A 70,435-nucleotide genomic window follows, 5' to 3' on the forward strand; every position below is an offset into this window, starting at 1 on the left:
AAGTTGAAATAAAGCAAAAATAGTATTTTCTGTCAGTTTTCTGAATTATCCGTGCAATAAAAAATACCCCGAAAATAAAAGTTCTCCAAATGCCCTGAAATTGAAATATGATTTTTTCTGGAATATTTGAGAATATCTGGCACTGAGAACACAGCAGGGGGAGCTGGCACCTGGCCACGAGGGTCCAGGGCGCGCCCACCCCCTTGGGCGCGCCCCCCTTCCTCATGGGCCCATGGTGGCTCCCCTCCACTTATTCCTGCACCCACACACTCCTTCTTCCTCCCAAATAAAATCACCAACCAGCTCAAGCACGAGTTCTAGCTCATTTTGCTACGATTTTCGATCTCCTTGCTCCAAGCACCTCTCGCAAAACTGCTTTGGGGGATTGTTCCTTGGTATGTGACTCCTCCAATGGTCCAATTAGTTTTTGTTCTAGTGCTTTATTCATTGTAAATTTGTGCTTCCTAGGTGACCATGTTCTTGAGCTTGCATGTCAAATTTATATGGTTCCAAGTAGTTCTAATGCATGATATAGTTCCTAGGCACTTGTGGGAGTAGTTGCTATCAATTTTGTTGAGTTTGGTTCACTTTTATTTGAAGTTACTAAAATTTTCAGAAATTTTTCAGAGGAAGAAATATGTTTAGGAAAATGTACCAAGGTGGCTCTTCAAGGAAGCAAGGACCCAGGATTGCAATGCGTGATGCTGATGATGAACCACCAAGGGACGCTCCAGTGCGGCCTTGTGAATGGCCTTCAGAGGACTTCATGGATCAAGCAGGAATCAAGGAAGAATTTAACGCATATTTGCGTAACGCTGATCTTGTGAGCTTCGAGGCAAATAAGTGCCGTCAGTACCACTATCTCACGAGTTCCTTTGTGAGGAGGTTTGAATTTTCATCTTCACGCAATTCTCAAACTGTCTTGTTTGATCTTTATGAAAATTCTTATACTATGGACTTAGAGGATTTTACTACTGCTTGCAAACTTCTACAATGGGGTAGTCCTAGTGAACCTCACAAATCTGAATTTAGAGATTTTCTTGCTATTATAACTGTGGGGGAATCTAGAGACATAGCACAAGCTACCATAGGGAGCATTCATTTTCCTGCTATACATTATTTTGCTCTCTTCATAGTTAGGTGCATAAATGGTAAGGATGAAGCATGTCACATGTGTGTCCCTGACCTCAGTGTTCTCAGGAGTGCTGTGTTAGGAGATAAACATTATAATTTGGGAGCCATTGTTGCACGTAGGTTGCATAATAATAGATTTAATGGAGATTTCTTTGGTGGAATTTATACAACCCGTTTAGCTCATTTTTGGGTGTAACCATATGTGAGGATGATATTGAGTTGCCTCCTGTTTATTTTGATTATGAGGCTATGGTTCGTCATCAGTTTGTTGAGAGGAATGATCAGTTCCTCCAGTACCGACTAATCTTTGACTGACGACGCACCTATCACGTCGCTCTCCCCGCTTCTACTTTCTTTGACTTTCAGGCAAACGGGAGATATTTTATAACCAGAGAGGAGGCGGAAGAGTATAAGAGGAGGGCTGAGATAGCTCGCCTCCAAGCTGCAGCCCACGATGCAATAATTGTTGCATCTCAGTACGACCCCAGCTACAGCTTTGGATATCCGCCAGGCCAGCCGTGGCAATAGACCAACTTAGGCCAAAAGCCTAAGCTTGGGGGAGAACGTATTTCCCACCGACATTACATTTATGTTTACACACTCATGCTAGTTGTCGGTCCTCATACTTTTTCACTGTAAAATCCATGCTAGTTATCTTGCTTTCTTCTTTTGCGTTTGAAAAACCTTAAGAAAAACCAAAAAATAGTTGTAGCATTTAGCTAGTTTACCTTTCTTGTTGTAGTAGTAATAATTAAAAGAAAACCCAAAAATATTTCATGTTCTTCTTTTGCTTGTTGGGAGCTTTCCCGTGTAAATAGTTTTATTTCTTTTCTTTTCTTTGGGGGTCGATAGGAGAAGACCATAATGAAAATGTTGAAGTGGCTCTATTATGCATTATTGTTGATTTAACCAAGAGCCCATATTAACTTGTCTTCTCCTGTTTATTGAATGCTCGCAGATTCCAGCTTAGTCCAATGCACGTGCACTATTATTATTATTCACATTCTTCGGTCGTGCAAGTGAAAGGCAATTATAACGATATATCATGGACTGATTGAGATGAGAGAAGCTGGTATGAACTCGACCTCTCTTGTTTTTGTAAATATGATTAGTTCATCGTTCCTGATTCAGCCTATTATGAATAAACAAGTTTGCAATGACAATAGAGATTATAGTTACTTATGCCATGCTTAATTAGCTAGGAGCGTATAATGGTTTACCTTGCGTGCCAAGATGCTATTAAAATGGTTGTGATGTCGTATGATAGGGAGGTATCCTCCTTTGAATGATTCAAGTGACTTGACTTGGCACATGTTCACACATGTAGTTGAAACAAATCAACATAGCCTTCACGATATTTATGTTCATGGTGGATTATATCCTACTCATGCTCACACTCAATGTTCATTAATTTTAATGCATATTCATGACTATTGTCGCTCTCTAGTTGGTCGCTTCCCAGTCTTTTGCTAGCCTTCACTTGTACTAAGCGGGAATACTGCTTGTGCACCCAATCCCTTAAACCCCAAAGTTATGCCATATGAGTCCACTATACCTTCCTATATGCGGTATCTACCTGTCATTCCAAGTAAATTTGTATGTGCCAAACTCTAAACCTTCAAATGAAATTCTGTTTTGTATGCTCGAATAGCTCATGTATCAACTAGGGTTGTCCGTATCTTCCATGCTAGGCGGGTTATTCTCAAGAGGAGTGGACTCCGCTCCTCACTCACGAGAAAATGGCTGGTCACCGGGATGCCCAGTCCCATGCTTTATGCAAATCAAATCAAAATAATTGCAAACAAAACTCGCCCTGGGACTGTTGTTAGTTGGAGGCACTCATTGTTTCGAGCAAGCCATGGATTGATGCTTGTTGGTGGAGGGGGAGTATAAACTTTACCATTCTGTTTGGGAACCGCCTATAATGTGTGTAGCATGGAAGATATCTCCATCTCTTGGTTGTTATATTGACAATGAAAGTATGCCGCTCAAAATATTATTCATCTCTATTTCAAAATCGAGCTCTGGCACCTCTACAAATCCCTGCTTCCCTCTGCGAAGGGCCTATCTATTTACTTTTATGTTGAGTCATCACCCTCTTATTAAAAAGCACCAGCTGGAGAGCACCGCTGTCATTTGCATCCATTACTATTAATTTATATTGGGTATGACTATGACTGGATCTCTTTTACCATGAATTACAATGTTTAGTCAGTCCTTGGTCTTTAAAGGTGCTCTGCATTTATGTTTTGCGGTCTCAGAAAGGGCTAGCGAGATACCATCTTGTTATATCATATCATGATTGTTTTGAGAAAGTGTTGTCACCCGAGATTTATTATTATTTCTCGCTAGTTAATTATGCCATTGATATGAGTAAACATGAGACCTAAATGTTATTGTGAATATGGTTAGTTCATAATCTTTGCTGAAAACTTGAATGCTGGCTTTACATATTTACAACAACAAGAGCAAACAGAGTTTGTAAAAGATTTTCTTTATCACTTTCAGTTTATCAACTGAATTGCTCGAGGACAAGCAAAGGTTTAAGCTTGGGGGAGTTGATACGTCTCCGTCGTATCTACTTTTCCAAACACTTTTGCCCTTGTTTTGGACTCTAACTTGCATGATTTGAATGGAACTAACCCGGACTGACGCTGTTTTTAGCAGAATTGCCATGGTGTTATTTATGTGCAGAAACAAAAGTTCTCGGAATGACCTGAAACTTCACGAAGATTATTTTTGGAAATAATAAAAAATACTGGCGAAAGAATCAAGGCCAGGGGGGCCACACCCTTTCCACGAGGGTGGGGGCGCGCCTGCCCCCCTGGGCGCGCCCCCTGCCTCGTGGGCCCCCTGGAGCTCCACCGACCTCAACTCCAACTCCATATATTTGTGTTCGGGGAGAAAAAAATCAAGGAGAAAGATTCATCGTGTTTTACGATACGGAGCGGCCGCCAAGCCCTAAACTCTCTCGGGAGGGCTGATCTGGAGTCCGTTCGGGGCTCCGGAGAGGGGAATCCATCGTCGTCGTCATCATCAACCATCCTCCATCACCAATTTCATGATGCTCACCGCCGTGCGTGAGTAATTCCATCGTAGGCTTGCTGGACGGTGATGGGTTGGATGAGATTTATCATGTAATCGAGTTAGTTTTGTTAGGGTTTGATCCCTAGTATCCACTATGTTCTGAGATTGATGTTGCTATGACTTTGCTATGCTTAATGCTTGTCACTAGGGCCCGAGTGCCATGATTTCAGATCTGAATCTATTATGTTTTCATGAATATATGTGAGTTCTTGATCCTATCTTGCAAGTCTATAGTCACCTACTATGTGTTATGATCCGGCAACCCCGAAGTGACAATAATCGGGACCACTCCCGGTGATGACCGTAGTTTGAGGAGTTCATGTATTCACTATGTGTTAATGCTTTGGCCCGGTACTCTATTAAAAGGAGGCCTTAATATCCCTTAGTTTCCATTAGGACCTCGCTGCCACGGGAGGGTAGGACAAAATATGTCATGCAAGTTCTTTTCCATAAGCACGTATGACTATATTCGGAATACATGCCTACATTGCATTGATGAATTGGAGCTAGTTCTGTGTCACCCTATGTTATGATTGTTACATGATGAACCGCATCCGGCATAATTATCCATCACCGATCCAATGCCTACGAGCTTTTCACATATTGTTCTTCGCTTATTTACTTTTCCGCTGCTACTGTTACAATCACTACAAAACCCAAAAATATTACTTTTGCTACTGTTACCATTACTATCATACTACTTTGCTACTAAATACTTTGCTACAGATACTAAGTTATCCAGGTGTGGTTGAATTGACAACTCAACTGCTAATACTTGAGAATATTCTTTGGCTCCCCTTGTGTCGAATCAATAAATTTGGGTTGAATACTCTACCCTCAAAAACTGTTGCGATCCCCTATACTTGTGGGTTATCATAGACCAACTTAGGCCAAAAGCCTAAGCTTGGGGGAGTACGTATTTCTCACCAACATTACATTTATGTTCACACACTCATTGCTAGTTGTCGGTGCTCATACTTTTTTTTATTGTACTATCCATGCTAGTTTATTTTCCTTTTTATGCTTTCTTCTTGTGTGTTTGAAAAACCTTAAGAAAACCTTAAAAAAAATTAGTAGTAGCTTTTAGCTAGTTTACTTTCTTGCTGTAGTAGTAATAATTAAAAGAAAACCCAAAAAGATTTCTCGTTCTTCTTTTGCTTGTTGGGAGTTTTCCCGTGTAAATAGTTTTATTTCTTTTCTTTGGGGGTCGATAGGAGAAGACCATAATGAAAATGTTGAAGTGGCTCTTACATGCATTATTGTTGATTTAACCAAGAGCCCATATTGCCTTGTCTTCTCCTATTTATTGAATGCTTGCAGATTCCAGCTTAGTCCAATGCACGTGCACTATTATTATTCACATCATTCGGTCGTGCAAGTGAAAGGCAATAATGACGATATATGATGGACTGATTGAGATGAGAAAAGCTGGTATGAACTCGACCTCTCTTGTTTTTGTAAATATGATTAGTTCATCGTTCCTGATTCAGCCTATTATGAATAAACAAGTTTGCAATGACAATTAGAGATTATAGTTGCTTATGCCATGCTTAATTAGCTAGGAGTTTATAATGGATTACCTTGCGTGCCAACATGCTATTAAAATGGTTGTGATGTGGTATGATAGGGTGGTATCCTCCTTTGAATGATTCAAGTGACTTGACTTGGCACATGTTCACGCATGTAGTTGAAACAAAATCAACATAGCCTTCACAATATTTATGTTCATGGTGGATTATATCCTACTCATGCTTGCACTCATTGTTTATTAATTTTAATGCATGTTCATGACTGTTGTCGCTCTCTAGTTGGTCGCTTCCCAGTCTTTTGCTAGCCTCCACTTGTACTAAGCGGGAATACTGCTTGTGCATCCAGTTCCATAAACCCCAAAGTTATTCCATATGAGTCCACCATACCTTCTTATATGCGGTATCTACCTGCCGTTCCAAGTAAATTTGTATGTGCCAAACTCTAAACCTTCAAATGAAATTCTGTTTTGTATGCTCGAATGGCTCATGTATCAACTAGGGTTGTCTGTATCTTCCATGCTAGGCGGGTTATTCTCAAGAGGAGTGGACTTCGCTCCTCACTCACGAGAAAATGGCTGGTCACCGGGATGCCCAGTCCCATGCTTTATGCAAACCAAATCGAAATAATTGCAAACAAAACTCCCCCGAAACTCCTGTTAGTTGGAGGCACTCGTTATTTCGAACAAGCCATGGATTGATGCTTGTTGGTGGAGGGGGAGTATAAACTTTACCATTCTGTTTGGGAACCGCCTATAATGTGTGTAGCATGGAAGATATCACCATCTCTCGGTTGTTATGTTGACAATGAAAGTATGCCGCTCAAAATATTATTTATCTCTATTTCAAAATCGAGCTCTGGCACCTCTACAAATCCATGCTTCCCTCTACGAAGGGCCTATCTATTTACTTTTATGTTGAGTCATCACCCTCTTATTACAAAGCACCAGCTGGAGAGCACTGCTGTCATTTGCATCCATTACTATTAATTTATATTGGGTATGACTATGACTGGATCTCTTTTACCATGAATTACAATGTCTAGTCAGTCCTTGATCTTTAAAGGTGCTCTGCATTTATGTTTTGCGGTCTCAGAAAGGGCTAGCGAGATACCATCTTGTTATATCATATCATGATTGTTTTGAGAAAGTGTTGTCATCCGAGATTTATTATTATTGCTCGCTAGTTGATTATGCCATTGACATGAGTAAACATGAGACCTAAGTGTTATTGTGAATGTGGTTAGTTCATAATCTTTGCTGAAAACTTGAATGCTGGCTTTACATATTTACAACAACAAGAGCAAACCGAGTTTGTAAAAGTTTTTCTTTATCACTTTCAGTTTATCAACTGAATTGCTTGAGGACAAGCAAAGGTTTAAGCTTGGGGAGTTGATACGTCTCCAACGTATCTACTTTTCCAAACACTTTTGCCCTTGTTTTGGACTCTAACTTGCATGATTTGAATGGAACTAACCCGGACTGACGCTATTTTCAGCAGAATTGCCATGGTGTTATCTTTGTGCAGAAACAAAAGTTCTCAGAATGACCTGAAACTTCACGGAGATTATTTTTGGAAATAATAAAAAATATTGGCGAAAGAATCAAGGCCAGGCGGCCCACACCCTTTCCACGAGGGTGGGAGGCACACCTGCCCCCCCCCCAGGGCGCGCCCCCTGCCTCGTGGGCCCCCTGGAGCTCCACCGACCTCAACTCCAACTCTATATATTCGTGTTCGGGGAGAAAAAACCAGAGAGAAGGATTCATCACGTTTTACGATACGGAGCCACCGCCAAGCCCTAATCTCTCTCGGGAGGGCTGATCTGGAGTCCGTTCGGGGCTCCGGAGAGGGGAATCTGTTGCCATCGTCATCATCAACCATCCTCCATCACCATTTTCATGATGCTCACCGCCGTGCATGAGTAATTCCATCGTAGGCTTGCTGGACGGTGATGGGTTGGATGAGATTTATCATGTAATCGAGTTAGTTTTGTTAGGGTTTGATCCCTAGTATCCACTATGTTCTGAGATTGATGTTGCTATGACTTTGCTATGCTTAATGCTTGTCACTAGGGCCCGAGTGCCATGATTTCAGATATGAACCTATTATGTTTTCATGAATATATGTGAGTTCTTGATCCTATCTTGCAAGTCTATAGTCACCTACTATGTGTTATGATCCGGCAACCCCGAAGTGACAATAATCGGGACCACTCCCGGTGATGACCGTAGTTTGAGGAGTTCATGTATTCACTATGTGTTAATGCTTTGGTCCGGTACTCTATTAAAAGGAGGCCTTAATATCCCTTAGTTTCCGCTAGGACCCCGCTGCCACGGGAGGGTAGGACAAAAGATGTCATGCAAGTTCTTTTCCATAAGCACGTATGACTATATTCGGAATACATGCCTACATTACATTGATGAATTGGAGCTAGTTCTGTGTCACCCTATGTTATGACTGTTACATGATGAACCACATCCGACATAATTCTCCATCACCGATCCAATGCCTACGAGCTTTTCACATATTGTTCTTCGCTTATTTACTTTTCCGTTGCTACTGTTACAATCACTACAAAACCCAAAAATATTACTTTTGCTACCGTTACCGTTACTTCCATACTACTTTTCTACTAAATACTTTGATGTAGATACTAAGTTATCCAGGTGTGGTTGAATTGACAACTCAACTGCTAATACTTGAGAATATTCTTTGGCTCCCCTTGTGTCGAATCAATAAATTTGGGTTGAATACTCTACCCTCAAAAACTGTTGCGATGCCCTATACTTGGGTTATCAAGCATCCACGCGTCAGTAGCTGAGGAGCTAGGGTTTTTTTTTGAAAGGGGGGGGGGGGTTGGGGGGTTTTGGAGGGTTAATTTAGGGGTTTCATATATTGTGTTAGCTAGCTAATAGAGAGAAGTGACCTCTCTTATCTCCGTGCTTGGTCGACGCTACATACTATACATATAGAGAGGACTCGACACGCTAGCTAGTAAGCAAATGAAGGAAATCATTAAGTACACAAGATCGTCATGAACATATATAGAGAGAAGTGACCGAGCTCCTCCTTCTCCGAGAGATTGGTCGAACAACAAGTTTTCGTATATCTATCCGACGCTACTAGCTACATATATACAATATAAGATCTCTTACAATCCCTAACATCTGAAGTCAAGTGCCACATGGTATTCTCCGGCTTTATTGATGGCGTGGTCAATAAAGAATCCCGCCAATTCTTCTTGAATTGCTTTTATGCGATCATGTGGTAGGAGTTCATCCCGCATCTGCCAATGTTTTCTCCTTGAGAGAAAAGAACAATGTATATACAACATTACTAGCTACATATATACAATGTTTTCTCCTTGAGAGAAAAGAACATCCTTTGTAAACAATAGCTTGAGATATCAGCATTAGACACATACACACATAACAATGTTATGAGACTGAAAGAAGCATGCAATTTAATTTTGGAACATATTTGTAGAAGTCATATTGATGAAATGACAAAAGAGTGACAAACTAAAGCTATATGTTCAATGGTTCACTATGCTTATGTACAAATTTTTGGAGCACATGAGGCTCCAGCATAACAAACTCGAGGCACGTCAATCTGATACATGGCTCATAGAGTAACATCTGCAGGAGAATCTCTACCAGGTAGCAAAATCAGGCCAATTAGATCAAGACTTTGTTCTACATATTCCTCTACCAGATTCAAACCTTATTATGGAAGAATTAATCCATTTTAAGGAGAAGAATGATGAGTATCATATTGTTGAAATGTCTGTTTCACATAGCCAACAACCATTAGATGATGGATTTTCAATGAAATTACATTAGTACGAATTGAAGTTCTATGGGCCATCTTACACAGGCAATGGAAAATGAGCCAGTTGCAACTTCTGTGGACTCCGATGAAGGACCAACATAAAAAACTGTTGATTTACCAGAAAACAGCATCCACTGTAGTTCTGATGGCATGAGTGTACAAAGAGCTGGTTGTTCATCGAGTACTATTCCTGCAAATGATGATTCAGTTGGTAAGGCATTATGTTCATTTTCTAGAATGCATTTATGCTTGTCATATGCGCTTGTGCTTTAATCCTGACTTCTCGCAAGAGTTAACCTCAAGCCAATAATGGTGCTAAAGCCATAAATTTTCCGAATTATGATTGTTTTGATGCAATATCAAGAACGAAAGTAGCAGTGATTAAAAAACCCTGCGGGGTCTAGTGACTCCACAGGTTGCACATAGAAACGCCACTGGTTGGGGCTGATATATTTTGCACCTAGTCAAATGCCATGTGACATATAGAAGATTGGCAGATAACCAAAACCGCGCTATTTTGCTATAGTTCCCCCATCCTAATTGTGAGTGGGACGAGTTGGTCTATTTGTTTGCTGTTGTGTTCCTTGCAGAGGGAACACAATAGTTCTACGAGGCAGTTGTGCATGTATGCTGTTTTACATAGCAGTTAGATGCTAATTGAAATAACTTTCCTTGTGCTCGATCCTCCATGATTATATGACTACCTTATTGGCCCTTAAAAATATCATTGGACAAATTACTGTTTTGTATGAACTGCTCCTCTTATTTACCTCAATTATAATTTCCTAGGTGTGAAAATATCTTTATCAGGCTGTACTTGTTAAAGAACATATGATTCAGAGAATAAAGACTTGGTAAATTCTTTTTCCAGGCACTCACGATCATGTGAGCTGCTGAATCTTTTTGTATGTCACCTGAACCCTACCTAGTGCTCTGTGGCGCCTTGCGCAAAAGTTGGGAGTGTAGTACATATGGATTCATATATGTTGTGAATAAAACATCGACGCGCTCCACATTTAACCGAAGAGTAGAGAGAGCTGGCTATATATGTATTTGGTACTTGTAGTAGTGTTGAGTTTCTGATTCAAGACGTTATCGTGCGCCCAAAATTCAGTCTGTGAAGCCCTTAGTTTGTAAGAGAGATGGTAGAGCAAAGCATTTTGTAGCTGATTTTACTTGTAAATACGATTTACCTATGTGCTAAAGAAGAGGAGATGGAGCGAGCATGGCGGCCGGGGCTCTGCATGGTTCTAGTTGATGAGCTTCAGCCGACGATGATGACGGGGATGGCTTTTCTAGGTGGCGTGAGCTGACGATGACAAGGGGACATAGTTGCATGAGCGGCTCGGGGCCGAGTCGTCGCGTGATGTTTTGTACTCCCTCGGTTTCCTTGTACTTCACGTATAAGATTTGTCTTGAGTCAATCTTCATAAAGTTTGATCTAATTTATATTAAAAAATATCAACGTCTACAATAATAAAGGTATACAATATGAAAATTTAATTTCATGATGCATTTAATGACATTTTTTTGATATTGTGAATGTTGATTTTGTTTTCTATAATCTTGAGCAAATATTAAAAAGTTTGACTTCTTATATGCAGAGTAGACAAAAAACCCAGAGGGAGTACTACCAATACCTGGCGCACATTTCTTCAGTTTTTTTGAGACATTCGTTTCTCATTTTGTGTTTTTAAGGGATATTCCTTCAAAAAAAATTGAATAAGTTTCTTCATTTTTTGTGAGTTTTTTTAGCATCTCATTTTTTATGAGTGAGTAAACGAATTAGAAGGCTTCAAGGCCCACTACGCTCACACGCTGACGCTGCTGGGCTCGTGGAGGGGTCATTCCTCGGCCTCCATTTTTTTGTTGCGATAACCACGCAGCCACCGCCGCCGCCGCTCGTTCCAATCTCCTCGCCGCCGCCATGCTCCGGCTCCGGCGCTGCGTCCTCACTCAGCTCCTCTCGTTTCCCTCCGCCTCTCCCACCTCCCAGATCCACCGCCTCATCTCCGCCGCAGCGCCCGCCCCTAGCTTCGCCGTGCAGGACTACCTCGTCGCCAGCTGCGGCCTCTCCCGAGCGCAGGCACTCAAGGCCTCCACCAAGCTCTCCCACCTCAAATCCCCCACCAAGCCCGACGCCGTGCTCTCCTTCCTCGCCGGCCACGGCTTCTCCAGCTCCGACGTCGCCGCCGTCGTCGCGGGAGACCCCAAGGTACTCTGCTCCAGAGTGGAGGGATACCTTGTCCCCGTCGTCGCCCAGCTCACCGGCCTCGGCCTCTCGCGTTCTCAGGTCGCGCGCCTCATCTCCTACTGCCAAGGCAACTTACATCTCACATCCATCGTCTCCAAGCTGCAGTACTACCTGCCCCTCTTCGGTTCCATCGACAACACCCTTCGAGTTCTCAAGCGCGGCTTTTACCTTATCTCGTCTGATCTTGAGAGGGTGGTCAAGCCCAATGTCGCAACCCTGCGGGACTCGGGGCTGGGTGATTGCGACATTGCCAAGCTGTGCATCCGTAATCCATGGCTGCTCACAACCAATGTAGAATCCATCCGGGCAATGGTGTCATGCGCTGAAAGTCTTGGTGTGCCCCGTGGATCTCGGATGTTCAGGCATGCCGTGTCTGCTGTTGCGTACCTCAGCGAGGAGAAGATCGCCGCTAAAGCGGGGTACTTGAAGAAGACCTTTAGGTGGTCAGATGCCGAGGTCAGCATTGCTGTGTCCAAGCATCCAATCTTGCTGACAAGGTCTAAGGACTTTCTGCGGAGCAGATCAGAGTTCCTCATCTCTGAGGTGGGGCTGGAACCGGCATACATTGCTCATCGTCCGGTATTGCTCTCTTACAGCCTGGAGGGTCGTCTCAGGCCCCGGTACTATGTTGTAAAGTTTCTCAAGGAAAATGAATTGCTAGATTGCGACCGGGACTACTATTCTGCAGTAATGCGGACCGAGAAGGTATTCATGGAGAAGTACATATGCCCTCACATGGAAGCTGCACCGCACCTCGCTGAAGACTATGCGGAAGCTTGCAGAGGTGAAGTGCCGACTAGATTCAGATTTCCATGAACCAAGAATATGTAAAGTTTGAAACTATTTACTGCGCCCCAAAGATTTTGCTTGGGCAGTAAGCTGGTAGCCTTTTGTTTCAGTATTCGTGCCTAACTAGATGTTGGTTGTCTTTGTAGTATGTCTATGACATGCTGGTTTGGTCGTTGCTACTCCCTCCGTAAACTAATATAAGAGCATTTAAAATACTAAAATAGTGATCTAAACGCTCTTATATTAGTTTACAGAGGGAGTATTTGCTAACACTTGATGAAGCTAGTAATTTATTTCATGAGACCTGGTATGTCCATCTCATCATTCAGCAGAGAAGAGAACATCAAACTGCTATTTTGGCCATTCTCATGTCCTATTGACACATATTGGAACTAAGAGTGTGTGAGATCAGATCATTGTGCAGACGCATTGAAATATCTGTGAGTAGTATATCTGCATTTATATATTTGGAATACTGATATGAAAGGACCAGGATGACCACAATATGTTGATCACTGCCGAGGATGGCATTTTGATATAGTTTGTTGGATGCTTGCTCTAGTTCTTGTTAGCTGAAAATTAATCATCTTTCTTTCTGCAGCATCTTTGTTTGGAGAGTTCAATTTTTGTGAAAGTAATTGTTGGTTTACAAATTCATACCAGTATTTTCCTTTGCTATTCTCCTGTATTTCTGAATGGCGTACTGGCGGATACTTTCTACCAGTATTACAATTTCTGCATACAGCCTACCAGTACAGTCTTTGTTTTTGAGAATTTGTAGTTATATGTTGATTATTATTGTTTATTAGAGCGCAGGAGAAAGACCTGTGTGACCTTTTTATTTTATTTTGCATGTGATGAAAAGCAGCATTTGGATGCCATTGTACAGATAATGCGTCTCTGCCCCCATTCATTGTTTGAAGGTGCAAATAAATTTGCCCTCTCATTTTTTTTCCGGTTTTAGCTTTTAAGAATAGGAGACAGATAGTCTGTCTATTCTTTTGCAAGAAAGGAAAGCTCGACTACGTCGTAGAAAGTGTTGTTGTTATACTGTCTGTACATGATCCATAAAACACATAAAAGAGCTCATTGCCTCCTTGAGTTAACGGTTTGTATTCAGCAAGTTTGTGTTCTGTTTATGAAGCAGGTGACTTGTGATGACTATTGGATGTCGTTCAATTGCTTTTCAAGCACGCCCATCATCTTTTTGTGCTATGATGAAGCAGGTTGAGGATATTGTCCATGCAATGATATAGGCTTGCTTGCAGGAACCCATGTCAGGTACTTCATAATCTAGAGACACTGTACTTTCTCCTTTTTCATGTCCAGTCACAAACATCATGTTCCATTCTCACCAAAAAATAGAACCTGCAGCTACCAAAACAAACTGTGAGCTGCATTAGTTTCAGTCGTGCTACTGAATTCATTGGTGCTCTCACTTCCTTTTGTGAATTTTGCGGTCCGATGAATTGTTGATTAGTTCACATGGCCTAAGCATGTTAGTACAAAACTAAATATCTGTAAAGAACAGGGCCAGTATCTGAAAAAACTTCCTCCAATGTTATAAAGGAGGCAAACTTTTATTCCGGGGCAGGTAAAGAAACTGAGGTGGCGTGTCGTTTCTTTTATCGTGCTCAAATTCATTGCTATGACCTGTCAGCATTGTTCTTCTTTCAGGCAACGGCTCAAAAGTTCATATTGTTGAATGTTGTTTAAAATTATAGATCACGTTAAAGCAGTCAAAATGTTGTAGAATGCAGTGTATGCTTTTAGTGCATTTATGTTCTATTGGTGTTTGGATTTATATTTTTACTGAATAAATAACAAATATGACTGATTGCTGCAAATAGTTCCTTTTTTCCTGTTGTGCACCTCCAAAGTGATAGCTTTGAATTGTAGGCTTATCTCACCATGTTTATTATACAGGGAGGTGACCGATAGGTGATAGCATAATCTGATCTTCTCAAGAACCGTACTTCATTCAGCTGCAAGACAAAGCAGATTGCTTTAGGTTCTTAGGTGCTATAATATCGAATAAATGTCCTATTAGTTTACAGGATCACATATTTTTAGGTTTTTAATGCAGTTCATGATGAAACAGCTGGAGCTTATCAGGATAATTTTTTGATATATACTATTACCTAACTGACATGGTTTTAGTTCAAATATGAACTAAAACCGCGTCAGTTATTTCCGAACGGGTGGAGTATCATTTATACTAATTTATATTAATACTGATTTTGGGTGACCGCTCATCATCCTCTGTATATCACTGATGCTACATGCCAGAACAAGTTTTTAGATTTCCTTTCTAGAGATAGTTGTGCTTGGAATCAGCATATTGCTACCAGATATGCACTCCATTTACCCTTTTAAAAGAAGAAGGAGCAGGCATATTTGATAGCGGGAGACTCCTTGACAACATCCCAATTCAAAGTATCGATACAGTTATTATGTTCTTGCAATGAAATGCCTACTATTCTGATTGTTACCCGAAGTGTGCGACCGTTTTCAGGTAGTCCCAGGTTTTGGCCTTGCTGCACATTTGCGTCCCTTGTCAGATGCCATTAGATTTATGAGGGTGGGGTGATCCATTATGAGGCATTTTTTGTGTTCTTCAAATTTTTTAAATAGACAAACATGAATGACCATGTTAATGATCCATTATTAATACCATCCGCTTCAGTGCGTTCTATGGCTGAGAATAGGGTGGTGTCCCTGGCAGGAAAATTGCACACAAGAGAAACTGTTTTCTGAACCAAACTTTGGCAAAACCCTGACAAGTACTTATGTCTTTCATGGAAGGAACTCTGAGTATCAGTGGATGTTTGGTGAGGAAGATCTTAAATCTCTCCCAATTCTTTTTCTATTTTATCTATTAGGTATTGCAGATGTTTCTATTTTGTTCCATAATCTTAGTCAAACTTTCAAATGGTTGACCTGCACAAAAACCAATACACCTTATATTCTAGAATGGAGGGAGTATGTTGAACAATCTCTGAGTATCAGTGGATGCATGGTCCGATAACACACTGAGCAGTGCATTAGGATTGGGTGATTATTCAAGGTTTTTGTTTGATTGGCTCCACACTGCAGAAGACAAAAATTTGTTTCAAAATCCTGGCAGGTAATTTCGGAGTTAGGAAATTGGAGTATCTACACCACTTTGTTGAGTTTGTTTAATTTATGAGAAAAGCAATGCTAATGTGAGATTCTGTTTATTTCAGAAGGCAGAATTAGGTCAACAGAACAAGTATTACTATGATGACAAGTTGAAGCAATTGGTAGTGGAAACAGCTGCTCATTTATGTCAAGAAACATCACAATCTGCTTCATTGAGTGGGACATATATATAGTATACAAGCCTAGTTCCTCGAAACAGACTTTCACCCGGCTTTATATATAAAGCAACAACCCCACAAAGAACACGGCCGAACGATACAAGGTGGAGAGGTCGCTCTCTTACAAAGCCGATCATACGATAATCAGAACACGCACACTGCAAGCGACTACGCTCATAAAAGACACCGGAGGAACTGAGTGAGCTCCACGACAACACCCTCAGGAGGGAAACTGACGCCACGCGCCGCCGCTGCCAAGTCCACAATGTACAAAAGGTTTTCACCCGGAACCTGGGCACGAAGGGGAGCACCACGACGACGTCTTCAAGAAGAGAGCGGCGCCCACGAGCGTCGCCGTCGTCAGTGCCAGAGCGCAAAGCTTTCACTCGGTAGCTTCCGCATGCCACCACAAGGTCTCCAAGAGGAACACGACGAGATCAAAACCCCAGATCCGGATCGAGGAACCTCCATTGCCAGAGACAGAGAGCGCGCCAGAGCCACCCTCTGCTATGCCTCTTGCCGCCCACACGACCACGAGGCATCACCACCACCGCCACCATGGTGCCCGCTGGAGAGCCAACCATGTGGACCACCTTCCAGGGCCGTCGCTGTTGGGAAACGTAGTAGAAAATAAAATTTTCGCGCCTACGATCACCCAAGATCAATATGAGGATGCATTACGGGTTGGGAGTAGTTTACCACAAACCTACGGGTCCATAGCTAGTAGCTAGATGGCTTCTTCTCTCTCTCTTTGATCTTCAATACAATGGTCTCCTTGATGTTCTTAGAGACCTTGTAATCATTTTTACATCTTAGATGTTCTTATATGTACCTGTACAAACACGTGGATGGGGTGATGTCATTCGATGTAGAATTAGATGGTTGTGTTTGATTTGTAGGACTTAATATGAGTGCCACTGTTTTGACGAAACGTTGAATCGATGTTTCGTCGAATTTCTGGTACTCAATATGCCCTACTTTTAACAAAGGTCATGCCAAAATTTTCAGTCGTCATTTTCTTTCTATGTTCGTCATAACTTTTTGTTAAAATATTGCAGTTGGACAAATGGATCCGGCGCCGGAACGTCGTCTCAGAAGGAACCTCAGTACACCAACCCTGACGTCGAGATGAGCGCCCCTGACGTGGATGAGTCGGCCATCCCCGACATCGAGATGGGCAGCGACCAACAGGTAGAACCGACCACCGAGGCAGGGGACACGAGCCACACTGACGGGACTTCATCCAGCACGGCCGCCACAAAGAAGAGCAACTGAAAGGCAAGGGATCCAAACAAGCTTCACGAAGGTATACTTGCAATCACCGAAGTTGGCCCGAGTGGCGAGCCCGTCACCCCAGAGGACGCAGCAAAAAGGTATAGCAAAATGCTAGGTTGCATATTGCGACAAACCGTCCTGGTCGGTAGCAAGGATATTGGTCAGACACAAGGAGAATCTACTACTGGCGTTAAACCGTAGTTATGAATTTCCACCTGATGTCAAGAAGTTAGCTGAAGATTATGCCATGTCAAAATGGCCAAAGATGTTAAGGGACTGGAAGAGCAGTGCCCGTTGCAATCTAGTTGGTAAGGACTTCGAGACCATTAAGCGGCTCAATCCAACTATGGATCATGAAGAATGGACGAAGTTTTGTGAATCCTTTGGTAGTGAGTCAAGCAAGGAGATAAGTGATCATTTCCGTAATTTACGGAAAAATCTGCCAGGTAACCACCGTCTGGGCCCTGGTGGTTACAAAGCTGCAGAACCCAAGTGGGAGAAGGAGGTCGCGGAGTTTATAGCCGCGGGTAAACAGCCTCCGTTCTGGAACATCGAGATCGTGCTTGGGACTTCCGTTTTCTCAGGGCCCGTGCAGTGCAAGACCCAGACAGTAAGGAGTTGGTCCTCCCGACGCAGGAACTTCGCTCGAGGGAGGAGAACTTGGTAACGTCAAGCACCACTAATAATTTAGTCCCCACGACTTATTTATTATGTACCATACTAATTGTTTACCAAAACACATGTGTTTTTTGTAGAGAAAAATGAAGCAGGAATTTGGACCGGGTCCTCATGAATCTTCCCACGGCTATAGGTATGATGATCCTCTTATCCGGGCAGTGAACACGGGTTTTGGGGTTAACAGGAAGCCCAAGACTGGGCGTGCGTTGGGAGGGGATAAGATGTTGTGAGACGACACCTACCCCAAAACCAAAGAACTAAAAAAATACAGAAGGAAGTACATAAGCAAAACTAAGTTAGATGCAGCAGTCGAGAAAAGGTTAGCAGAAATGTTTTCGCACGGCGCGGCAAGTCCTACCAAGCAGCATACACCTATCATCAGTTCATCACCCATCAACCACGTGCATCCCACTTTATTCCATGTTGGCTGTAAGCCAACATGGACGAGGTGAAGACAAGGGTTGTCAAGGGTCAAATCACCCCGTTTACCGATGGTAGCAGAATGATGCACGGGGTCATCCTGCCACTTGGCATGACGAGGGTGCAAGTGTAGGAGGTAGTGATGGGCTTCGAATATTGGTCGTTGCCTCACCCCCTGAAGACGACGTCAATATGTTATGGCAAGTGGCCAATGAATGATATAGAGGAGATTCCCCAAGGATATGCCGTCACCGAAGACGTAGTGAAGAATGCACGTGACAGTTGCGGACCATCCCCAGACAAACCACCTAGCCTGTTGTCATCCCCGAAGGGCGGAAAATGAACATGTATAAGCTCGGGGAACCCTTCTATCAGACTCTATGTTGGAGGCCCTCTTGATTGAACTTCAAATTCTACATGCCCATGTGTAGATAAATAAAAAAGGTCAACATGGATACACGGCCAAGGTGATAGAAGGTTATAGTTTTATCCAGGAGTCTCTGCTAGACAGAATTGATTTGGCCTTTAATGAGGTCATTCATGCAAATATCTTCTCTGTCAGCGCAGTCTCCCCAGAGTTAATGAGGAGCTACAGACCCCCTACGTACTCCCGCATGATAAAGTGTCCTTACATGATCATTTTTACATGCACTGCCACAACTTGGAAACCACAGAAGGCCAGGAGGTCATCTCGGACTACCTATTCCCATTCTTTATTGTCAATCATCCACATGCGGATACCTTTCTAGTGCCATGAGGGAGTCCTGGACTAAGGGGTCCCCGGGCGTCCGACCTATTATTTGTTGGGCCGGACTGATGGGCTATGAAGACATGAAGACCGAAGACTATACCCGTGTCCGGGTTGGACTCTACTTGGCGTGGAAGGCAAGCTAGGCGACCGATTATGAAGATTTCCTCCTATGTAACCGACTCCATGTAACCCTAGATCTCTCCGGTGTCTATATAAACCGGAGGGCATAGTCCGGATAGGACAGATTCATTACCATATACTCCTAGGCTAGACTTCTAGGGTTTAGCCATTACGATCTCGTGGTAGACCAACTATTGTAACACTCATATTCATCAAGATCAATCAAGCAGGAAGTAGGGTATTACCTCCATAGAGAGGGCCCGAACCTGGGTAAACATTGTGTCCCCCGTCTCCTGTTACCATCGATCCTAGACGCACAGTTCAGGACCCCCTACCCGAGATCCGCCAGTTTTGACACCGACATTGGTGCTTTCATTGAGAGTTCCACTGTGCCGTCGACGAAAGGTTCGATGGCTCCTTCGATCGTCAGTCATGACGTGGTCCAGGGAGAAACCTTCCTCCCCGGACAGATCTTCGTATTCGGCGGCTTCGTACTGCGGGCCAAATCGCTCGGCCACCTGGAGCAGATCGACAGCTACGCCCCTGGCCGTCAGGTCAGATTCGGAAGTTTGAACTACGTCACGGACATCCGTGGGGACTTGATCTTCGACGGATTTGAGACTGCGGCAACCGCTCCCCTTCGCCCCGTTGAACATGGCTTAAACTTGTCCTCGGGCCGCATCCAGGAGATAGCTCCTGCAATAACTCTGGCCTTAGATCCGGAGCAGGTCAAGACGTCTAAAGGTGGGAGGCTCAACCCCATCACGGGGGCCACCGAGTCCGTGGCGTTGGGGCCACGCGCAGATCCCTCTTCGTATGATACCTGCACCAACGGAACCCCGGACTCGTCTCCGATATCGAGTTCCGAACCCTGCGAGCCCGTGGATACCGAACTCGATCGGTCATCGATCTTCAAGTTCAGCGCCACGGACATCTTCCAACACTCGCCCATGGGCGACCTACTAAACTCGCTAAAAAACCTCTCCCTGGTAGACGGCTCATCGCCGAACTATGTTCGGTTCGACCTTATGGCGGATGATGGAGAATTTTGCTTCCCACCCGCCACCCACTTCATAGCCACCGTCGAAGACCCAACCAACACGCCTGGCCTCTGCTCCGAAGACATCGATGGTCTGGACGACAATGAGGGGCAGGGCCAGAGCTTACTATCCGCTAGACGCGGGACGACCACTTCCTGGTATGACGTGAGCATGGTAGACGCACCCAACGACGATCTCAGCGATGACAAGGAGGATCCAGTCGAGGATAAGCCTCCTGGTATACAGTCCGAACACCTGCGCCCCCCGCGCCACTCTCAGTCACGCCACTCAAGGGAAAACAATACTAGCACCGGAGGTGATAATACACCGGACAACAAAGACCCTGTTGAGGCAGGATCCGAACAGGAGGACCAGGAAAGCGGGAAAGATAGCCCCGATGAACAGGTCATGTACGGAGACTCGAAGGATAGTAATTATCTTCCCCTCTCCGAGGAGGAGGAGAGCCTCGACAACGAAGAATTCATCGTGCCGGATGAACCTCTCGAGCAGGAGCGCTTTAAACGACGGCTAATTGCCACAGCAAGGAATCTAAGAATAAAACAGCTGCATCTTCAAGCAAGCCAAGATCTGCTCAATGATAAATGGACCGAGGTCCTAGCCGCCATAGAATACGGCCCTAGTGTCCCGGACAAAAGCCACCCCAAGAACATGTGGCTCCCTCCACATGATGGCAAGGCGTTGGAGCCCATTCCACCATTGAACAATGCGGCAGGTCGACCACAGTTCGGTCCTGATAAAGCAGCAGCCCAAGCAGAACAACATACTAACCAATACGGCCGTAAGAACAACATGGTTCGGGAAAACAATCGCGACATCCGCCAAAGTTTAGTGGGCGGAGCAGGAGAGACAAGTTCGACGTACAGATCAAGGGGATATGCCCCGACCGGTGATGATGGTCAATCAGCCGGATTCAACCGAGCCAACCACGCCCGAGGCTGCCAACGGCATCCAACGGAGGTGCTCCACAGTGTGGCCCAACATAGAGGAGCCGCACACCCTTTGTGCTTCACCAACGAGGTAATGGAGCACGAATTTCCAGACGGGTTTAAACCCATCAACATCGCATCATACGACGGAACAACAAATCCCGCAGTATGGATTGAGGATTACCTCCTCCATATCCACCTGGCTCGCGGAGACGACCTTCATGCCATTAAATACCTACCTCTCAAGCTTAAGGGGCCAACGCGGTACTGGCTAAACAGTTTGCCAGAAAATTCTATTGGCAGCTGGGAAGATTTGGAAGACGCCTTTCGTGACAACTTCCAAGGAACATATGTCCAGCCATCCGATGCCGATGACTTAAGTCACATTGTCCAACAGCCCGGCGAGTCAGCCAGGGAACTCTGGACTAGGTTCTTAGTCAACAAGAACCAAATTGTCGACTGTCCGGACGCAGAAGCCCTCGCGGCCTTCAAATATAGCGTCCGGGACGAATGGCTAGCACGTCACCTCGGCCAGGAAGGACCTAAATCCATGACAGCCCTTACCGCTCTGATGACTCACTTTTGTGCGGGGCAAGACAACTGGCTCGCTCGTAAAAGCAATAACGCCAGCGACCCGGGCACTTCCGAAATCCGAGACGGCAACGGCAAGCCACGACTAAACAAACACAACAGTCGCAGCAATAGTGAAAGACTACGCGACACAACGGTCAATGCCGGATTTCACAATCCGAAAACCGGTCAATGGAAGAAGCCATTTAAGGCAAACCAGGATGGACCACCCACCCTCGACAGGATATTGGACCGACCTTGTCAAATTCATGGACACCCTGGTAAGCCAGCTAATCACACCAACAGAAACTGTTGGGTCTTTAAGCAGGCAAGCAAGCTTAACGCCGAACACAATGGGAGGAGGCCACCAGGTGATAAAGACGACGGATCGGCTCGCCAGCCGAACACTAGGGGCCAGAAACAGTTTCCCTTCGAAGTTCGACCACTCTCGGAACGGAAGTAGCAGTTCGGCTTCCGCCACCCGCCCGCTATACCGGCAGGATTCACACCACGCATACATCACTATGCGCTCAAGATACCATGGGCACCGGTGGAAGCACAATACGGGCAACCCTGCAAACATTCCTGTAACGTTTTTTATCTTTTTTCCATATGTTTCTTTATTATCTCTTAAAAACAGGTGACCATCAGGACAACATCTAGTCGGACTCTATCGGAGTTCGGACCCGTACGCTCACCTAAGGGGCTATTTTCGTTAAGAACTCCCCTCCCAGAGGACGGGCGGCGCAGACGTGCGACAGGAGGTCCAAAATAGCTTTTTGTAGACCGCACTCGTCATTTTGAGCATGTACCCCTTTTCCTCCGTTCCCGACCCCGAGCATGTCAAATAGCTGGGTTGTGGTTCTTCCTTTTATACGAATTTATCATTGGCATATTGCTCCACTCCCAGTAAACTTTATCCGAGCTAATCTTAAAAACTCTGTATACAATGAGTACGGCCGCAACGGCTGTGTTACAAGACGCACCTTGGCATAACTTGCCAGGGGCTCGGTATGGGAACAAATGAGTCGCCAATAAAAGTCCGAACAGCTCTATAGCGTACTTCGGCGTCGCAAGTTTGGCCTTATATGCATCAGCTCCGAATCATTGTCTTTGGTCAATAGTTGGGTTGCCCGGCTCCTGTGCTTGCTACCCTACGTTCCGCTCTATCGGCTAGGGTAGTAAAGGGAGAACTACTGTGATTGTGCCCTGGCTTTGACCGGATGAGCGCCTCAGTAGAGAAAGCCGAAAACTGACTGTCATGATGCGGCGAGAGCTGGTCAACTACTTGACGACTTATTCGAATCTTTAGCGATTCTCCGTATTATATGAAGGATCTTTTTCAGATCAAAACATGTAAGGCACAATATTAGGATACGCCGCATACATACCAGGGGCTATGTCGTAGCCCCACCATAAAACTCCTATGGCTAAGTAAAAGTGTTAACGCCCTATAGTCTGATTGCCTGGTTCGCCGCATTATCACCTCCTTTATGGACCAAGACGTTGGATAAAGAGTGATTCAATGCTTTTCCGAACACCCCCGTATTTCCTACGAGGGGGCTGAAGGTGACGACTGGAAAACTTTCAATTTATACTAAAACGGCCGCACAGGAGGAATACAAGCTCTCGAGCAAAACATAAAAATAGATTAACTATAAAGTTGTCTGTTACAACCCTTGTACACATCACTCGAATATTATATTTTTTGAGCACTGACCCTCTATCAAGCGGGCGGCCTCAAGAACATCGTCAAAATAATGCTCCGGTTCTGGACGGTCCTTGCCTTTGGGTGGATTCCTCGTCGCAACGTCGATGGCCTTCATCTTCCCCCAGAATGTCTTGACACGGGCGAAGGCCATCCGTGCACCTTCAATGCACGCCGACCGCTTCACAGCATCGATACGCGGCACCGCGTCAGCAAGCCGCTGAACCAGGCTGAAGTAACTACTAGGAACAGGTTCAGTCGACCACAACCGGGCTATGACGTCCTTCATGGCCGCGCCGGATATCCTATGCAGCTCGGCCCACTAGGACATCTGTTCATTCAGCAACAGAGGGCGCTTCGACGCGCCAAATTGTGACAAAAAAAGCTTCTCCGTTGCATACCCCTCTTGCGCCTGATAAAACCGCGCCGCATCGGAAGAACTCTTCGACAAATCTAAAAAATTATCCAGAGAACTCCATACTTGGTTAAGCTGAGCATAGTTTAGATCGCCGAACCTAGCCTGTAGAAAAAAAGGGTTTGCCAGCCACAATCTCCCCAGCTTGCCGGATCTCCTCACGGGCTGCTCTGGATTCAGACCGCGCTTCTCTCGCCTCTCGTAAGGCCTTGTCAAATTCAGCCGTTTTGGCTTCATTTTCCTTCTCAAGAAGTTTATAGCGGCTAGCCGCATTTTCTAACTCGCGCGCCATGGTGGACATCGTCTCCCGGTCTTGATGCCGCGTGGCTTGTTCGGCCTTCAATTCAGCCACTGCCTTTTCGGCAGCCGCATTACTAAACCGGGCCTGCTACTTGGCCTGGGCTAGCTCCGCCCGAAGGGCTTCCACGGTGGCAGCACCATCTGCATTCATGCACATTTCATATCAAACTCTTTTCAGAGTAAGGTTTAAATTACAGACACATTGGTATACGGAATACTCGAAATATATACCCTGTGAGTCGTCAAGACGCCTGTTGATCAAAGCAATGTCATCCTCTGCAATATCCAGCTTTCGCTGCAGTTCGGTCACCTCCGAATTTCAAGCAGTGGCGGGAGGAGAGACAGCCTACATTCCAAATTAAACCAAGGTTAGCACCTGAAAATATCTTTTCGATCCTCCGATCGCTTCCTTTGGAAGGCGACCCGAGTCTCAGGGGCTACTGCATATACAACAGGTGCATTTTGTCAATATTATTCAATTGGCAACATTACACCACAAACCTCAAAACCCCTCAGAAGGCTCGTAAAGGCCTCGTTCAACCCGCTCTTCGCGGATAAAACCTTTTCGACCACCTGACCATTAAGGCACGGTGCTCCTCTGAAACGGACGCTCATCGCAGCATGTCCGTCAGCGTCTCCGGCACTCATGGGTCTTCGGACACCGCTGCCGGAGCACGACATTCCTTTGGAGGAATCCGCTTACCCGCCTCCAGCATTGTCTTCGGCTGTAGACCGGACAGTTCGGGGTCGTCATTCTTGATCCCCAAACCCTGAGTGGCAGAGGCACCACCTTCGGGTACCTCCTTCCTCGTTTCCTGCACTACCTGCTGGATGGGTGGAGCCCTCTGGGACGACACCTCGAGATTATCCGCCCTGTCGGGCGAAGAGGCCGGAGAAGGCGTGTCACTCTCCATCATCTCCGGAAGAAGGTCTCCCAAGGAGGAGGACGATTGAGAAACACCAGGTGTTAACCTGCGAGGACACGCGCATGTCGGAGGATTATTTCGGTAATAAGTAAAAGAATGAGGTATGGTTGAAGTGCCCTGCTTCACTTACGGTCTGGTCGGAGGTTCGTCCTCATCATCAAGCTCTACGACGGCATCGCTTGCCCGGCCCAAGCCACCCGACGATGGCATTTTCCCTTTTTTGGAAGGTTTTCCTTCTTGACCTCCGGAAGCAGCCCTCTTCTTGCCATGAAGTGCTCCCTCCACACCTTTGCCCCTGGGCAAAAGGGTTTCGGTTTCCCCGAACACAGAGCTTAAATCGCCCTCAGGGTGGGCATCGCCTTTAGGCTCCCTGCTCTCGCCCCCCTCTGCAGGCACCAGGTATGGTGTCGGATTCAACATCCGCGTCAGTAGGGCGGACGCAGGGTCTTCGGGAAGGGGCGCCGGACACCAGATTAACACCGCTTTCTTTATCCAGTCCTGTATAAGGATGAGTTGCTCAGTGTCTTGTCAAGAGATGCTTGGATGAAAGGTGTACGACGATTGAATACTTACCGGAGTGTCCGGATGATTGCAGTCGAGGCCAACGTCTTTGGTGGTGTCCGGCCATTGCTCTCGCTCCCCGAAATATAACTTCCACATTCTTTCGTGCATAGTGCCGAAGAAGTGCTGAAGAGTCCGCCGCCCTTCTGGGTTGAACTCCCACATACGGAGAGGCCGCCGCTGACACGGCAGAATCCGGCGGACCAGCATTACTTGGACGATGTTCACAAGATCGATGCCCTTCTCAGTAAGGCTTCGGATGCGGCCTTGCAGAGTCTGCACCTCATTGACGGATCCCCAGTCCGATCCCTTGTTGATCCATGAAGCAAGCTGAGTTGGAGGGCCGGGTCGGAACGCAGGAGTAGCCACCCACTTGGAGCCCCGCAGCTCGTTGACATAAAACCACCCCTACTGCCATAATTCGGAAGACTCGTCGAAGGATCCTTCAAACCAAACCGCGCTGGCGAGCTTGCTTATTACAATGCTACCACACTCCGCCTGCTCCTCCTCCATCACCCGCGGTCTCACACCGAAAGTCTTGAGCCACAAACCAAAGTGTGGAGGGGTCCGGAGGAAGGCCTCACACGTGACGATGAATGCTGAGATAAGAAGAAAGGAGTCCGGGGCCAGATCGTGAAAATCTAGCCCATAGTAGAACATGAGCCCCCGGACGAAGGGGTTAAGCGCGAACCCTAACCCATGGAGGAAGTGAGACACAAATGCTACCCTCTCGCCGGACTTGGGGGTGGGAATAATCTGCCCCTCAGCAGGAAGCCGATGAAGGATTTCTGGGGTCAGGTACCTCGCTACGCGGAGCTTCGCAATATCCTCCCCCGTGACGGAAGAGGCCACCCACCGGCCTGAACGGCTGGACCCGGACATGATTAGGGCTGGTGGTGGTTGGAACTCGAGGAGGCTGGGGTTGAGGAAGAAGCAAGCGTGGAAGAGAAAGACAAGTCTGGGTCCCTATATAAAGGCCCAGAATATCGAGCGTCCCCTCCTGGGTCTTGAAACTTACCTGTCCTCAAAGAGTTGTACCCGGGGGACGGTTGGGTTACCCATACCTACATTATTGAAAATCTCGTGAATAAGGGGGCACGATCTCTGCTTTGATAAGACGTGCCAATAAAACCGCTTCCCGAGACGTGGGGCGACGGGCTAGCCAACGGTTGGAAATAATAACCGGGCAGGCGTGATACAATGTCATAAACAGTTGTCAGCGGATGGGACTCGTATAAAATATATAAGTTCTCTCTGCGGTTGTGCGTGGTGTGTAACAGGTCCGGATACAATCATCGCATCCGAAGACTATCTTGGAGTTCGGAAAAAGGGGAACCCGCCTTGCAATGCCGAAGACAATCCGCGCGCCGAACTCCTCGTCATTGAAGCCAGGTTGAGGGGCTACTGAGGGAGTCCTGGACTAAGGGGTCCCCGGGCGTCCGGCCTATTATCTGTTGGGCCGGACTGATGGGCTATGAAGACATGAAGACCGAAGACTATACCCGTGTCCGGGTTGGACTCTACTTGGCGTGGAAGGCAAGCTAGGCGACCGATTATGAAGATTTCCTCCTATGTAACCGACTCCATGTAACCCTAGATCTCTCCGGTGTCTATATAAACCGGAGGGCATAGTCCGGATAGGACAGATTCATTACCATATACTCCTAGGCTAGACTTCTAGGGTTTAGCCATTACGATCTCGTGGTAGACCAACTATTGTAACACTCATATTCATCAAGATCAATCAAGCAGGAAGTAGGGTATTACCTCCATAGAGAGGGCCCGAACCTGGGTAAACATTGTGTCCCCCGTCTCCTGTTACCATCGATCCTAGACGCACAGTTCGGGACCCCCTACCCGAGATCCGCCGGTTTTGACACTAACATGCCATACTACGACAAGTAAGTCGTTAACGTTCACTGATTTATTTTGAAACGTATAAATGGCCTTGTGGTTTGATCTCATCAATGCTAATTTCTTTATTTTTTGCGCAGTGACCGACATTGGATCAAAATCGCTCTATTGCCGATGCAGGGCTTGGCTTACTTCTTCGATTCGAAGAGACACCCTCAAAAGCAATGGACCAGATTGAAGAAGGTTCTAAAGGATGCTCTCGCCAAGTGTAAGAACGTCAGAGAGACTATAACAGAACATTCAGAATTCAAGTTCTTCACTAGCGCTTGTTGCTATCAAGAACAAAATGTGGAAATCGCTCATAGGTCTGGATATTGTTTCATGGCTATCATGGACGACTTTTTAAAGAAAAGCAGATATTTGCGTAATCATAGCCATATCATCAAGTGGTCCGAAGAGATGGAGAGGGACATGGACATAGGGGAACTATTAACAGAGCATGGCCGCCTCCAAAAGGTGTTGGCCAGAATCATCAACAAAGATGTTGTAAATGAGGATGGGAAGTTTCGCTTCCAGTTAGAGCAAGATGAAGAACGACTTCACCGAGTCGAAGACATATTGCGGTAATCATTGCAAGCGATACAGTGCTTCAAAACATCTTGATTCGTTGTTCATTTTATGAGTTGAGAATTTTACATGTTTATTTGTTGCCCTACACTTCTTATACTATATGTTTGCTTCATTAATAATCTTAATTATTGTAACACCGTTGTAATATGATTGTTTCAATGCAATGGGATGATTGAGTGTAAAATACTGCTTGACCGCCACGGCAGCAAAAAAATGTTGTCGCAACAACAGTTTCTCTATATGCCGACATCACTACCAGTGGCGGGCAGCAAAGATGCCTACCACTGCTAATACACACAACAGTGGCGGGTAGAGATTATAGTTGTGGTGGGCAGAGATTATAGTTGTGACGGGCCATAACTTCTGCCCGCCACTACAGCACTGTCATCAGTGGCGGGCGGCGGCCTGCCACTGATGCCATAATAGCAGTGGCAGGAGGTTAGTGGCGGACGGCCCTGAGAGCCTGGCCCGCCACTACTAGGCTTTTTGCACCCGCAACTGCTGGGCATTCCACTAACCTAATATGAATGTGTAATTAATTTCTTCCCAAATATCAATGTGCATTGCACATACACATTTACTAGTTGAAGTTCGATGACGGATAGTTGAAGTTCTGTGACGGATAATAATTTGATATCATTGCGGTGGGCAAACCGACCAGAGTTTCTGCGCCCGATCGAGGCGGAAGGTGGGCGTGTGGAGGTGTGCCTCCGGCAGATCTGTCTTTGGTGGGTTTGCTCGAATCTGTTCGTCATTGTCTACGTTTGTGTGTCTCCAGGTTGTATCCTTCCGACCTACGCTAGTCTTCATCGGCGGCGGTTGCTATTCTGGTGCACTGGTTGCTCTACTACAACAAGTTTTGCCTAGCTCTGGCGAGGGAGGGGCGATGACGTGGCGCGCTTTCGGCTCGCTTCAGTATTTGTAGTCGTCGCTAGGTGGTCTATGAATCTGAATGTAATTTTTATTATTTCTGTTGTTCGTTGTACTGCCATAACGGAAGATAAATAGTTTGAATGTTTTGCCGCAAAAAAAAAAAGATAATTCACAGCGAGTGACTATTTCAGTTTTTAAAGCCTTGTACGATAAGGGCGTTTGTAGGTGTCCCTATTCCTTAACGTCTATTCAGTGCATTTTTCAAGCTTCAGTGAACGACAAGCAAGCGAAAGAAGAGGACAAACAATATGATTTTCAATGTATTTTGTTTTTTTACATATTATCTACTGTTTTTCTTGTTAACTACTCCAGCTTGGGACAAGCTTTTTTGGAGAGAGAGAGAGTATAAGATATGAGATGCCCTTTTGAGTGTCTTCTAAAAAAAACGTGTAAGAGCACATTCGAATAACGTGTTTTTTTAGCGAGACAAAATTAATGTATGTTACTGTAATAAAAATAATAATTAACACAAAGGCTTTACTATCCGCTCCCTAAGAAATCGCAGTACATGGGCTGTAACGGGCTCGACGAATCGCCTTGGCACGGGCCCTGGAGGAAGAGTATTGGCCCATTAAGAAAATTCACTCTCTTTGCTAAAAAACTCATTATTTTATTTTTTTTCACTCTCGTCAGTGGACAGAGTTAACCGGAGAGGAAAAAGGGGACACGAAACCACCGTGGCTGCAATGGCGTCGCCCGCTCCCGCGACCGCGAAGCCCATCGCTCTCCGGCGGCCGCCGGTCCCAGTCCGCGGCGGATTCTGCCCGGCGCGTCCCTCCATGGCTGCGGCGGCAGGCCGGTTCAGAGTCTCGGCCTCCGCTTCCGCCTCGGACGTGCCCGACTTCCTCTCCTCCGACTGGTCGGTACCCCCGTCCCGTACTACTAGCTTCGATTACCCTGTCGTGTTTCGTTCCTGGCTCTGGATACTCACGCATGCCAAACTCTTTGTCGATTGGATTACCTGGTAGCAGACTGGGGGAATTTTGGGTAGCGTAGCAAGGCAGAGAATTTGGGCAGTGGGCATTTCTAGGGATGTGATGTCCCTCTCCTGTCATCTAGTAGCATCTAGAATGGGGTATATGCTCATAATTTCAGCATGGAAGAAGGAGCACTGTTTCCATTAGGATATACTGTATGACTCAGGATCAGATCAAAATTAGAAGAAGAAAAACTGCAATTTTCTAGCCAGATTGTGTATTCAGATGCATATCTTGACTCGGTTTTGCATGCCACTGGAAATCATTGACATGTTATTCTTATCGACGATGACAAAAATTACCTCCATTCCTGCAGTAGTAGTGTGCAGGCTTGACAAAGGCCATCAGCGATCAGATTAAATGAACTGCTAATCTCACGGTTTGATAAAGCCAAGTAGCCAACTATCAAGTCCCCATCCTTCATTTTTGCTACAACAAAGAGTACTAGATGAATATAACTGACACCAATGCCGTGATTTGGTGTTCTATCAAACGACGACATACCATATTAGCTATGCCAGAGCCCAGAGTCCATTAAACTACTAAAACAGTCCTACTTTTGTTGCCTTTTCTTTTCTGGGGCTGTAATGTTAAACTGATACTCTAGTTGGCCGTTTGGGGCTTCACTGATTTATAAAGCCAGGAAGATGCCTTTCATCTAAAAAAGAGTCACGGCCTTAGCTATAGATAGTACAGGCATGGGCGCAAGAGTGCCAGGCATCATGCCAGCTACTCAGTCAGTTGGATTTGCTTGAGTAGATATACCAACACCATGACAGTTAGACCTGAGAAGCATGTTATGTACTGGTTCAATGGGCCTGAGGAGGTAGGGAGGGATGTGGTTGAGAGGAGGAGGGCGTTTGGGGTCCTTCTCTTGGTGTGGCAGAGGGAAGCACAACTCTTCAACCCCCTTATGCTGTGGGCATACATAAGATGACCTCTTATCTCCTACAGGAACCAAACTAAATCTTATCCCTAGCAAACCAAATCTTATCTAATCAAAGTCTATCCAGCCATTTCTTCCATGTGGAATGTGTGTTAACTGCATGTTTTTAGTGCGACATTTTATTTTCTCTGTGTTGATCTACTGATCCGATTAAAAGTTATCTCTGCTACTTGGTGTTATGTATTCTCCACACGCATTTTACTTTTGGTCCTACCTTCCAGAATTGCATAATTAACTGAGAAGCAAAGTGGTTGGCAGATAACATCTTCACAAATTAGAGTGAGAAGTTAACTAGCAGTTGTGACATGCGTAACTTTGCCCATGAAGTATTCTTGTAGGCAGGAAGCTAATCGAGCATCCTGATATATAGTACTCCCTCCGTCCTATAATGTAGGACGTTTTTTGACACTAGTGTAGTGTCAAAAAACGTCTTATATTATGGGACGGAGGGAGTAACAGTTAGGCTGGCATTGCACATGTTGTGTATTACCATATGGTATCTGTCTATTGTTTCCCTGTCTCATTATTTCCATTCTTATTCAGGCTTGAAACACGCAAGAAGAAGCCTTTGGGCCCCAGGTTGAATGTAATTCCCCAACTGAAAACAAACTTTCAAATATCATAATATTGAAGTGCCAAGCTTACACGTTCAGCATGGTACTCCATCTTTCAGTTTAATGCAGAAGAAGCAGTGGAGTACCAGCTTGAGGCCTTGAAATACAATGACAAACCCCGCCCGGATTATGGGGTAGAGGTCATGTACCGGGTAATAGGCTAATAGCATGGGCATGAAAATTATTCATTTTCTCTGGCATTGTGCTGAACTGCTGATGAAAGCTATGTCAATCTAAACAGTCCTGTTATCTCTAGTTTGCAGGCTTTGATCCATTTGAAAGGTCAACTTATTTTGGACGACAGTTTGATCTTGGGCAGGTAATTAAGCTAGAAATATTTCCTTGTTGGTAGTCAACAGTTGTCATCCTTACTAATTGCTGCCGATACTGTTTCAGTTCGAGCGTTTCCGGCGGATATTTCACCATTCGACTTACAGAGTGCTGCTTGGCCACAAAGAAAGAGAGATATTAAGCAGATTATGGGTTGAAGAGGTTTCCCCCTTGACCCTTCTACTTGCTTGAATGAGTCAAAGTAAAAAAACAAACCAGATAAAAGCATAGTATCATCATGCTGAAATAAATTCACGATTACCAGTCGCTTCTGTAAAACATTTAACGAAGGTTATCTCATCGATCTCATTGTGCCGACAGAACCAGTTTAAGCAGAGAGTCTGGGTCCGAGGAGCTCGCCCGGAGGAAGAAGAGATATTCCAGTTCACAATGGTTCAGGTACCTGTCACGGTCACCACATCTCCCTGTTTCCTAACATTCCAGCTACCGGCCTATTTTGAACGGATTTCTGCTGTAGAGAGTTGGCGGCTCATGGGATGGTTACTGGCTAACCGAGAGCTTGACCAACGACGACGGGGACGCATTCTCAGGCGGGGTTGCTTATTGACAGGCATGTACATATAACACTCAGCTGCCATCATATTATTCGATGTACATCCGAAGTCCCGGTACATATACCTAGCAAACTAGCAGCATAACTATGAGCTGATTGATGGTCCAGATATAGTCGTCGCTGCGACGTTGTCCATGTAGATGTCACAGTAAACACAGAAAAGAACTTGTGGTAGAATTGGTCTGGTGTGTTCCCCGTTCTGCTATTCTGTAAAGCATGTCATCATGTCAGCCATACCATCAGATCTAGCTACACAAGACAATCACTTTCGCCCACTCGAAAAAGAAAGACAATCGCTTTCGAAATAGAAAAGAATCGCACTTCTTGTGTAAAGTAATTTTTGTATGAAAATTGTTTGGTTCCATAGGTGGACAAAACACCCGGATTCTGGATATCTTGGAAAGGTTGCTGAGCCGAACACACGGGCTCTGTCGGAAGGAACCAAGGTTCTTCACCAAACCTCACCAGACACCAGCAACTTGCCTCAGCCTTTTCTATCTACTCTTATATCATTCTGAGTTTGACCAATCAGAAGCACGTCTCATCGCCGATCTGCGCGAGTGCCTGACTTGCGAGTTCGTCTTCGATGCTTCCTCCTTCGATCTTGGCGACCGGTCAGTTCGCCTGTGCCGGTCGAGGTTGTCCGTTGACGGGTTCCTTTCCGGTCAGCCTGTGTCGCGGCGAGACCTGCTGGTTCTAAAAAACACAAGGAAGACATGGACCGCAAGGCTACCAGTCTGACATGCCACTCACCTGAAAGAGGAGAGCTGAAAGAGGAGAGGGCAGCAGGACGAAGCTCGCGGATGGTGCAGATGATCGTCACAGTTGATGCGGATGCCACATGTGGAGTAGCACATCAATGAAACGAATCTGCGGGAGGTTTGGCTGGTGTGCTCCCATTCTGCAAGGCGTTTCGTCGTGTCAACCATGCCGTCAAATGCTTCTCTTTTTTTTTTGCGTATAATGCCGTCAAATGCATAGAAAACAGTCGTTATGAAGACAAGCAAGTGTATAGAAGAGAAGAGTTACGGATGTAATGAGCTTGTAGAAAGTTCACCCCTAAAAAACAGAGCTTGTAAAAAGTTCTCCGGTGTTCATCTAAAAGAAGAAGGTTCTGCATTGTCAATCAATTTTGTAATGTATACTTGCGTGGTTGAGTCAACCATACCGTCAAATGTACAGAAAAGAGTCGTTATCAAGACAAAACAAGTAGTAGAAAATAAGAGTCGCGGTTAAGCTCGTAAAGTACTCCAGTGCTAATTTTGTATAGTATATAATGCACTTGCGTGATTGAGTTGATTAAACACTCAGATTCTGGATATCGAGGTTGAATGTCTGTTGTTCCAAAATCCTATTTTTCTACTCTGATGATATGATCATTCTCTCTGCAGCATTGACCAATCAATTAGAAGAAGAAGGCGGTCCCGCTGCGCAAGCGCCTGAGTCATCTTGGATGCTGCTTCATCCGATTATTCCAGATTTCCAGTCAGTCAGCGCGTGTTGCGGCGAGACCTGCTGAGACTAGAAAACACCATGGGAGAAGACGACATGGACCGCAAGGGAGCCATACATGTCCTGACATGCCCGTTTCACTCTCACCTTTGGTTGCTGAGCAGAGCACAACACAAGGCGCTGTCTCTGTCGGAAGAAGCCATGGTTAATCACCAAACCTCACCAGACGCTTTCCTTTTTACTCTAAGAGCATCTATAGTGGGGCGCCCTCAAATCCTCCTCAAATTAGTGACCGGTCAAAAAATACGTCTTAGACGGGCTCGTCAGATGGCCCTCAAATGCCCGGGCTGATCGGCAGCCCTCATATCCAGCCCAAATCTGAGACGGATATAGGAAGGCCCGGGCGTGTCCGCCGTGTCGGACTAACGGTCAGGTCCCATAGGAAACAGTCCGAAGCTCGAATCCTCTGACAGACTGATGACGTTGTGTGTCGGTGCTCCAGCGCGCCGTGCAAGCCCCCTAGCCCGGCTATTTAAGTCGGACATTGGCATCGGGAACCCTACTCGTCCACATTTCCTCTCCCCCCGTCCGCTGCGCCACCCACATTTCACTCGCCGGATGTCCGTCGCCACAATCAAGTAGCCATGTCACCACACTGACGGATGAGGAGCTATCCTTATCTAACGTCGGAGCACCGGCTGCAGCTCCTTGAGCAGATCCGAGCCATGCGCGAAGCCCGGATTGCCGTGGGGCTACCTCCGGACGTGGTGGATCGGAGGAGAACTTGGAGGAGGAGAAGGATGTGGAGCAGAAGGAGGACCGGTCACTGCCCGTGGACGCGCCCGATGGTGTCCGCAGCCGTAGATGCTAGTATTATCTAATCATTCTGCATTCACCAAGCGGGCTCGTGCCGTTCCGTTTGCTGGCTGATCTGCGCGAGTTCGTCTTCGATGCTTCCTCTTTCCTTGTTGGCCACCGGTCAGCTCACGTCTTGGATGGATGGATGGAGGTAGCCCGTCCGTTGACGGGTCAGGTCAGCGTGCATTGCGGCGAGACCTGCTGCTACTAAAAAACACCAAGAGAGACTCTGACATCTCACACTCACCTGAAAGCAGGAGGGCCGGCAGGCAGGAAGCTTGCCGGGACGGTTCCGGCGCGACAGCGACGATCAGTAACTGTAACTTGCCTGCGCGAGGAAAGCAACGTGTCATCCAACGGTGTCAAATATCGCTTGTTATCTGATCGCGAAATCATCCAGGTTTTTCACACGAGCCGCTGACGGCTGACCGGCGACGGTCGTCCGTCCATGCAGGTTCGGTCAGCCCAAGGGATGGAAAATCCGGCTACCGGTACCGGACACCCCACCGGCCCAACCCCCAGCCATCGCGTGGAAAACTCTGCGCGGTCGGGGACAAGATCGTGACGTGCGTACCTGCGGTGCAGCGAAGGCGGGAGGAAACCGCGCCCCCGAGAGTGGCGGCGAGACGCGCGCCTTCGTGCCGCTCCCCGGCCCCCTCGCGCCCCGACGCGCGACCAGCGGCATTGCACGTCGCGTGGGGGTCGTTCGCCTCCCTAGCTAGGTAGTTCCTCTTTCTCGCCCCCCGGCCGCTGGCCGCTCGTGGTCACCATGCCGGCCGGTCACGCCGGGAGCGTGATCGAGCGCCCCCCGGCCCGCGGTTGCCTGTGACCGCCACGTACGCACGCGCCGTGCCGAGCCGTGCCGGGCCTCCGTTCCGTGCGTGCGTGCGTGGTGGCATCCCGTTGCGACCCGACCCAGGTAGTACGTACGTACGCTGTGTTTCCTCGTGCCCGTCGCGGTCACGATCACGTTCACGTACGTACGTAACGCGTCCGGCGATCCGCTCATCTCCGAAACCTACTGCTACTACTGCTGCTTCACAAGTTCAGACGTTTAGCAGGTTGGTGGCCTGATCAATCAACCCCAACTCCTCCGTGTCGTGTCTGTACAGGTCTCTGGGGCTCCAGCTCCGTCAGGACTGGATTGGCAGTCCGGCCCGGTCGCCCCATCCCATCTATATAAGCCCGCGGCTGCGTGGCCAGGGCGGCACACTCCAAACCCCAGCCCCAGAGCGAAACCCGCCGAGCCCTGCGATCCGTCGCGACAACCCCCGCTCCCGCCGGCCTCTCCCCCCCACCCCCAGACGATCTTTGCGTTGCCACCATAGGCAACCTTTCCTCCTCCGGCCGCCGGGCCGCCGCCGCCGCGATGGCCGACCCGGCGCAGCCCGCCCCGGCGCGCGGCGACTTCACGCGGTCGGTCAAGCTCAAGTACGTGAAGCTGGGCTACCACTACCTGATCACGCACGGCGCGTACCTGGCGGTGGCGCCGCTGCCGGGGCTCGTGGCGGCGCACCTCTCCACCTTCACGATGCAAGACCTGGCCGACCTCTGGGCCGGCGTCCTGCACCACAGCCTCGGCTCCCTGCTCGCCTGCCTCGCCTTCCTCGTGGCCGCCTGCACCGCCTACCTCGCCACCCGCCCGCGCCCCGTCTACCTCGTCGACTTCGCCTGCTACAAGCCCGACGACGCGCGCAAGTGCAGCCGCGCCCGCTTCATGGACTGCACCGAGAAGCTCGGCACCTTCACCGACGACAACGTCGAGTTCCAGCGCCGCATCGTGGAGCGCTCCGGGCTGGGCGAGGAGACGTACCTCCCCGAGGCCGTGCTCAACCTCCCGCCCAACCCCTCCATGGCCAACGCGCGCAAAGAGGCCGAGCTGGTCATGTTCGGCGCGCTGGACCAGCTGTTCGCCAAGACGGGCGTCAAGCCCAAGGACATCGGCGTGCTCGTCGTCAACTGCAGCCTCTTCAACCCCACGCCCTCGCTCTCCGCCATGGTCGTCAACAAGTACGAGCTCCGGGGCAACATCGTGAGCTACAACCTGGGCGGCATGGGGTGCAGCGCGGGGCTCATCGCCGTCGACCTCGCCAAGGACCTTCTGCAGGCGCAGCCCGGCACGTACGCCGTGGTGATCAGCATGGAGAACATCACGCTCAACTGGTACTTCGGCAACGACCGCTCCATGCTGGTGTCCAACTGCCTGTTCCGCATGGGCGGCGCGGCGATCCTGCTCTCGAACCGCCGGTCCGCGCGGCGGCGCTCCAAGTACCAGCTGGTGCACACGGTGCGCACGCACAAGGGCGCCGACGACAAGGCGTTCCGGTGCGTGTACCAGCAGGAGGACGAGTCGGGCAAGCGGGGCGTGTCGCTGTCCAAGGACCTGATGGGCATCGCCGGCGGCGCGCTCAAGACCAACATCACCACGCTGGGGCCGCTGGTGCTCCCGCTGAGCGAGCAGCTGCTCTTCTTCGCGACGCTGGCGGCCAAGAAGCTGCTGAACGCCAAGGTGGAGCCCTACATCCCGGACTTCAAGCTGGCGTTCGAGCACTTCTGCATCCACGCCGGCGGGCGGGCGGTGCTGGACAAGATGGAGAGCAACCTGCAGCTGACGGAGTGGCACATGGAGCCGTCGCGGATGACGCTGCACCGGTTCGGCAACACGTCGAGCAGCTCGCTGTGGTACGAGCTGGCCTACGCCGAGGCCAAGGGCCGGATCAGGAAGGGCGACCGCACCTGGCAGATCGCCTTCGGGTCCGGGTTCAAGTGCAACAGCGCCGTGTGGAGGGCGCTCCGGTCGGTGAACCCGGCCAACCCCAGGGACGTCGCCGGCAACCCCTGGGCCGACGAGATCCACCGCTTCCCCGTGCCCGTGCCCAAGTTCTCCGCCATCGATCCTCCAACTCCATCCAGCGACACCCAGGAATAAGGATCCAGAGCCACGTACGTACGTCTTTTGGTCGAGTGATCGAGTCTGTAGCTAGCAGTAGCGAGCTGCTTGGGGTTGTGGTTGCATTGGTACTACTATCTGGTAGCAGTAGAGTCAGTCAAGCTAGGTATGATTAATTTAGTTGGGGTTTGCCATTATTGTATCTGATCTGATTGATGAGATTACTAAGTCTTTTGTTGATCCTCTAGCTCTTCTTCTCTCATGTGCTCGATCTCATCATGGATGAAACATACTCCCTCCGTCTCATAATATAAGACTTTTTTTTAACACTGTACGCGGTTGCGATTTATTTGCTTGTGGATTTCTGCGGTTACGTAAACCACACTGAGACGTGACTGTGTTTACGAGCAAATCGCAAGTTATTCACGTCACGGCAGCAGGTAACTCTCGGAATACGATCGGTCCCTGTTTGTCTGTCTGGTCCCGGGGTCGATGAAACCGATTTTTTTCACAATGTTTTCCGCGTGTGTGCTTCATACTTGCGATGCTGTCGCTCATCCACTCACGCCCTCCGTCCATGCACATTTCGTATGCCCGCTTAACCCCGCCTGAAAGTTCTTGATCTAAAGAAAAAAAATAATCCTGAAAGTTGTTCCATGCATGCGGTTGCGGTGCCTAACTGTTGACTGTTGTGGCAGAAACGGATGAACTAAATCAAAAGGAAGGACATCTCCCTTCCCCTCTCACTAAACTGACGGCTAGGCCAAGAACTCGTCCTCTTCAAGCTCCATCGTCGAGCCCATGGATTGTCTTTCCTCTGCCTGCCGCTTCGGTGACCGGTGGCGAGGAGGAGAATCCTGACGCCTCGACTTCGACTAGTAGTTTAGGTAAGTTTTTTTTTTCAAGTCCTTGCAGAGGCGGGGCTTGGGCGGATGGTCGCGCTTCAACATCGACTTTTTCTACAACAACGTCTCTACGAAAGAATAAACGTCCTCACGTCATCGACGCCATGCCTGGTCGGAATGGCCTAGACAAAGATTTTCATCTTGGTTCCGGAGACCAATCAATGAAAACCAACACAGCAACAAGGCGACAACGAGGCACGGATTATCTAAACTCAATCCCCTTTTAGCTCGAGTGAACAGTAAATACCGGAAACCATGAAAAAAAACTGACTTTTTTTAGCAAACATTGTCATATGTTTTGATTGCTTGCTAAATTTCATCATGGAATGACATTCATGAAAGACGTGGCAAGTTATTTTCAAAAGCATTTTGAAGTGTTGGTTTTTCTTTTTGCCTCAGATACTGAACGTCTTTCTAAATCCAGACCGTTGTTGCTTCTTTTCCTTTTTCCTGCTCCTGGTGGGCCGGACACGCACTTGCTTGGCACCCTGGTACTAGCCAGTACAAGGGCCATGCGACTGACACAACGTTATCCACGTGCGTCCTCTTCTTCATTTGAGTATATAGCAAAAAACTACCACAATTTGGGCTATGGTTACAGAAAACTATCATTTTTTTATTTTTTAAAACGCTACCACTATTTTGGTTGGCTGTTCCAAAAAACTACTATGTTGCGCTGATGACAGTTTTAGTTAATTTTAATTGTGTTTATGACAGATTGGGTCCGCTCGTCAACTTTGACTGTTAAGTTGACCGTTATGACAGATGGAGCCCACATGTCGATCTCTTCAAAAAAGCAATCAGATCCCTGCAAGTTTTTGAAAAAGCAATCGGGTTGTTTTCAGTTTTTTAGAAAAAGCAATCAGGTCCTTCCGGCGAGCTCATTGCCGGAGTCGGACGGCATTTGCTCATGCGAGCTCGAGGGCATGCCGGCTCCTGCATGCAGCGCGGCCGAGCTCCACGTGCCATATAGCCCCATTTTAGAGCTGCTGCACGCGGCGTGGCGGAGCTGGAGGGCCGCCGCAGCCACGGCAGGCGACGCCATGCTCGACCAGCTCCTTCCCGCTGCTGCTGCTTGCCGCCGCTGCTCCCTCACGCTGCTTGCCGCCGCTGCTACTACTTTCGGCTGCCGCTCCTTGCCACAGCTGCTGCTCCTTGCCGTTGCTGCTTGTCGCTGCTCCTTGCGACTGCTGCTCTGCTCCTTTAGCAACGGTAGTGATAGGATCAAGGTAGGGGAATCGATCTATTGTGCTCCTGAAGTAGTAGCGATTACAATCGATTACAAGAGCGAAGCTCGAATGGAAGAACAGGATGAACTAGGGTTCGGAAAGAGGAAAGTGGGTAGCCGCCGCCGGGTCGTTCCTGATCCACTGGATGGTGTTCCAGTCGTCGCTCCAGGGTTAAGTAGAGCGTGGCTTGGCCGTGGCCCATTCTGGGCCCGTGTACCTTGGATTGGGCCTCTTGGCGCGGCTGGGCCGCGCCTCCTCCTGGTGTGGCTTGCTGGCTTGTGGGTCCGCACCGTCAGGGTCGCTAACATCCCCTCCTCCTTGAGTGGCGGCTTGACCCCAAGCCGCTGCGTGAGGGAAGCGAGCCTGCAGAGCTTGCCGATCTTCCCATGTGTCGTCCAAGTTGGAGGCGCCAGTCCATCGGACCTTGACTTGCTCAATCATGTCTCCATTCTTGCGGCGCCATTTAGACTGTAGGATCTCACTAGGCACAGCCAAATCATTAGTGTTGTAAGGAAGTTCGAATTGAACTGTCGTACCAGGTGACAAAGCTCGGCGCAGCTGGGACACGTGAAACACGGGGTGCACCGTGGCCTGTGGTGGCAGCTGTAGTTTGTAGGCCACTGCGTTGATCTTCTCGATGATGGGGAACGGTCTGTAGAATTTGAAGGAGAGCTTGTGGTTTGCCCGGGGGGCAATGGATGTCTGAATGTAAGGTTGAAGTTTCAGATAAACCTGATCGCCCACGTCGAACTCGCAGAAAGAGCGCCCCTGATCAGCATGTATCTTCATGTAGTTCTTGGCTCGATGAAGATGTTGTTGTACTAGATCCTGCATGACTGCGCGCTCTTCCAGCCAGGCAGACAAGGAGGGTACTGAGCATGATGTGAACGCCGAGATGCCCCAGTACTTGGGCTCGTGGCCAAACATGGCCTTGAAGGGCGACATGCCGATGGCCGAGTGGTGTGAAGAGTTGTACCAAAACTGAGCCAGTGGGATCCAATAACTCCAGCGCCGCGGGCATGCATGTGTGAAGCAGCGCAAGAAGATTTCAACGCACTGATTCACGCGTTCCGTTTGCCCATCCGTTTGAGGGTGGTTTGCTGTGCTCAGTCGAAGCTCAGTGCCTGCATACTTGAACAGCTCCTGCCCAAAATGACTGGTGAAGACCGGGTCCCTGTCCGAGATAATTGCCCCTGGTAACCCATGTATCTTGTAGATGTGAGTCATGTAGAGCTGGGCTACTTTGGATGCTGTATACGGGTGAGCCAGGGGCAAGAAATGAGCATATCTGGTTCGTTTATCCACGATGACCCAAAGACAGTTGTGCTTCCCAGATTGCGGCAGTCCATCCACAAAATCCATAGTGATAAGATCCCAGGGCTCTTTCGGGATTGGCAGAGGTTGCAATAGACCTAGAGAAGCTGCTCTGTCTGGTTTTGCTTGTTGGCAGACCGGGCAGCATTGCACATATTGCTGCACGTGAGTTCTCATTTTAGGCCAAGCGAACAGACGTCGCATCTTGCGATATGTAACTGGGTAGCCCGAGTGTCCCCCCAGTGAGCTATCGTGGAAAGCGTCGATGATCTGTTGCTGCATTGCTGTCGATCCACCCAGCCAGATGCGCCCTCGGAAACGAATGATGCCTTGTTGCAGAGTAAACCTTCCTTTGGGGTCTGGTCGTACTGCGAGTTGCTCGAGCAAGCGCCGGGCCTGAGGATTGCTGTTATAGCTGCTGTTGATGTCTTCCAACCATGCAGGTTGGCATACTGTCAATGCAGATAGCATAGCGGAGGGGTTGGCACGAGACAGAGCATCTGCGGCCGTGTTTTCCGAGCCCTTTTTGTACCTGATTTTGTACTAAAGACCCAGGAGCTTAGTGAAAGCTTTTTGTTGCCAGGGGTGGTGAGTCTTTGCTGCACCAGATGGACCAGGCTCTTTTGATCCGTATATATCACAAACTCTGCATGTTGTAGGTATAATCTCCACTGGCCCACTGCCACGATGCCTGCCAAGAACTCTTTTTCATAAGTTGATAGCCCCTGATAGCGTGGTGACAGAGCTTTGCTCATGAAAGCGATGGGGTGTCCTTTCTGTTGCAGAACAGCTCCAATTCCTTTGTCACTAGCATCCGTTTCCACAATGAACTGTTCCTGGAAGTTAGGTAAGGCTAGAACCGGGGCTGAGATTAACTGCTGCTTGAGCAGCTGAAAGGCTGTGTCTGTGTTGCTCGTCCAGACAAAGGGCACCCCCTTTTTTAAAAGGTTGAAAAGGGGCCGAGCGATCACACCAAAGTTCCTCACGAAACGTCTGTAATAGCCAGCCAGGCCCAAGAAACTTCGCACCCCTTTCGTGTCCGTTGGAGTCGTCCATGTGCTGACCGCCTGAACTTTACTGGGTTCTGTGGCCACGCCTTTTTCACTAATGACATGGCCGAGATAGGAAAGCTGCTTTTGACCAAACTCGCACTTGGAGAGCTTTACTTTCCACTGATCCCGCTGAAGCAGTTGGAACACTTGTCGCAGGTGACTAGCATGATCTTCAAGAGTTTTACTGAAGACGAGAATGTCGTCGAAGAAGAGCAACACACAGTGGCGGAGCAGGGGCTGGAGTGTGGTATGGAGTCCTCCGTTGAAAGTGGCCGGGCCCCCAGCCAACCCAAAGGAAACCACCTTAAATTCATAGTGACCTGAATGGGTTTGGAATGTTGTCTTGTACTCCTCGCCTGGTGCCAGCCGAATTTGATGGTATCCTGACCGAAGATCCAGTTTCGAGAACCACACTGCCCCATGTAATTCATCCAAAAGTTCTTCAATTACGGGCACCGGAAACTTAGCCACTGTTGTGATTGCATTTAGATGTCTGTAGTCTACGCACATCCGCCACGTGCCATCCTTCTTTTTCACCAAGATTACTGGGGAAGAAAATGGGCTGGAGCTTTTCTGTATTATCCCTTGACGCAACAATTCTGCAACCTGCGCGTCAATCTCATCTTTATGGTCATGCTTATGGCGGTAAGGTCGTATGTTGACAGGTTGAGCTCCTGGAATCAGCGGTATCTTGTGATCACAGTCATGCCGCGGTGGCAATCCCACTGGTTCACCAAATATTGCAGAGAAATCATCGACTACTTGTTGTATGTTGGCTGGTACTGCATCTGGGTTGTCCTCCGAGGAGGAGGGTGCACACACATACACCATATGTGTTATAGCTCCTGTTCTGCACAGATTCTGTAATTGCAACGCGTTGATCACTGAACACTCTGAAGATTGGGCTTCATGACCTTGCAGATGAGTGACACCATTAGGGGTTTTGATCTCAATGAGCTTGGTACGCCAGTCCACTGTCATAGGGTTGTTTGCTTCCAGCCAGTCCATCCCCAAGATGGCATCGTAAGTGCCGAGCACCAGAATCTTCATATCTGTGATGAATTCACTGCCTTGGGTGCACCAGGCACAAGCTGGCAGTTCAGAGACACATGCCAGCTCGCCCCCATCAGCAACACGGACCTTGCAAGCGCGTGGTAGAGGTCGCGCTCCTGACAGCTTCGCGGCGAGTGTGTGGTTGATGAAAGAGGTGGAGCTACTGGAGTCCACCAGCATGAGCACTTCCTGACCCTGAATCCACGCGCGAAGCTGAAATGCCTTTTCGGAGACACCGCCGGAAAGGGCCTGGCGCGAGATCGTCATCACTGTCTCAGTTGTTGAGGCCGTAGGAGAGGAGTCGATGGTGTCGTCGATGCCGAAGAGTTCCAGGAGCTCCTCCACAACGTGGAGCTGCACGGATGTGGGGCACACATGATCGTGTCCCCAACGCTCGCCGCACTTGAAGCATAAGCCGCGCGCTCGGCGGTAGTCGGGCAGGGTCTTGAGTTTCGCCGTATCGGCGCGCGCCGCTTCGGTCCCCCGTCGATCCGCTGCGGGAGCAGCAGGTACAGGACGCGCAGGAGGTGTTGGTGGCGGCGGGAGAGGCAGGGCCGTACGCACTCCTGATTCTGGTGGCCGCGGTAGAGACCCGAACACGCCTTCTGCTACTTCTTCTTGCAGCAACGCGGGCGCGCATGCCGTGTCCAGATCAGGTGGTCGCTGGACCAGCATGACAGCGCGAATATCCTTCCGCAGGACCTCGACAAAACGGGTGAGAAAGTAAAATGGGTGAATAGAATCCGAATATGATCTCAAATGGTTAATAATCAATTCAAACTGTTCAATGTAATTCGCGACAGTGGTGGTTTGGCGGACAGTGTAAAACTGTCGGGTCAACATTTGATGTCGATCTCGCCTGAAACGCGTGCACAAGAGGGATGTGGAAGACTCCCAGTCCAGCTCATCGAGCCGTTTTTGAATTGACTGGAGCCAAATTGAAGCCGAACCGGAAAAATTGAGGGCTGCCATAGGAACCCAAAACGATGGCAGAATTCCAAACATCTGAAAATATTGTTCACACAACGTTTTCCAGAGGTTTGGGTTTTCGCCAGAGAATTGTGGGAAGGTGATCGATGGGTGTGCTTGACCCAGTCCCGAGAGCAACTGACTTGCATGAGCAAACGGCGACAGAGCCACAGACGAAGGGATCAGGGAATCGTACTGACCAGATGCTGGGGGCGGCGGCGGCGCCGGAATTGGCACCGCCGAGGGCCCCCGAGGGTTGATGGTGATGCCGTGGCCATGGGGCCCTTGGGTGTTGCCGGCCGCGCCTGCTGAGGTGCCGATGTGGTCGCTCGGCGGCTGCGGCGTGGTTGTGTGCGGCTGCTGGTCCTCCGGCTCCATCAGTGGTGGTTGCAGCGCCGCCTGAAGGGCAGCCACTGCATCACTGAGATCCGCGACGCGGCGCTCGAGATCTGGGCGCCAGCTGAGCAGATCGTCGATCTTCGTCGTTGTGGTCTGTTGCGCCTTGGTGAGACCATCGATGGCGGCCTCGATCCTGGTCTCGAAGCGGGTGAGGAAGGCAGAGACGCTGGGATCCATGGCTTCACGAGCTTGGCGGAGACCGCGCGTCTCGATGAGATGCGCCAGGGCGGAGCGGGAAGGGTGGTGGTTGGTGGCTCTGATACCAGATGATAGGATCAAGGTAGGGGAATCGATCTATTGTGCTCTCTGAAGTAGTAGCGATTACAATCGATTACAAGAGCGAAGCTCGAATGGAAGAACATGATGAACTAGGGTTCGGAAAGAGGAAAGTGGGTAGCCGCCGCCGGGTCGTTCCTGATCCACTGGATGGTGTTCCAGTCGTCGCTCCAGGGTTAAGTAGAGCGTGGCTTGGCCGTGGCCCATTCTGGGCCCATGTACCTTGGATTGGGCCTCTTGGCGGGGCTGGGCCGCGCCTCCTCCTGGTGTGGCTTGCTGGCTTGTGGGTCCGCACCGTCAGGGTCGCTAACAGGTAGAGGTCCATGCAGCAGCAGCACGACGAATTTCTCGCCGGCGTTGCCCATATTGCCGTGGTCGAGCTGCTGCGCTCGGAGCTGTTGGGCGAGCGCAGGAGTTGGGGAAGGGGCCGGTTGTGTCTGGGCATGGCAGCGACGGGCATGGCTGTGGTGGCCCCATGTATGTTCGGCAGCGGCGACATTGGTAAGAGCGGCCCGCCATGGCTCGGGAGAGAGAGTCCAGGAAAGGAGATGGAGAGAAGAAAGAGAGAGAGCTTACGTGTGGGTCCCATTGTAAGTAACAGTCAAACAAACAGTCAACAAACGGTCAAAGCTAACGGGTGGGTCAGCGATGTCATAAACACGATTAAAATTTAACAGTTCGGCAATTAGTGTATTTTGGAACAGCCAACCAAAATAGTGGTAGTGTTTTGGAAAATTAAAAAAGTGGTAGCTTTCTGTAACCATAGCTCGAATTGCGGTAGTATATTGCATCTTCATTCATACTTGCCGTATGCGCCCACTCATCCATGATCCATCTCCGTCCTCCATTCAAGCACGCTGCTCCGTATGCCACGCCTAGCCACATACTCTTTCCGTATGCCAAGGGGAAATTCTGAAAACGCCCGGACCAGAGCTGATCACAAGGCCGGAACTCTCCTCCACGCAAAGCCAAACACGTCGTCCCCCCCCCCCCCAAGTTCTCGATGAAAAGGCCGAGAGAAAAAAATTACTCCTCTGTCGTAACAAAAGGCGTTTTAGATGTAAAACGTCTTCTATTAATTTACAGAAGGAGTAGTACTATCTTACAACATGCATATGTTGTGCTACCGAAGGAGCGTTAAATTTCTTTGAAATGGATAGTAGCTTGACCATTCATGCCTTTGCTACCATTTGTCATGAAGAAGCTGGATCATGGATGGGATTAGAGTTTGTTCAACACCTGATTCGTGTTTTTGAAATTTCGACCGCATGAAGTTTAAAGAGAAAAGTATGTTTTTGGTCCCTCAAGTTCCCACAAAGTATAGAATTAGTCCCTCAAGATTTTTTGGTATACATTTGGTCCCTCAAGTCTCAAAACCGAATAAGTTTGGTCCGAAACCAGATTTTGAGCACGTTGACCGGTTTTGACCGCCACAAAACCGCCTGATGAACAGTAATTTAAAAAGAAACTTCAAAAAAATCTGAAAATTTTTGGGGTCGAATATGCTTACATGCGCAAGATGGGAACAAAATTTCGGGCTCTTTCAGCACTCGAGGAGCTCGTGGCAAAAAAACAAAAATATCTGCCTGATGAATAATAAATTAAAAAAATCAAAACAAAATCAAAAATTCTGAAATTTTTTGGGGTCCAATATGCTTACGTGCGCAAGGTGCGACCAAAATTTTGTCATGAAATGACATCGGACGGGCTCTAGTAAAATTTTGTCATTTTTTTGAAGTTTTTTTAAAATATAGTATTCATCGAGCGGTTTTGTGGCGGTCAAACCCGGTCAACGTGCTCAAAATCTGGTTTAGGACCAAATTTATCCGGTTTTGAGAATTGAGGGACCAAATGTATATCAAAAAATCTTGAGGGACCAAGTCTATACTTTGTGGGAACTTGAGGGACCAAAAACATACTTTTCTCAAGTTTAAAAGCTAAAATTTCTAGAAGGGTGTAAAAATATGGAGACCAGCCTTGGCCCCGTAACACAACAATGGGAGATGGTTGACCACCATTCAACTATCATATTGTTCTCCTTTCACCACTATTATTTTCCCTTTTTGGCACCACAACCACGACGGCGTCATCACAGTCCTTGCTACTAGTAGAACAGCCGCCAATGCGCGGGGATGGTGGGCGGTGAAGGAAATATGCCCTAGAGGCAATAATAAAGTTATTATTAATTTCCTTATATCATGATAAATATTTATTATTCATGCTAGAATTTTATTAACCGGAAAAATAATACTTGTGTGAATACATAGACAAACAGAGTGTCACTAGTATGCCTCTACTTGACTAGCTCGTTGATCAAAGATGGTTATGTTTCCTAGCCATAGACATGAGTTGTCATTTGATTAACGGGATCACATCATTAGGAGAATGATGCGATTGACTTGACCCATTCCGTTAGCTTAGTACTCGATCGTTTAGTATGCTGCTACTGCTTTCTTCATGACTTATACATGTTCCTATGACTATGAGATTATGCAACTCCCGTTTACCGGAGGAACACTTTGTGTGCTACCAAACGTCACAACATAACTGGGTGATTATAAAGGTGCTCTACAGGTGTCTCCGAAGGTACTTGTTGGGTTGGCGTATTTCGAGATTAGGATTTGTCACTCCGATTGTCGGAGAGGTATCTCTGGGCCCACTCGGTAATGCACATCACTATAAGCCCCTTGCAAGCATTGCAACTAATGAGTTAGTTGCGGGATGATGTATTACGGAACGAGTAAAGAGACTTGCCGGTAACGAGATTGAACTAGGTATTGAGATACCGACGATCGAATCTCGGGCAAGTAGCATACCGATGACAAAGGGAACAACGTATGTTGTTATGCGGTCTGACCGATAAAGATCTTCGTAGAATATGTGGGAGCCAATATGAGCATCCAGGTTCCGCTATTGGTTATTGACCGGAGACGTCTCTCGGTCATGTCTACATAGTTCTCGAACCCGTAGGGTCCGCACGCCTAAAGTTTTGATGATGGTTATATTATGAGTTTATGAGTTTTGATGTACCGAAGGTTGTTCGGAGTCTCGGATGTGATCACGGACATGACGAGGAGTCTCGAAATGGTCGAGACATGAAGATTGATATATTGGAAGCCTATATTTGGATATCGGAAGTGTTCCGGGTGAAATCGGGATTTTACCGGAGTACCGGAGGGGTTACCGGAACCCCCCGGGGGTTTAATGGGCCATAGTGGGCCTTAGTGGAGAAGAGGAGGGGCGGCCAGGGCAGGCCGCGCGCCCCCTCCCCCTCTAGTCCGAATTGGACAAGGAGGGGGGGGGGGGCGGGGCGGCGCCCCCCTTTCCTTCTTCTCCTCTTCCTCCTTCCCCCCTTCTCCTAATCCAACAAGGAAGGGAGGGAGTCCTACTCCCGATGGGAGTAGGACTCCTACTGGCCGGCCGCACCTCCCCCCTTGCTCCTTTATATACGGGGGCAGGGGGCACCCCAAAGACACAACAATTGATTTGATCTTTTAGCCGTGTGCGGTGCCCCCTCCACCATAGTCCACCTCGATAATACTGTAGCGGTGCTTAGGCGAAGCCCTGCGTCGGTAGAACATCATCATCGTCACCACGCCGTCGTGCTGACGAAACTCTCCCTCAACACTCGGCTGGATCGGAGTTCGAGGGACGTCATCGGGCTGAACGTGTGCTGAACTCGAAGGTGCCGTGCGTTCGGTACTTGATCAGTCGGATCGTGAAGACGTAGGACTACATCAACCGCGTTGTGCTAACGCTTCCGCTTTCGGTCTACGAGGGTACATGGACAACACTCTCCCCTCTCGTTGCTATGCATCACCATGATCTTGCGTGTGCGTAGGAATTTTTTTAAAATTACTACGTTGCCCAACAGGCGGAGCACTATATATATGTTATTCCTTTTTATAATTATTGTTGAAGTCATGAGTCGTGTTTTTGAAACTGCATGAAGTACATAGAGCTCAAAATTCTTAAAGGATGTATAAATATGGCTACCATGTGATTCAATTTTTTTTCAAAAGCTAAATTTGAATGTTGGAAGTTCAATTTTATGGGAGCTAACTCTTTTGTTAAATAAATAAAAACTCATCTTGGAGTGAGCTTAATCGTGAAAAAGGTGTCATAATTGCTTGAAGTGCATATTTAAAATTCAAAAATCTTGTTCCATGATTGTTGGAAGTTCGTGATGAAATTTATGAAAGCTTGGTTTCAAAATTTTGCTGTCATGTTTGTTGGAAGTTCATGTTGAAATTTGTGAATGTTGAACCTAGATTCATGTGGCATGATTCTTGGAAGCTCAACCTAGATTTTGTTTATCTTTTATTATGATTTGTTGGAAGTTCATATTAAAATTTCTGAAAATTCAACCAATTTATTTACAAAATGCAAGCCTGTAATCTATCAAAAGTTCTTCCATAAAATTTCTGTGAGATTTGGAAAATAGATCAGATATGTCATTCTCCTTTTCATCTTCTCCTTTGGAGGTTCATGACCTCTCGAATGTTCAATGTGGAAAGTAACCACTGGATCTTGCACAAGGGCATGGTATTGGTAGCACCACCGTCCTACTGCTTCACACCTCCATCTAAACAAATATAGTTCAAGTCATCATCCAATCAGTTACTGACCCAAATGCATGTCTAGCCCCAGATGCCTGAGATATCTCAATTTTGCTCTTCTCCTCTTATTTCACATCCAAGGAGCACGAGCGACTGCACAATTATGGCTTTGCTACACTCACGAAATTTTCTTTACGGACTAGGCTTACTGGGTTCCGTGGAGAGATTATGAGAAATTTAGGGAAGGTCCACACAGTGAAATACATGGGGAGGGATTAAGGTTCACTATCTCTTGCTTCTCTCTCACTCTTTATCCTGCCAATGAGGAGACATGGTCCTCTATAAACATATACTTCAGTTTGCAAAAAACAAATAGGTTTGTGGTAGATGGACTGACATGGCTAACATGGAGGGTTTGGGCATTGGGGGGGGGGGCAGGATTATTGTATTGGATGTACAGAGAGATTAAAACTTGATGGCTAACTCTAAGGTTTACTCAATCCTTTTAGCTCTTCAATACAAAAAAAGGGTGCACTATGTGTTTAAATCACTTCAGTACCCCCCCCCCCCCACCGTTGTGGCTGAGAGAGGAATATGTACATCCATGTCCTTAATTGGCTCCATCCCGGGGTTGGGAGCGGCTCTCCAGCATACCACATTGATCATTCTCTTCCCAGTGGACGAGCACTAAGCACATCTCCAACGAGGACACCTAAAACGATCACGACATCCGTGCACGGACGCGTAGCTGGACATCCAATCGTGTACCTCAAACGTCTATATACATTTCAAATGGAACTTGAACAAACCAGACGCTTGTCATGCAAACCGGATGATTTTCATCTAAACCGGACCAAATTCATTAGATTTTCGACATATTTCAACTAAACAGAAGAGGTTGACACTTATTTAACCTAGTCTAAATTTTGCCGGCCGTGGAGGGGTTTGTGTTCCACGTCCTATCTTCCCAATGTCTAGCAAGCTCAATGGCCATGAGCCCCGGGAAGTGAAGTTGCAAAAGGGAAAGAGTAGGGCGTGGGACATGAGACGTAGCTGCGTCCGTGTCCCACCCCCACCCTTCCTCGCGCGGAGTCTGCCGTGTGGATGCCAACAGGCGTGGATGGGCCGGCCTCATGGTCATTGCGACCGAGCGTGAACCTGCGACCGACACGGAGCTGATGACGCCCGCGATGGCCTGCATCTACTCTTCGTTCGCCTCCGCGTCGATCTCCACGAGCAGGGCATCTGTCTCCGCCCACATGATGCGAAGCCGTCATTGCTCACGGCGGATGCCGCGGGCCTTGCGCATGGAGTCGTACATCGCCCACTGCTAATCCACGAAGTCCGGACCCTTCGCGACCATAGCCACGACGGCATCGTCATTCGCCTGCTCACCAATAACTTCCTTCTGCGAGCCGGAAGTTGTAGCGTTGGTCCTACTACGCCTACCGGACCTCGACACCGGTGGCGCCGGCTAGTCTTCTGCCATGACGACGTTGAGCGTGGGTGGGGCGCCGACCTGTCGTCGGACGCCTTTTACATCATCTAGTCCTCGCCAGCGAGCTCGACGGTAAGCCAACCTCTGTTCGTCGCGCATGACGGGCATGCCAGTTGGTCGCTAGGTCGACCAACTCCTGCTTTTGTTCTGTCGAGAGGATCTCCCACATCACTCTAGAGCTTGCGGTCATGGCGGACGTGGTGTGGTGCAGATCGCGCCGGGCAAGGCCACGTTTAAGTAGCGGGTGCCGGCGAGGCCAAGAGGCGGGCTGTGTTAATGCGGATGATGGAGTGGGTTTCTTGACCGCCGCGCCCGTTTAATGCCGGCAGGCGGACGAACGGGCATCCGGTTTGAATGCGATAGAAAGTTGTCCGGTCCTATCACGTCTTCATCATTGAACATGTGCAGAGATCAGAGGCCGCCATGAATTTGAGGCGAGGAGTTTTTTTCTCGAGAGTACGCAAATTGCGTACCATAATTTTATAGAAGGAAGAAAATTGATTACAAGAGACCAACGATAGTGCGAACATCACCGCTGGCCCACCCACGCCACAACAAAAAATCGAAAACTACACTCCCACAAAACGTTGTAATCCACCCACTCCGCCTCTAGCTACTACACTCTCAAGGATGCTGTTAGGGGAGTAAGGCAGCTGTCCAGCAAGGTGTTGAAAGGGGATTTCCAGCGGGTGACCGCTAACTAGTTTTTTTTTCCTTTTTTCTGAACTTAGTTAATGAGGTAAATACATTACTAGTGCTTGAACTTGCCACGAATGTGCACTTTGGTGCCTGAACTTGTAAAATACATTGAACTGGTTTTATAACTTGACACGGACGTGCATATACAGTTCAAATCTCGTTTTTATACGTCCATGACGCTCACGAGGCACGTCAGGATGTAAGGGATAAGGCGTGTGGCCTGTTTTTTTTTTTGAAAAACCTCCTAAAATAATTTGTCCTTACAAAAAGGCCCTCAAAGAGAAATTGTTAAATTGAAAAAAATATTAATCTATATATTTTTTTGAATTGATTGGATTGCTTATCACATGTGTCATGTGGTATCTATTAATCTATTAATAATTAAAACTGGTCCCGGGTTCAAACCACACGCACATGTGTGCGTGGCTAGCCAGTCAACCCGTTCAAATTTAGTGTCAAGAAAGGATTCATATACTTTATAAACATAAAGTTGAACAACATAAATTAAAATTCACAATAGTAGCTTATCCTCGTTCCTCCACAAAAAAGTTAGGGTTTCTGCCTCCCGCCGCCGCCGCCGCAGGTTCGCCTTCTCTTCGGTGGCCCTAGGGCCATGGGGGCGCGGTGGATCTCGGCAAGGGTCGGCAGGAGGGCTCCGGTTTTAGTCGTTTCTTTCAGTTTTGCTAGGGTTTGTGTCCTGCTCGGGAAGACGAGACGGCAGCGGCTCCCTGAAGATGGAATAAAGGTCTCCCCGCCTAGCCCCCATTCCGGCGGTGCGTCTAGCACTGTTGGTGGATGTGTGGAGGTGTGTCTCCGGCGGATCTATCTTTGGTGGATTTGCTCGGATCTCATCGTTGTTCGTCTACGTTCGCGTGTCTTCGGATTGGATCTTTCTGATCTACGTTATTCTTCATCTGCGGCGGTTGCTGTTCTGGTGTGCTGGTCCTACGGGGCCTTAGCACGACGACTTCCCGACTGTCTACTACAACAAGTTGTGCCCGACTCCGGCGATGGAGGAGCGATGACAGCAGCGCGCGTTCGGCTCGCTTCAGTGCTGTTAGTCGTCGCTAGGTGGTCTATGGATCTGGATGTAATTTTTGTTATTTTTGGTATTCGTTATACTTCCTTGATTGAAGATGAATAGATCGGAAATTTTCTCGAAAAAAAGAACAACATAAATTAAAAATATTTATTCCAGCAAATAGTGGCATTGATTTGAACCTGCAACCAGGGGCTATATGGCGGCCGCACATACCACTCCAACCGACAACACCGAATGGCAAAATGATAAATTTAGCTTTATATCATAACGAGCCCGTGTGGCTAAAACGAACCACAGTGTGGCTCAATTTTCAACGGGTTTGTTTTTTTATTTCATTTTAAAAAATACATAAATTATTATCGCGTTGCAAACAATGTACATATATATATATATAACAAATTACGTTAAAAATTTCATATAATTTCATCAAATACCTATGCAATAATTTAACAGAAATACACATAATAAAATTATGAATTAAGAATATATTTTATAATTTAAAAAAATGTTCGCATTTAAAAAATATGGAAGTAATTTTAGAAACGTTCATATATTTAAATAAATTTTCATATAAGTTTAAAATTTCTACATTTTTAATAAACTATTTATTTAGTATATCAATGTGTTCATGCTTTAGCAAAAAACTATGTTGTTTTGAAAAGTTTATATAGTATATAAGTTTGTGTCTTTTCTAAAAAAAAATACAAGCCTAGTGCGCCATTAGACTGCGGATCCTGACATGAATAATACTTTTTTTCGAAATACTCACATGAATAATACTGGAATCTTATTTTAATCATTCATAAATATTTCCAATTTTATGAATATGTTTTAAAATAACACGTGAATTCTTTTTCAAATGACATGAAGATTTTTGCATTCTTTTGAAATTATGTTTGTTATACAGTCATAAAAAGTACTTGTACTTTTGATACATGACAACTCATTGGTTGGAGTGGCATCCGTGCCTGGTCTACAAGCTTTGGTCCCATGTTCGGTCACAGATCTGGTGCTGTTTTTGCTGAATTATTAAACTCTTTTTATTTATTTTGTTCGGCCAACTGTTTATAAAGGTTATGATTCATTGAATATCAGCAAATGGGAAGTTGTCGAGTGGCTAGCCGCATGCACTCGACTGGTACGTTGCTGGTTCGATCGAGTACATGAGTTGTAATTTTTATCTTATAGTTATACACCTAATTTTTATTTTATAATTTGTCAGATTCTCCCTGAGGGTCTTATTGAAAGAAAACAATTTCAGAGGTTTTTCGCAAAAATACCAGGGCATGCACCTTTGGCATCGACAGCAGGCCCCATGGGATGCTAGCGTGCCTCCTCAGCTTCGCGGACGTATACAAACACCATTTGAACCGTATATGCACGCCCATGCCAAGTTATGAAACCAGTTAAATGTATTTTGCAAGTTCAGGCACTAAAATGCACATTCATGGCAAGTTCTAGCACCACTGGTGTATTTACCTCTTAGTTAATCACCTCGCTTCGCTCCTCACAGCCGGCTGCTTATCCATTCGCGCAAGGGAAGCAAGCGGCCACCATGGCGCCAGCGCCTCCCCCAAACCTCCGCTAAACCCCGGGGCCATGCCCGCCGCCTCCTCGTCCTCCACCGCCGCCGCCTCCCAAAATGCCTCCTCCGCCCACGGCCAAGCCCCACCCGAACCCTCCCCTCCTCCTCCTCGCCCCCCTCCGCTCCCCGCCCGCCGCGCGCCACCTCGCCCCGCGGAGCAGGCGCCTCAGCTCCTCATCTACCACCCGCGTGGCCGTCTCGCCGTCGCCGCCGCCGCCGGCCTCCGCGACGCCCTCCGACACGAGCGCGGCGCTGCGGGCGCTCTGCGTGCACGGCCAGCTGCCGCAGGCGCTCTGGCTGCTCGAGTCCTCCCCGGAGCCGCCCGACGAGGACGCCTACGTGGCGCTCTTCCACCTCTGCGAGTGGCGCCGGGCCGCGGACGCCGGGATGCGCGCCTGCGAGCACGCCGACGCCTCGCACCCCACCTTCGGCCTCCGCCTCGGCAACGCCATGCTCAGCATGCTCGTCCGCTTCGGCGAGTCGTGGCACGCCTGGGGCGTGTTCGCCAAAATGCCCGACCGGGACGTCTTCTCCTGGAACATCATGGTGGGCGGCTACGGCAAGGCCGGGTTCCTGGAGGAGGCGCTCGACCTCTACCACCGGATGCTCTGGGCCGGGGTCAGGCCCGACGTCTACACCTTCCCCTGCGTGCTGCGCACCTGCGGGGGCGTCCCCGACCTGAGGATGGGGAGGGAGGTGCACGCCCATGTCCTGAGGTTCGGGTTCGGGGTCGAGGTCGACGTGCTCAATGCGCTCGTGACCATGTATGCCAAGTGCGGGGACGTCGGGGCTGCACGGAAGGTGTTTGATGGTATGGCCTTGACTGATTGCATCTCGTGGAACGCGATGATCGCTGGGCATTTTGAGAATCATGAGCACGAGGCGGGGCTGGAGTTGTTTCTGAACATGCTGGAGAATGAGGTGCAGCCGAATCTCATGACGATAACCAGCGTGACTGTTGCGTCCGGATTGCTGTCTGACCTTGAATTTGCAAAGGAAATGCATGCGCTAGCAGTAAAAAGAGGTTTTGCCACTGATGTTGCGTTCTGCAACTCTTTGATTCAGATGTATACTAGTCTTGGGAGGATGGGGGAAGCATGCACGATATTCTCAAGAATGGAGACCAGAGATGCCATGTCATGGACAGCCATGATATCAGGGTATGAGAAAAACGGCTTCCCAGACAAAGCTCTTGAAATGTATGCACTGATGGAAGTAAATAATGTAAGTCCTGATGATGTCACTGTGGCAAGCGCTCTTGCTGCCTGTGCTTCCTTGGGGCGAGTAGATGTTGGCATCAAGCTGCATGAGATTGCTACGAGCAAGGGCTTCATCAGGTACATTGTAGTTGCAAATGCACTCCTTGAAATGTATGCAAAGTCCAAGCACATTGATAAAGCTATTGAAGTTTTTAAGTACATGCCTGAAAAGGATGTAATATCATGGAGTTCAATGATCGCGGGCTTTTGCTTTAACCATAAGTGTTTTGAGGCTCTGTTCTGTTTCCGGCATATGCTGGCAGATGTAAAACCCAATTCTGTTACTTTCATTGCTGCTCTTGCTGCTTGTGCTGCCACTGGATCTTTGAGGTATGGTAAAGAGATTCATGCACATGTTTTAAGGCGAGGTCTGGCATCTGAAGGTTATGTACCCAATGCTCTTCTGGACTTGTATGTGAAATGTGGCCAGACAGGCTATGCTTGGGCACAGTTCAGTGCACATGGTGAAAAGGATGTTGTATCTTGGAATATCATGCTTGCTGGTTTTGTTGCTCATGGACATGGAGATATTGCTTTATCATTCTTCGATGAGATGTTAGAAACTGGAGAGCATCCGGATGAAGTTACATTTGTTGCTCTATTGTGTGGTTGCAGTAGGGCTGGAATGGTTAGTCAAGGTTGGGAACTTTTTCACCGCATGACTGAGGAATACTCAATTGTTCCAAATCTCAAGCACTATGCATGCATGGTGGATTTACTGAGTCGTGTTGGGAGATTAACAGAAGCTTACGACTTCATAAATAGAATGCCTATCACACCAGATGCTGCTGTATGGGGAGCCTTGTTGAACGGATGTCGGATACACCGGCATACTGAACTTGGGGAGCTTGCTGCCAAATTTGTCCTTGAGTTGGAACCTAATGATGCTGGATATCATGTTCTTTTGTCTGATTTATATGCTGATGCTGGCAAATGGGCTGAAGTGGCTAGAGTGAGAAAAACCATGCGAGAGAAGGGATTGGAGCAAGACTATGGGTGTAGCTGGGTTGAGGTTAAAGGAGATATCCATGCATTTCTTACAGATGATGAATCACACCCGCAGATGAAAGAAATAAGTGCTGTTCTACATAGCATATATGAGCGGATGAAAGCATCTGGTTTTGATCCTGTTGAATCTTATTCTTTAGAAGATAAAGAAGTATCCAAGGATGATGTTTTATGTGGCCACAGTGAAAGACTAGCTGTCGCTTTTGGTCTGATCAATACCACACCTGGCACCTCTATTTTTGTCACAAAGAACCAGTACACTTGCCATAGCTGTCACGGTATACTGAGGATGATTTCTAAGATTGTTCGCAGAGAGATAACTGTCAGGGACACCAAGGAATTCCACCATTTTAGGGATGGAAGTTGTTCATGCGGAGGTTCAGGCTAAGAAGACTATAACATGCGGTCATGTGCTAATCTCACGTCAGTTCCGAATCACCAGTACATAAGTCTTTGGCAACAAGCATTGTGAACTTGATATATATAGTCACTAGCAAGTAGGAGGATAGCTTCGATACGGCAACATGCCCACCACCAGGCTGCTTGCTGCTTAGATAAACATAGCTTATGTTTTGGGTTATGCGTAGAAGCTCCATGCAAATTTACAGCTTGGTACATGACAAAAGATGGTGAAAAGTTATCAGAGATGCTGGGAATTCGGTTCCAATATATCTTGACCTCACAGAAAGTAATTTATTTTCTCTCTTTTTATCAGTTAAGTCACAGAAAGGTCCTAATATTTCTTTCTTAATGTGTTATATTGTTCCTTGCAGTCTCCTGAAGTAATGCTTCTTGGAGATGATATTTGCTTCCAACAACTTGCCAAAAGAAAGATCAAGTAAGCTTATTCCAGCAAAGGGCAGAGTAGTGGATTGCATACTGTTTTGCCGAATAATGGAGTAACTGTAATTGTAATGCCTGTCAAATGTCAACTATAGGCTGTATAATGGTGGACCTGCACTTTTTTTTTGCTGATTTTATGTTAGTAATAGTGTACTTGATATGCCAGTGTGGACTGAGTACTAGCTCAGTGGTCGGGGCATTGTCTAGTGCTCTAACTCGGGCGGGTTTGAGCCCTCACAGGAGCAAATATTGCAACTGGTTTCTCGCTTGTAATTGAAAAACATGAAGCTAAGGCATTCAGAATAAAATAGAAAACAGATTTGTGATTTGAATTACTAGCAAGTAGAAGGATAGCTTCGATATGGCCACATGCTCACCAGCAGGTTGCTTGCTGCTTAGATAAACATAGCTTATATAGGTTATATGTAGAAGCTCCATGAAAATTTACAGCTTGGTACATGACAAAAGATGGTGAGAAGTTATCCAAGATGCTGGGAATTCAGTTCCAACATATCTTGACCTCACAGAAAGTAATTTATTTTTTCTCTGTTCAGTTAAGTCAAAAATGGGTCCTGTTATTTCCTTCTTAATATGTTATATTGTTCCTTGCAGTCTCCTGAAGTAATGCTTCTTGGAGATGATATTTGCTTCCAACAACTTGCCAAAAGAAATATCAAGTAAGCTTATTCTAGTAAAGGGCAGAGTAGTGGATTGCATGCTGTTTTGTTGAATATGAGTAACTGTAATTGTAATGCCTGTCAAATGTCAACTATAGGCTGTATAATGATGGAGCCATTGTTTATAAGGCGGTAAAGCGACCTAAGGCGAGCATCACCCGCTCTGAAGCCTAAGCGCCTAAAGCGGGCATATTTCTAAGGCACTGCCAGGGCGCCTTATCGCTTAAGTGTCTAAAGCGGGACGCCTTGCAAACAAGGGGTGGAGCTGTGCTTTTTTTGCTGGTTTTATGTTAATAATAGTGTATGCATGAAACTAGTCACTTCAGTGTTTTGAGATGACTTGATACCAGTCTGGACCGAGCACTAGCTCAGTGGTAGGGGCATTGTTTAGTGCTCCAACTCAGCAGGGCTTGAGTCCTCACGGGAGCAAATATTGCAACTGAGGTTCTCACTTGTAATTGAAAAACATGAAGCTAAGGCATTCAGAATAAAATAAAAATAAATTTGTGACTTGAATTACACTTGGACCTAAGATGTCCATAAACCTGGAAAATGTGAAGGACACCTCCTCGGTGACTCATTTAGGAACCGTCAGAATGTTTTTTCCCTTTTGCTTTTTTGCAACCGTCAGTATGGTTGCCAAGACTGACCCATATCAGATTTTGCAGCATAGTCTCGAACCAGTTTGGCAAGTGGGCCAAAAGTATATTCACAACTTTATGTTCATAACTGAAGTGATCTTGGCTTCTTTCATTTTGACATGCATCTCTTATAAGTTGCAACACATAATGTCATCGTTTCATCCCATTTATCATACTTCAGCACATTATCCTGATGGATTAGTACTGGTCCTGTATTGATGTTTGGGTCTTGACATTGAGATAGTTTACTGTGCTTGTGACATGCATCTCTTAGAAGTTTCAACACATAATGTTATCGTTTCATCACATTTGTCATATTTCAGCACATTATACGGATGTATCAGTGCTGGCCCTGTATAGATGTTTGGGTCTTGACATTGAGATAGTTTGTTGTGCTTGTTTCAGCAACAGTACTTGGGCAAGACCAAACCTCCCTTAGAAGCTGAGAGCACTTTGTATTTGAGCACATTATACTAGTGGATTAATACCGAATTTTTCTGTGGCAATGTATGAAATATTTCTTGAGAACTCTGCGCTCAGCTACAATAGTGACATCCACAGAACAAAGGTATCCATACATGTTTTCTGACCTTGTTGAGTGGGGAACGACAAGCAGCTGACTGTTGTAATCCAAACCTTGGCAGCTGATACAGTATTGTGGATCGCCACTTGCAAGTCTTCTCTGTAAATTGAACTGTCCATCGGTGTACTTTATTGTACTGTGTAATTCTGTACACTTTAACTCTTATGCCTGAAGCTGCTGCTAAAATCTCAATACAAGCGCTACACAATGCTACTGTCTAACCATATGAAGAGTGTATATGCAGACAGAATCTTTATCAGGTTGTACCCTGTGATGCTTCTTAACACCTAATCGAACTTGAGCAGGTCCTTTGTTCTTAAAAATCAAGTGCATTGTTGATTGTCGAAGAGAAAAAATTCCATTTACTTGTCAATTCATGGTGTTTGATGCATCATGTAGGTTTTATAACGATCTTGTACTAGAAAGGTGTAACATAGAACCCCACAGTTGATATGCCTAGCTGTTGCATTGGCTGGTTCAGGATCTTCGACCAACCCTTGTACTGTCAAGTGTCAACTGTCATTGAATTATGCTATCTTGTTCATGTTGCAGCTGATGAATTGTGTCTGATTCTGAACCTTCTTCTTTTTTTTTTTTTTTCAGATGCATGGGGAGCATTATCCAGAAATGACCAACGCTTTGTGCCGCTACCAGAGTTCGTCTGTGTATGAATGAACATCCCACGCTTTCAGGTGATGCTCCTGCAGTCCTGTTTAACATCAGATTGTCCTCCGACAGCGCAGTTCATCCACAACACAGGTGATGCTCCTGCAGTCATGTTTACCAATCCATCCTTGACCGAAATAAGTTGTCTATAAAAAACTGCGGCATCAACAGACATGTATGTAACAAACAAGCAGTAGTATTAGGGAAACTCAAGACATTATTAGGCATGGTCCAGACATGAAAAACCCCCAACGGGACCAACTAACAACCGGGGAAACCAATACACAACTAACTATACATACAATCTATTATAATCTCTACATAATGGGAAGGCCACGGGCGCATCCGTCTAGTGTCGTCCACATCAAGGACGGCTAAGCCTGGATTGTACAGGCAACAATAAATGGTGGATAAGGAACCTGACATGGAAGAAAGAAGGAAAATTCAGCAGCACAAGAGAGCATCGACTGGCCTCCTTTTCGGGTGAGCACAGCTCACCGCACGATATGATCATCATCTGGAGGGAAATAAGTTAATGCATCCCTAACCCTGTGGCTATTCAATGGGTTTAGGTTAGTTAGCAGGACCCGTACATGGAATGGGAGGGAGAAGAGAAGAATTAAATGGGGGGCATGCCATGCAGATTATGCAAGCAAGCAAGCACATCAATTGCATGCTGGAACAGTTGGTTGTTGCTGCTGCTCCAATCCATGTTTGTTTTTGTATCCTCTTTTTCATGAGCTTCTAGAACATCTTTTATTTGTGTGTGTGGTTGTGACTTGTGGGAGTACATGCATTCCACCCATTTTATTGTCTAAGGCGGTTGGCAACATTTATGGGTTGTTGATTCATGCATTGTAGTAGTACTAGAATTGATGTAGGAGGAGGCGTGTTAGTTTTGTTTGGCCTGAACACTTTTTACTTTATATAAACAAATTTGTGGTGATTTTTGCGCACACACAAAAATACTTTATACTCTAGGGAGGTTAGCAACATTTATCGGTTGTTGATTCATACTCCCTCCATTCCAAAATAGATGACCCAACTTTGTACTAAAGTTTTAGTACAAAGTTGAGTCATCTAGTACAATGTAGAATTGGTGTTGGAGGCATGTTAGCTTTGTTTTGGCCTGATTTATTTTTATTTTATGTCTATAAATTTGTGGTGATTTTCGCAAAAAAAATAGAAATAAAAAATTGTAGTAGTAATCCTTAGCTCCAAATTAATGTTCCCCTCAGAATCTAGTAGGATTTACAGATGGAAAAAACACAGCTTCTGACGGATGTAACTTTTATGATATAAATGTTGTGTCGCCAGACACTAGGCACCAATTGAGTGCAAGAAAGAAGTATGAATCAGTCCTTCCGTTGGTGCTGGAAAACACACTGTAGTTTCTTTCCAAGTCCAATGGAATTAAAGGTAGGAAAAATGTCTAGTCCTTTTTGGGGGCGCCGTGTATTTATTTCTGCCCGGTACTAGTACAGTTTTCCCCTTTTTGGGGGCGCCGTGTATTTATTTCTGCCCGGTACTAGGGTACTAAGCTTTGATTTGACAGCCGGGCCGGCATCACCCAGTTCTTGGACGGAACACGTAGGTAAATCGTGACCTTGGAAACTGCCGTACCAATTAAGCCAATATAGTTCCAAACCCAAGATCGCTATCGGCCAAGCGTATACTTTTTTTTTTTGAACTTAACCGTGCATACTTTCTCCGTCTGGGTTTATTACACGTCGAAATTTGGCCATCGATTTGACTAGTGAAATACTGTATAAGTCATATGTCATAGAGGTTGTACGTTTAGATTCATATTCGAAACAAGTTTCCAGTGGTACTATTTTCTGGCATACTAGTTAAATTTATTGTCAAAGCTTTACTCAAAATATGAGGGGAACTTATAAATCAAGGATTCGGATATTCATTTAGTCAGATGTTGATTTGAACCCCAAGAACTTAGTAGGATCTACTATTTTCAGAGAGAGAAAAAGCTTGTGATGAATATAATTTTTTGAAATTTTTTCTATCACCAGATTAAACAAACATCAAGCTTAAAAAAAAAAGATTAAACAAACATCAACTGGGCGCAATAAAGAATTAAAGGAAAGAAAAAGGCCAGTCCCTTTCGGAGCGTTATGTATTTATTTGCGCCGAGCACAGTTGACAGAGAGACGTGACCACGTACTACTAAGCTTTGATTTGACAGCTGGGCATTACGCAATTCTTAGACGGAAGACGTAGATAAAACGAGGGCTTAGAAACTGCTGTGCCAATTAAGCGAATACAGTTCCAGACCAAAGGTCGTGATCGTATCGGCCAAGCATATGTCCGTCTTGTGCATACGTGTGGCTAAATTTTTATCACGAGTTGTTATAATTTTGATGTACTTGTCATCTAAAGCGACGTAATTCTTTCTTTATATGAAAAAAAAGTGACGTGGTTCTGAAAATTCTCGCATTGATAAATTATTATTATCATTTACTTGGTGCCTAACACGACTTTGAAATTAGTTATAAAAAATCTCATAGCCCTGGTACATTATTGTTGTTATTATTTTTCTACTTACGGCGTCTGAAGTGACATCAAAATTGAGTTCATTCCTTGAAGTTCGTCGAGAGGTTTATTTCCTGGAAATTCTCGTCAATACATTTTTCAGTACATCTGCAAGAAAGAGTGATGCTACCAGCAGGGTTAAGAAAACAAACATAAGGCTAAAAATATTTAAATCAAGCTTAGGAGGTTGATGGTGATCCACAAGGCAACGCATCTCTTGGCCTCGCCGGAAGTTACCGTTGGGAACCACGCAACCGTTTTCGTCCCCGCCAAATCTCCAACAAGAAGAAAAGTAAGAGGGCATCCGGGTCCCGGGTCGGGTCGGGTCGGAGCAGCAAACCCGATCCGGCTTCACACCACAGGCCCAGGCGGACTAGTCAACCAGCCCTCCCCCTCCTACTCTTACTCTTACCCTACCCAGAACCGCCGGCGCCGCCGCAGCAGCCATGCTCCAACCTCCAACCACCTGGCCTTGCCTCCCATGGCCGGCGGCAAACCGGGTCTCTGCCCGCCCAGACCCGTCACCCGTGCCCGGTGCCCCCATCCGGAAAAGGGAGGACTCGCTTTCACTCGCTCGTCTAGAAGTTTTCAATCAATCCGCCATCGCTCATCTTTTTGTCCTCCGGTAAATAATAAACCTCCACCTCTCGCCCTCCCACCCTCCTCCTCCTCGTCGTCGTCGTCCTCCTCCTCCTCCTCCTCATCGGCGCCAGTATATAACCGCCAATCCTATCTTTCTCGGGACTCCTCGGGATTCTGCCAGACAGACACCGCTCTTGTCCTTTATATCTTTCCTGGTCTCCTCGGGACTCAGACGCCGCTGCTGCCATGGGCGTCTTCGGCTCCTCGGCCAAGGTGTACCGGCCGGCGCCGGAGGTCGACCTCGGCCCCGGCAGCGGCGAGCTCTACATCAGCCCCAATGTCAAAGGTTCGGCTCGCCCCCTCAATTTCGCTCACTCATGGCCTCATGGGATTACTCATCCTCCTCTCTTCTTGCTGCTGAATTCCGTTGACCAGCTCCGCGGGTCGCCGGCCTTCTGGTGAAGATCTTCGTGTGGGTCCTGGAGATGCCGGTGGTGGGCTGGGTCCTGCTCTACATCCTCAAGAAGGACAATCTCATCAACAAGGTGCATGCACTTCACTTGTGATGAACGCTTTTTTTTTTTTTTCAATTCCTGAGCCTCGCAATTCTACTGTAATTCTCACCTCCACATGCATGTGGATGATGTTGTTCACCTGTAACCATTGATCAGTACAGTTTCACCGAAACAATCTCTGGGCACTGTTCTTTTACAACGGACAGACAATTCACTCTTCTGTGCTGTGATGTTTTTACTTTTTTGCTGAAATGCTCTGCTTCTGTTCTGACGCTCTGCTCTGCTCTGTGCGCAGCTTGTCTCCGAAGCCGAGATCCCTGAGCCGCCACTGTTCACCTCGACCCACCGCTGGGAAGGTTCTCCCTGCTGCACTGCACTCTCACAAACACCAAAGTTTCATCTTGATTGATTCTGATTCAGAAGAAGCGTTTGCTGCTGTTGCCGCAATGCAGACACCCCGGAGCAGAACGTCAGCCTGACCAAGCCCGGCCTGTCGCCCGCGGAGCGCGTCCGGGAGGCCGTTGACTGCCTCCCCACGCGCCTCGAGTCGCCGCTCGCCGCCGACGTCCCGCCGTCGTCCAGCCTGAAACGCTGGACGATCATGGACTTCTCCAGGGCTTACAGCTCGGGAGAGACCACGCCTGTCCAGGTCCGTTCTAGGTCTGCATGCATTGCTGTTGACAGCAGGTGTAAGGTTCACACATTGTTCGACACAAAAGTAAATAAATTAAAACGACATATTGGCAGCAGTAAAGTCCTAGGATTAATAGTAATTCGTTCCTCATAAAATGTAGTACTGTCCTTGGCTAGTGAACTGTAGAGGGGCCATGCAAGCCTGAGCCTGCACTCTCTTAATTACTGCATGATGTATGCTGCTGGTAAGTGAATTATGGAGGATGAGCAAGGGCACAGTGTTTTGTAGGTGGCCAAGAGGTTCCTGGCCGCAGTGAAGGAGTGCTCAGGCCCTACCATGAACATGGCCTTCTTCATCAGCTGTGATCCCGAGGACGTCTTGAAGCAGGCCGAAGAATCCACCCTCAGATACCAGACAGGTAAAAATCAAACCTGCATTTTATATTTTCACACGGCGCATCGTCAAATTATATCGGATCAAACAGAGCACGATGGCGCAAACGGAAGCATAGAAAACAGAGCATGATTGCAGAAACAAAATCCCATTTACCCATCCAATAAATTACCTCAACCAAGAACCAACAGAGCTAGGGATGAACTGTGAACTGTTCTCAACCAACAAATCACCTTTCCCTTTCTTCTCTTGGTTCTTACCCTCTTTTTTTGCTTTGACATGAACCCATCACCAACCAAACTGGGCACCCACTTGGTACCAACCAAGCAATACATAGACATACACCCCATCCAAGAACACATCACAACCAGAACCTGACCAAGAAGTTGCTGAGTTTTTCAGTTTTGACCTCTGGTAACACAAAACTTATCCATCCTATGAGTTGAAAAAACTTATCCCATAAATAAATTGATTGATCCTAGAGGAAACGGAACGTCGAGGGAAGGGAGCTGGTCGAATAAATGTTATTGGTTACATGTCTTTGTCTAGGAGACAAAGAGAGGGTGCGAGTGGCTACAGCTTTAGCATGGCAAATGTCGCATTCCGGGGGATTTTTATTCTGGTGCACAGTGGGAAATGATTGACTGCTTAAGTATGACAAGGCACACATGTAGTTTTTCAAGGGATGGAATTTTAGAGGATTTTGAAGATATTCAGTTGAGTTAGACATGGTTGTAGAGTTCGACACCGCATGGAAAAAAAGACATTTTCATCTAGCTTGGGCCGTCCCTCTTCAAATTCGTACTAAATTCTCGTCATTTCGACTGGGCATTCTGCATTGCCCTACTAGTAGCATATTAGCAACAAGGGTTGGATTTGTGCGATGATCGTTCTAACCCGTGTGCTAAAGGTCTCAACATTTATTATGCAACCAATATGTTCGTTGTTAGCACATGTGATTGCAGGTCAATCAGTGCTTCGGCAGGAGTTATGTCTAGAGATCTCAGATTTCGTGTTAGGTCGTGCAGCCTCGTGCGTACGGAGGGAGGAAAGAAAGACCTTGTGTGCGTGAAAATGCAGAACAGATCCTGATCTCCGTTAACTAAGAAGAAAATTATGCATTAGTCAAAAAACATGCTTTGCACATACATGATTACTGGTATACAATAGCTAGCATAAGAGCCGCATTACATTGGCTTACTTATATCCAATGTGTTTGCCAGTAAAATTACAGTTTTTTAGTTAGAACAGTAAAGTTACAGTTAGGGTGGTGGGTTTGTTCTCACTATCTGGCATTTCAAATGCTGTTGAGCCCCTGTTTGGATTGGGTGTATCTTTCTGTGTGCTCCAAGATATCTGACTCTCTATCTGCCGGGCTGGCTATCGTTCTTGAAATTAATGGACATGTGTATCGGCTGGGGTTTTCACTCACTTGTCAGATCTTCACAGTTTCCGTTTTTGTACCTGAACCGCATGCAGGGACACCGCTGTCAGTGATGGACGGCGTGCTGGTGGCGGTGAAAGACGAGATCGACTGCTTGCCCTACCCCACGACAGGTAACCGGATCGATGGCACGGCACACCTTAATAAGTTTGCGGCATGATTTTGTTTCAGGGTTCAGACGATCTCATTCACATTTCAGTCAGTCACGGATGGATGATTTTGGGCTCTGTCGATGTTTTTCTTCTTTCTGAAACTGAAAGCAACAACGATGACGGTTTGAATGCATGTGCAGGCGGGACGCGGTGGCTGGGGAAGGCGCGGCCGTGCGAGGCGGACGCGGCGTGCGTGGCGCAGCTGCGCGCGTGCGGCGCCGTCCTCGCCGGCAAGACCAACATGCACGAGCTCGGCGCCGGCACCAGCGGCATCAACCCACACCACGGGTACGTTGTTGCACGCCATCCCCACGAGTCATGTCTCCTACCCCCCATGCCTCGTGCGCGTACTGACGGCGTTCATGGGTGCAGATCGGCGAGGAACCCGTACAACGTCGGGAAGGTGGCCGGGGGCTCCTCCAGCGGCTCCGCCGCCGTGGTCTGCGCTGGCCTCTGCCCCGTCGCGCTCGGCGTCGACGGAGGAGGCTCTGTCCGGATGCCGGCAGCTCTGTGCGGCGTGGTCGGCTTCAAGCCCACCGCCGGACGCCTCTCCAACGCCGGGTACGTAGTACAGCATCTACCTTCATCGTCGTTATATCAACATCTTGAAACCTTGACACTGATCTGTGCACGGCTGGAAATATTTTCCAGAGTTCTTCCACTGAATTGGACGGTTGGGATGGCGGGGATCTTGGCAGGGACAGTGGAGGACGCCGTCGTAGCGTCAGTGACCACTCTCTCTCTCTCTCTCTCTCTCTCTCTCTCTCTCTCTCTCTCTCTCTCTCTCTCTCTTGACGTACTCTCTCTTTCTCTCTCTGTGTCACACAAACTGCTGCTATCAATCTTGCTGATCTGATAAGTAAAACAGGAATTAAATGCCTTGTTTTGTCAATTTCAGTTACTCGGCCATTGTTGATCAGTCCCAACCATCTTACTTGAGGGTAAATCAAACGGCTCTTGCTACTTCAAGTCCCTATATTTACCTCCACAACATTCATCGTTCAGTAATTTTTTTTAATTACTGATAAGCCCCTGTCTTGCAGCCTGAGCTGAATCTTCCTATGCTGACGTCGACACCCTCGATTAGCAACGTCAGGCTAGCAAAATATGGAAAGGTATCTGGTGGTTGCTGTCAAGCAGATTTGTTATTTAAGCTTCCTCAACTCACAGTGAGCTAATTAACACTAAAATAATTTTTTGTTTACAGTGGTTTAACGACAGTTCCGAGGACATCAGAACCTGCTGTGACAAAGCTCTTCAGACACTGCGCGCACAATACGGCTGGGAGGTAAGGAATTGTTAAGATCCTGCGGTGGCATTTCTCTCAAGAACTCCCATGATATCTTCAAGTTTGCCGGTGGTAGGAGGGTTTTTTGAGTTGTTCTTGTGATGATTTCTTGGCTGCAAGACTCTGGATGTGACGGTCCCTGAGATCGAGGAAATGCGGCTCGCACACTACGTGACGATCGGATCAGAATGCACTGCTTCACTTGCAAAGTATCTCGACAAACTGTAAGCAACTGAAATTACTTACTGCCATTATTCTTATTTGCATTTGAAATGCGTACAACTTATGGCTGAACTGACTTAGCATGCCGGGTGAACTATGACAGGAAGAGGTCTGAGATCGGGTGGGACGTGAGAGTCGCGCTGGGTGTCTACGGGTCATTCAGCAGCAGAGCTTACCTGAACTCACAACGACTCCGGTGCGCTATCATTTTGCAAGATAGTCTTTTTTTAGTAAATATAGCAGTATTACCTTCTTGGGATAGTGCACAGATATTTAAATCGTTGTAGTAACATTGAATGCTCTGTTACTATTTATTCATGGTTGGTATAATCTGATATCTGGCCACGGGATTTTTCAGGAATCGTCAGATGTTCTTTCACAAAGAGATCTTCAAGACAGCAGATGTCATCGTCTCACCGATGACCGGGTATTCACTTTCAGTTCACCACTCCTGCAATACCCACAACAGAATCTAGCACTGTTCATCATAGATTATCAACCCCTTGTGCAGTGTGACTGCCTACACACTACAAGATGACGCGCTAAGCAGTGGTGAACTCGACTACATAAACGGAGGTAGTTACTAACAAACCAGAATTCAGCTTACAGTTCCAGAAGCTGAATGTATCCATCCTACTTTCCATGTTTTTTTGCGACGATCTAATTCCTAACTTGGTGCTCTGTTTTCTCCAATCAAAGCCGCGTTGATTCGGTACTCGATAGCAGGGAACTTCCTTGGTTTGCCGGCGATAACAGTCATGGTAACAGATATCTAAACATGTTCTACCTTCTTCAGAAAAGAATCTACACAATGCGATAACAAGTTAGCATGCCAGGTTGGGCAAGATAAGGGCGGGCTGCCCATAGGTCTTCAGTTCATCGGCAGGCCGTGGTCCGAGGCGACTCTGCTCCACATCGCATTCGCAATGCAGGCAAGATTCAACTTTTTGTCCAAAGAAACAACTAAATGCGGAATCCTTGCGCCTTTTTTTCTTCCAAATCCTGAAAAGAAATAACCGTTTACTACGAAATCTCTGCATTCCATCCGTTGTCTCGACAAAAACAGATTTTCATATACTGATCACTGAGACATCCCGTGGCTTTACGTTGGCTGCAGGAAGCCTGCAGCAAGAACCACAGGAAACCTGTGGTGTTCTATGATCTCCTCAAAAAAGACTGAGAGATTGACCAGCAAGACAGAAAAGCACAGAAACGGCGTCGACTCATCGTTTCGATCAAGTCTCTAGTATATTGATTGCCCATGAATCTGTATTGATTGTTCATGCTCTAGTTCAAGGATATATTTTCTGGTTAGGAAACGGTAGATGCATATGCAGTTATTATGCTTTCCAGTTTGCTGATGAGCTATCTGTTTCAACCATGGAAATAGATTTATTATAGTGTAATCAATCTCTTGTCATGCCATCTTCTCAAGTGACCAGTAAAAGTGTAGCCCATCTCTATATCACTTGTCCAGTACTCACAGGTGTATCTTTGATACATCTTGGAGAGCATTCATGTTTGGAAATTTAGTTGGAAGCTATAAAGCTATGCTAAGTTTAGTTGCCTTGAGAAATCTGGAGTAACCAATTTATGCATGTCCAGCCTTAAAATCCAGTGTTAAATATTCAAGTATAATTTTGTCTTGTTTTTTTTCCGCTTAATTTGTCTTGTTTTTGGTTTAGATGTTTGGCGACCATCTTTCTTTCTTGAGTTAAAGCCACCTATAATCCTCCCCGCTAAAACTTTTAACTGCCCAAAATTTGAGCAGGATAGGCGAGCTCCCAAAACGGTACGGAGACATGACCTTTTGTCATTCATTTATTACTTAAGAATAAAAAGCGTGACCATTTTTCTAGAAATACACAAGTAGAATATAACATATTAATCACGTAAGTATTTTAGACAAACTACAATTTTTCCACTTGAACCACACACACATATACAAAAATGCGAATCTGCACATTTAAGCACAAAAACATTCCTTGATATTACTCTATAAAGGATGTGGAGTACCCGCCTCGTGGGGCTCGTCGAGGGCGAAGAGAGCCTCCAGGCCATCCACTGCTGGGTGGCTTGCGGCGGGAGCCTCTCGAGGTGGCTCTGCGCCGTCCGATCTGCCCGGACAGCGCGTGCCCGGGTGACACATCTGAAGTGTCAATGACACATGCTCCGCCCAGCTGCCCGGGGCCACCGTCATTTGGCGGCCTTTGTCGCGTCCGCAGCCACGCGCAATGGTCTCATCGGGCCCGCCTGATGGTGTCCTCGCCCTGTGGCGGGCTGGTCCGATCATTACAGGAGGCTAGGAGCGCGGGCCGGGTCAGCCGGACCCGCCTATGGGCCCATGTCGGGCTGCTTTGTGCGTGCGAGTCGGGCCTGCGTGTTTGTCCGGCTTGGGGTCTGGGAGATGCATGCCCGGCCTTTGGGTCCTGCCATGGCAACAATTTTTGCTGTCATGGCAAAGGTTTCAGGAATACTGCCATGGCAACCATTTTGCATTTCCATGGCTGGGGTTTTGGAATCCAGTTCAAATTGTCATTTGAATTAATAATTTCTTCCGATGCTTCTAAATTGAAGATTTACCTTTATTCCGTTTGGCCCGATATTGACTTTTCCAAGTTCAATTCAATTACGTTTATACTGAAACTCTATTTGAACATATGGTTCATA

At 47.1% G+C, this 70,435-nt stretch overlaps 5 protein-coding genes across 13 annotated transcripts; all 5 read left to right on the plus strand.

Annotated features, from left to right (window-relative positions):
* The first annotated feature begins 11,410 nt into the window (after positions 1–11,410).
* LOC109764808 (uncharacterized) lies at positions 11,411–14,852 on the plus strand. Of its 6 annotated transcripts, none has more exons than XR_005759373.3 (4): positions 11,421–12,616; positions 13,490–13,544; positions 13,769–13,902; positions 14,548–14,852. XR_005759373.3 is itself a non-coding variant. In XM_020323589.4 (1 exon), exon 1 carries the CDS (start codon positions 11,506–11,508, stop codon positions 12,646–12,648), a length of 1,143 nt encoding a protein of 380 aa, XP_020179178.1. In that variant the 5' UTR covers positions 11,411–11,505; the 3' UTR covers positions 12,649–12,769. The 6 variants fall into 6 exon arrangements, 1 of the variants encoding a protein (XP_020179178.1); XR_002233257.4 differs by having other exon boundaries at positions 13,848–13,902; XR_005759376.3 differs by having other exon boundaries at positions 13,511–13,544.
* Positions 14,853–29,701: 14,849 nt separating this feature from the next.
* On the plus strand, positions 29,702–34,347 carry LOC109764809 (uncharacterized). 4 transcript variants are annotated; one of them, XR_002233259.4, is made up of 9 exons: positions 29,702–29,949; positions 31,557–31,599; positions 31,687–31,779; positions 31,884–31,946; positions 32,024–32,119; positions 32,279–32,356; positions 32,436–32,528; positions 32,899–32,977; positions 33,064–33,657. XR_002233259.4 is itself a non-coding variant. In XM_020323592.4 (8 exons), exons 1-7 carry the CDS (start codon positions 29,777–29,779, stop codon positions 32,523–32,525), a joined length of 636 nt encoding a protein of 211 aa, XP_020179181.1. In that variant the 5' UTR covers positions 29,702–29,776; the 3' UTR covers positions 32,526–32,528; positions 33,923–34,347. The 4 variants fall into 4 exon arrangements, 3 of the variants coding, with proteins under 3 accessions (XP_020179181.1, XP_020179180.1, XP_040247874.1); XM_020323592.4 differs by lacking the exons at positions 32,899–32,977; positions 33,064–33,657 and adding an exon at positions 33,923–34,347; XM_020323591.4 differs by having other exon boundaries at positions 32,899–33,657.
* A 38-nt stretch (positions 34,348–34,385) lies between these two features.
* Positions 34,386–37,978, plus strand: LOC109764815 (3-ketoacyl-CoA synthase 11-like). Its single transcript, XM_073502340.1, has one exon. The coding sequence runs from the start codon at positions 36,211–36,213 to the stop codon at positions 37,768–37,770; it is 1,560 nt and encodes a 519-aa protein (XP_073358441.1). The 5' UTR covers positions 34,386–36,210; the 3' UTR covers positions 37,771–37,978.
* Positions 37,979–54,235: 16,257 nt separating this feature from the next.
* On the plus strand, positions 54,236–57,757 carry LOC109764822 (pentatricopeptide repeat-containing protein At1g15510, chloroplastic). Its single transcript, XM_045229754.2, has 2 exons — positions 54,236–57,266; positions 57,352–57,757. The coding sequence occupies exon 1, from the start codon at positions 54,369–54,371 to the stop codon at positions 56,964–56,966; it is 2,598 nt and encodes an 865-aa protein (XP_045085689.1). The 5' UTR covers positions 54,236–54,368; the 3' UTR covers positions 56,967–57,266; positions 57,352–57,757.
* A 4,801-nt stretch (positions 57,758–62,558) lies between these two features.
* LOC109764823 (fatty acid amide hydrolase) lies at positions 62,559–69,341 on the plus strand. The gene is made up of 19 exons (XM_020323605.4): positions 62,559–63,463; positions 63,553–63,662; positions 63,928–63,988; positions 64,085–64,281; positions 64,555–64,684; positions 66,139–66,216; positions 66,396–66,543; positions 66,628–66,816; positions 66,907–66,978; positions 67,154–67,196; positions 67,299–67,370; positions 67,463–67,543; positions 67,664–67,767; positions 67,869–67,961; positions 68,124–68,192; positions 68,277–68,341; positions 68,465–68,526; positions 68,602–68,697; positions 68,883–69,341. Exons 1-19 carry the CDS (start codon positions 63,364–63,366, stop codon positions 68,943–68,945), a joined length of 1,833 nt encoding a protein of 610 aa, XP_020179194.1. The 5' UTR covers positions 62,559–63,363; the 3' UTR covers positions 68,946–69,341.
* Positions 69,342–70,435: the final 1,094 nt, after the last annotated feature.

The sequence above is a fragment of the Aegilops tauschii genome, chromosome 1 (assembly GCF_002575655.3).
Source record: "Aegilops tauschii subsp. strangulata cultivar AL8/78 chromosome 1, Aet v6.0, whole genome shotgun sequence".
NCBI lineage: Eukaryota > Viridiplantae > Streptophyta > Magnoliopsida > Poales > Poaceae > Aegilops > Aegilops tauschii.

Bases quoted from the DNA above. Each gene is read 5' to 3' on its own strand.
- LOC109764809 (XM_020323592.4), top strand. From the start codon at position 29,777: ATGGCGTCGCCCGCTCCCGCGACCGCGAAGCCCATCGCTCTCCGGCGG. The intron at 32,120-32,278 runs GTTTCCCCCTTG...TTGTGCCGACAG, and splicing joins GCAGATTATGGGTTGAAGAG to AACCAGTTTAAGCAGAGAGT. The intron at 32,357-32,435 runs GTACCTGTCACG...TTTCTGCTGTAG, and splicing joins TCCAGTTCACAATGGTTCAG to AGAGTTGGCGGCTCATGGGA.
- LOC109764815 (XM_073502340.1), top strand. From the start codon at position 36,211: ATGGCCGACCCGGCGCAGCCCGCCCCGGCGCGCGGCGACTTCACGCGG.
- LOC109764808 (XM_020323589.4), top strand. From the start codon at position 11,506: ATGCTCCGGCTCCGGCGCTGCGTCCTCACTCAGCTCCTCTCGTTTCCC.
- LOC109764822 (XM_045229754.2), top strand. From the start codon at position 54,369: ATGCCTCCTCCGCCCACGGCCAAGCCCCACCCGAACCCTCCCCTCCTC.
- LOC109764823 (XM_020323605.4), top strand. From the start codon at position 63,364: ATGGGCGTCTTCGGCTCCTCGGCCAAGGTGTACCGGCCGGCGCCGGAG. The intron at 64,282-64,554 runs GTCCGTTCTAGG...AGTGTTTTGTAG, and splicing joins GAGAGACCACGCCTGTCCAG to GTGGCCAAGAGGTTCCTGGC. The intron at 68,698-68,882 runs GCAAGATTCAAC...CGTTGGCTGCAG, and splicing joins ACATCGCATTCGCAATGCAG to GAAGCCTGCAGCAAGAACCA.